At 39.5% G+C, this 72,089-nt stretch overlaps 1 pseudogene; it reads right to left on the reverse strand.

The window, feature by feature from the left end:
* Positions 1-36,289: 36,289 nt before the first annotated feature.
* Positions 36,290-42,097, reverse strand: LOC123594419 (annotated as a pseudogene).
* Between the last annotated feature and the right edge of the window lie 29,992 nt (positions 42,098-72,089).

Here is a 72,089-nt window from a genome sequence, read left to right on the forward strand (position 1 = left end):
ACTGGACAACCTGGAAGAAATGGACAAATTCCTAAACACCCAAAAACTTCCAAAACTCAAACAGGAAGAAATAGAACACCTGAACAGACTCATAACCAGCAAAGTAATTGAATCAGTTATCAAAAATCTCCCAAAAATAAGAGTCCAGGACCAAATGACTTCACTGGGGAATTCTACCAGCCATTTAAAGCAGAGATAATACCTATCTTTCTTAAGCTATTCCAAAAAATAGAAAGGGAAGGAAAACTTTCAGACTCATTCTATGAAGCCAGTATTACTTTGATTTGTAAACCAGACAGAGACCCAGCCAAAAAAGAGAACTACAGGCCAATATCCCTGATGAATAATGGATGCAAAAATTCTCAATAAGATACTAGCAAATCAAATTCAACAGCATATAAAAAGAATCATTTGCCATAATCAAATGGGATCCATTCCTGAGATCAGGGCTGGTTCAACATTTGCAAATAAATCAATGTGATACGTCACTTTAATAAAAGAAAAGATAAGAACCATATGATCCTGTCTACCGATGCAGAAAAAGCATTTGACAAAATTCAGCATCCTTTCTTAATAAAACCCTCAAGAAAGTCGGGATAGAAGGAACATGCTTAAACGTCATAAAAGCCATTTATGAAAAACCCAGAGCTAATATCATCCTCAATGGGGAAAAACTGAGAGCTTTCTCCCTGAGATCAGGAACATGACAGGGATGTCCACTCCCACTGCCGCTGTTTACCATAGAGTTGGAAGTTCTAACGTCAGCAATCAGACAACAAAAGGAAACGAAAGGCATCAAAATTGGCAAAGATGAAGTCAAGTTTTCACGTTTTTCGGATGACATGTCATTATACATGGAAAACCTGACAGACTCCACCAAAAGTCTGCTAGAACTGATACATGAATTCAGCAAAGTCGCAGGATACAAAATTAATGTACACAAATCAGTTGCATTTTTATACACTAATAATGAAGCAACAAAAGACACATAAAGAAATTGATCCCATTCACAATTGCACCAAGAAGCATAAAAAACCTAGGAATAAATCTAACCAAAGATGTAAAAGATCTGTATGCTGAAAACTATAGAAAGCTTATGAAGGTAATTGAAGAAGATTTAAAGAAATGGAAAAACATTCCATGCTCATGGATTGGAAGAATAATATTGTTAAAATGTCAATACTACCCAAAGCTATCTACACATTCAATGCAATCCCAATCAAAATTGCACCAGCATTCTTCTCCAAGCTAGAACAAGCAATCCTAAAATTTGCATGGAACCAGAAAAGGCCCCGAATAGCCAAAGTCATTTTGAAGAAGAAGACCAAAGCAGGAGGCATCACAATCCCAGACTTTAGCCTCTACTACAAAGCTGTGATCATCAAGACAGCATGGTATTGGCACAAAAACAGACACAGATACCAATGGAAGAGAATAGAAAACCCAGAATTAGACCCACAAAAGTATGGCCAACTAATCTTTGACAAAGCAGGAAAGAATATCCAATGAAAAAAAGACCGTCTTTTTAACAAATGGTGCTGGGAGACCTGGACAGCAACATGCAGAAGGATGAAACTAGACCACTTTCTCACACCATTCACAAAAACAAACTCAAAATGGATGAAGGACCTGAATGTGAGACAGAAATTCATCAAAACCCTAGAGGAAAAAGCAAGCAAAAACCTCTCTGACCTCAGCAGTAGTAATTTCTTACTTGATACATCCCCAAAGGCAAGGGATTTAAAAGCAAAAATGAACTATTGGGACTTCATGAAGATATAAAGCTTCTGCACAGCAAAGGAAAGAATCAACAAAACTAAAAGCAACCAACGGAATGGGAAAAGATATTTGCAAATGACATATCGGACAAAGGGCTAGTATCCAAAATCTATAAAGAGCTCAACAAACTCCACACCCGAAAAAGAAATAATCCAGTGAAGAAATGGGCAGAAAACATGAATAGATACTTCTCTAAAGAAGACATCCAGATGGCCAACAGGCACATGAAAAGATGCTCAACGTCGCTCCTCATCAGGGAAATACAAATCAAAACCAGACTCAGATACCACCTCATGCCAGTCAGAGTGGCTAAAATGAACAAATAAGGAGACTATAGATACTGGCAAGGATGTGGAGAAACGGGAACCCTCTTGCACTGTTGGTGGGAATGCAAACTGGTGCAACCGCTCTGGAAAACAGTGTGGAGGTTCTCAAAAAATAAAAATAGACCTACCCTATGACCCAGCAATAGCTCTGCTAGGAATTTACCCAAGGGATACAGGAGTACTGATGCATAGGGGCACTTGTACCCCAATATTTATACAGCACTTTGAACAATAGTCAAATTATGGAAAGAGCCTAAATGTCCATCAATTGATGAATGGATAAAGAAATTGTGATTTATATACACAATGGAATACTACGTGGCAATGAGAAAGAATGAAAAATGGCCTTTTTTAGCAATGTGGATGGAACTGGAGAGTGTTATACTAAGTGAAATAAGTCATACAGAGAAAGACAGATACCATATGTTTTCACTCTTATATGGATCCTGAGAAACTTAACAGAAGTCCATGGGGGAAGGGAAGGAAAAAAACAGAGGTTAGAGAGGGAGAGAGCCAAAACATAAGAGACTCTTAATATCTGAGAACAAACTGAGGGTATATGGGGGGTGGAGGGAGGGGGGGTGGGTGATGAGTATTGAAGAGGGCACTTTTTGGGATGAGCACTGGGTGTTGTATGGAAACCAATTTGACAATAAATTTGATATTTTAAAAAAATTAAAAATTGATCTACCCTATGACCCAGCAATAGTACTGCTAGGAATTTACCCAAGGAATACAGGAGTACTGATGCATAGGGGCACTTGTACCCCAACGTTTATAGCAACACTCTCAACAATAGCCAAATTATGGAAAGAGCCTAAATGTCCATCAACTGATGAATGAATAAAGAAATTTTGGTTTACATACACAATGGAATACTACTTGGCAGTGAGAAAGAATGAAATATGGCCTTTTGTAGCAGCGTGGATGGAACTGGAGAGTGTTATGCTAAGTGAAATAAGTCATACAGAGAAAGGCAGATACCATATGTTTTCAATCTTATGTGGATCCTTAGCAACTTAACAGAAGACCATGGGGGAGGGGAAGGAAAAAAAAAAGTTAGAGTGGGAGAGAGCCAAACCATAAGAGACTCTTAAAAACTGAGAATAAACTGAGGGCTGATGGGAAGGGGTGGGAGGGATGGGAGGGGTCTTATGGGCATTGAGGAGGGCACCTGTTGGGATGAGCACTGGGTGTTGTATGGAAACTAATTTGAAAATAAATTTTATATTAAAAAATACAATAATAATAGGGGCCTCTAACATCCCACTTACGTTAATGGAAAAAATCATCCACACAGAAAATCAACAAGGAAACTTTGGATTTGAATGACACCTTGGAATAGATAGATCTAACAGATATATTCAGAACATTCCATCCTAAAAGAGCAGAATGAACATTCTTTTCAAGCACACATGGATCATTCTCCAGTATGGATCACATATTAGACCACAATTAATTCTCAACAAATACATTAAAATCAAAGTCATAACAGTCATCTTTTCTGGCCACAACTCTATGAAATTAGAAATCAACCAGAAGAAAAAATCTGGAAAGAGCATAAATACATGAAAGTTAAATAACATGCTACCCAACAATGAATAAGTCAACCAAGAAATCAAAGAGAAAATTTAAAAATGCATGGAGACAAATGAAAATGAAAACAGATGGTCTCAAATCTTTGGCTTGCAGCAAAAGCTTTCCTAAGAGAATATTAGGGCAATACAGGCTTCATGTAAGAATAAGAAAAATCTGAAATGAACAACCTAACCATAGGGGCACCTAGCTTGCTCAATCAGGAACATGCAACTTTTGATCTCAGGGCCATGAGTTTCAGCACCACGTTGGGTAAAGAGATTAGTAAAAACAAACAAATAAATAGACTGTAAAATGAAAGAAAACAAAACAAACAAAAAACAACCTAACTTAACACCTAAAGTGTCTATTCTTTTCTTCATTAGATTATTTGTTTTTTGGGTGTGGAGAATGGAATACTACTCGGCAATAAAAAAGAATGAAATCTTGCCATTTGCAGCAACGTAGATGCAACTGGAAGGTATTATGCTGAGTGAAATAAGTCAGTTATAGAAAGACAGATACCATATGTTTTCACTCAAATGTGGATCTTGAGAAACTTAACAGAAGACCATGGGGGTGGAGAAGGGGAAAAATTGACAGAGAGGGAGGGAGGCAAACCATAAGAGACTCTTAAATACAGAGAACAGAGGGTTCATGGGGGGTAGGGGAGAGGGGAAAGTGGGTGATGGCATTGAGGAAGGCACTTGTTGGGATGAGCACTGGGTGTTGTATGAAAGCCAATTTGACAATTTGACAAGTTATATTAAAAGGCAATTTGACAAGTTATATTAAAAGCAAAAACACCTAAAGGAGTTAGAAAAAGAACAAGCAAAACCACCAGCAGAAGAAAAGAATTAACAAAGATTATAATGGAAATAAATGCTATAGAAATTTAAAAAAAACATTGGATGAGACTGTTGAAACTAGGATATGGTTCTTTGAAAAGATCAATAAAATTGATAAACATTTAGCCAGAATCATCAAAACAGAAGAGAGGACTCAAACGAACAAAATCAGAAGGGAAAGAGGAGAAATAACAACTGACACCACAGAAATACGAAGTATTGTAAGAAAATAAGAAAGATTATATGCCATAAAATTGGACAATCTTTTTCTTTTTTAACATACTACTTAATATTATTTTTTTTTAATTTACATCCAAATTAGCATATAGTGCAACAATGATTTCAGGAGTAGATTCCTTAATGCCCCTTACCCATTTAGCCCATCCCCCCTCCCATCTCCCCTCCAGTAACCTTCTGTTTGTTCTCCATATTTATGAGTCTCTTATGCTTTGTCTCTCTCACTGTTTTTATATTATTTTTGTTTTCCTTCACTTATGTTCATCTGTTTTTTCTCTTAAAGTCCTCATATGAGTGAAGTCGTATGATATTTGTATTTCTCTGACTAATTTCACTTAGCATAATACCCTCCCGTTCCATCCACGTAGTTGCAAATGGCAAGATTTCATTCTTTTTGATTGCTCAGTAATATTCCATTGTGATATATATATATATCACATCTTCTTTATCCATTCATTCATCGATGGACATTTGGGCTTTTTCCATACTTTGGCCATTGTTGATAGTACTGCTATAAACATTGGGGTGCATGTGTCCCTTCGAAACAGCACAACTAAATCCCTTGGATAAACACCTAGTAGTGCAATTGCTGCGTCATAGGGTAGTTTTATTGTTAGTTTTTTGAGGAACCTCCATACTGTTTTCCAGAGTGGCTGCACCAGCTTGCATTTCCTCCAGCAATGCAAAAGAGATTCTCTTTCTCTGCATCCTCGCCAATATCTGTCGTTGCCTGAATTGTTAATGTTAGCCATTCTGACAGGTCTGAGGTGGCATCTCATTGTGGTTTTGATACTAACCCTTTATCTGATATGTCATTTGCAAATATCTTCTCTCATTCTGTTTGTTGCCTTTTAGTTTTGCTGATTGTTTCCTTCACTGTGCATAAGTTTTTATTTTGATGAGGTCCCAGTAGTTCATTTTTGCTTTTGTTTCCCTTGCCTCCATAGACGTGTTGAGTAAGAAGTTGCTGCGGCCAAGATCAAAGTTTTTTGCCTGCTTACTCCTCGAGGATTTTGATGGCTTCATGTCTTACATTTAGGTCTTTCATCCATTTTGAGTTTATTTTTGTGTATGGAGTAAGAATGTGGTCCAGGTTCATTCTTCTGCATGTTGCAGTCCAGTTTTCCCAGCACCACTTGCTGAAGAGACTGTCTTTATTCCATTGGATATTCTTTCTTGCTTTGTCAAAGATTAGTTGCCCATTCGTTTTTGGGTCCATTTCTGGGTTCTCTATTCTGTTCCATTGATCTGAGGGGATGTTCTTGTGCCAGTACCATACTATCTTGATGATTATAGCTTTGTAGTATAGCTTGAAGTCTGGGATTGTGATGCCTCCTGCTTTAGTTTTCTGTTTCAAGATTGCTTTGGCTATTCTGGGTCTTTTCTGGTTCCATACAAATTTTAGGATTACTTGTTCTAGCTTTGTGAAGAATGCTGGTGTTATTTTGATAGGGATTTCATTGAATATATAGATTGCTTTGGATAGTATCAACATTTTAACAATATTTGTTCTTTCTATCCAGGCGCATGGAATCTTTTTCCATTTTTTTTTTGTGTCTTCTTCAATTTCTTTCATAACATTTATATAGTTTTGAGTGTATAGATTTTTCACTCTTTGGTTAGATTTACTCCTAGGTATTTTATGGTTTTTGGTGCAACTGTAAATGGGATCCACTCCTTGATTTCTCTTTCTGTTGCTTCATTGTTGGTGTATAGGAATGCAACCGATTTCTGTGCATTGATTTTATATCCTGCAAATTTGCTGAATTAATAAGTTCTAGCAGTTTAGGGTTTTCCATATAGAGTATCATGTTATGTGCAAAGAGTGATAGTTTGACCTACTCCTGGCTGATTTGGATGCCTTTTATTTCTTTGTGTTGTCTGATTGCAGAGGCTAAGACTTCCAATACTATAATTGGACAATCTTGAAGAAATGAATAAATTCCTGGGAACATAACCCCCACCAAACTGAAGCAGAAACTAATATAAAATTTGAACAGACCAATTATCAATAAGGAGATTAAATCAATTATCAAAAAACTACCCTCAAAAATGTCCAGGTCAAGATGACTTCACTGATGAATTCTACCAGACCTTTAAAGGAGAGATAATACCTATTCTTCTCAATCTATTCCAAAATGTAGAGGAGGAAGAAAATCTTCCAAATTCAGTCTGAGACAAGCATTACCTTGATACCAAAACCAGATAAAGACACTACAATAAAAAGAGGACTACAAGCCAATAGGTTGATTAACATACATGCAAAAATCCTCAACAAAATATTAGCAAACCAAATCCAAAAATATATTAAATATCATTCACCACAATCAAGTGGGATTTATTCCCAATGCAAAGGTTGTTCAGTATTTGCAAGTCAATCAACATGACACATCACATAAGTAAGAGAAAAAATGAAAATCATATGATCATTTCAATAGACACAGAAAATTCATTTGACAAAAATCCAAACATGATAAAAGTCCTCAACAAAGTCATCAACAAAGTAGGTTTAGAAGGAACATATTTCAACAAAACAAAGACCATATATAAAGAAAACCTCACAACTAACACCATACTCAATGGTGAAAAACAGTTTTTCCACTAAGGTCAGGAACAAGACAAAGAGGTCCATTCTCATCTCTTTTATGGAACATAGTATTGGAAGTCCTAGTCACAGCAATCAGACAAGTAAAAGGAATAAAAGGCATCCAAATTGGTAAAGAGGAAGTAAGAGTTTCACTATTTCAGGTGATATGACTCTGCATATAGCAAAGCCTAAAGATTCCACCAAAAAACTACTAGACATGATGAATGAATTCAGTAAGGTCACAGAATACAAAATCAATATACAGATATCCCTTTCATTTATCTATACTAATAATGAAGCAGTAGAAAGAGAAATTAAGAAAACAGTCCCATTTAAAATTTTACCAAAATAACAAAATATGTAGAAATAAACTTAATTCAGGAGGTGAAAGACCTGTACTGTGAAAAGTACAAAACATTGATCAAAGAAATTGAAGATGATACAAACAAATGGAAAGGTATTCCACATTTTATGTGGAACCACAAAAGACCCCAAATAGCCAAGCAATCTTGAAAAAGAGAAAGAAAGTTTGAGGTATCACAATTATAGATATCAAATTATACTACAAAGCTGTAGTAGTCAAACAGTATGGTACTGGCACAAAAAATGGATACTTTGTTTGATAGAACAGAATGGAAAATACAGAAATAAACCCACAATTACATGGTCAATTAATATTTAACAAAGGAGGCAAGAATATGCAATGGGGGAAAAGACAGTGTCTTCAGCAAATTGTGCTGAGAAAACTGGACAGGTACATGCTAATGAGCAAAACTGGACCACTTTCTTTCACTACATACAAAAATAAACTCAAAATTAATTAAGGACCTAAATGCGAGACCTGAAACCATTAAAATCTTAGAAGAGAGGACAGGCAGCGTAGTCCCTGACATCAGCCATAACATTTTCCCATATATAACTTCTGATGCAAAAATAAGCAAAAATAAACTATTGGGACTACATTGAAGTAAAAAGTTTCTACACAGTGAAGGAAACAATCAACAAAACAAAAAGGCAACCTATGGAATGGGAGAATATATTTGCAAATGACATATCTGATAAAGGGTTAGTATTGAAAAATCTATAAACAACTTATCAAATTCAATACTCAAAAAAAACTAACAAACCAATTTAAAAATGGTCAGAAAACATGAACAGATATTTCTCCAAAGAAGACATACAAATGGCCCATGGACACATGAAAAGATGTTCAAAATAACTCATCATCAGGAAAATGCAAATCAAAACCACAATGGGATATCACCTCATACCTGTCAGAATGGCTAAAATCAAAACACCAAAACAAGTGTTGATGACGATGTGGAGAAAAGGGATCTCTCTTGAAATGTTGGTGGGAATGTATACACATGCAGCCACTGTGGAAAAATAGTATTAAGTTTCCTCAGAAAATTAAAAATAAAACAACCCTATGATCCAGTAATCACACTATTGAGTGTTTACCCAAAGAATGCAAAAACTCTAATTCAGAAAGATGTATGCACCCCTGTGTGTGTTGTAGCATTATTTATGATAGCCAAATTATGGAAGTAGCCCAAGTATCCATGGATAGATGGATGGATAAAGAAATTGTGGCATGTATTCACAATGAAATATTATTCAGCCATAATAAAGAATGATACCTTGCCATTTGCACCAACATAGTTCAATCTAGAGAGTATAATGCTAAGTGAAATAAGTCAGTCAGAGAAAGGCAAATACCATATGATTTCACTCATATGTGGAATTTAGGAAACGAACAAGGAAAATAAAAGGGACAAACCAAAAAACAGACCCTTTACTATAGAGAACAAATAGGTAGTTAGCAGGGGGGAGGTGGAAGGGAGTATGGGTGCAGTAGGGGAAGGGGATTAAGGAGTTCACTTATCTAGATGAGCATGGAGCTACATATAGAATTGTTGAATCACTATTTTATACACCTGAAATTAATTTAACACTGTATATTAACTATACTGGAATTTTTAAAAAAATATGTGTGCTCTTTGAGGCCTGACCATAGGCCTGATCATAGCCAAAGGCTTTAAAGGCAGACCTCAAAAGAGAATGCTGCTCTCCCCAAACCAGACTTGTACAATGAGCTGCCTTGTACAATGAATGACTTGTACAATGAAGTCTCTAAAGAGAATTGCTGTCAAGAATTCAAGTTGTCCTGGCTGGCCATGCTGTTACACAGAGCTGCATTCCTAGCCCAGGTACCTCCATTTGCTTTGGCAGAGACCTTCCTTGGGTACCTCATCTGAAATCTCCTTAGAGGAGTTGGAGAGTGAAGGAAGCCTGAAGACAATTTTTCTAAATTTCTAAATCAGTACTCATTACACTCTCAGCCTTTTCCCTTACACTATTCCTGAGATTTTGTATCCATGAAACTACAGGAGCATTTTTTTCAGGGGTCCCTCCACAGTGACACAATTCTCACTTCTGTGTTCATCAATTTGACCCAATACTGGTGCTGATCCATGGACAAAAATGAAATAGAGAGGAATCTGAACTCTCTCCAGTTTAGCTTTTTTGCCTTTTTGTTTTAAATGGCAGTAAATAATTTAAGACTTCCTTGCATTTTGACTTGTTGTATAAAGCATCTACTCTGACACTTGGCAGATCAGCTTTCTCTCCAGGTCAACTGAGCTCCTGACAAATTCATGTAGTAAGCCAGGCATTTAGCCATTTAGCCAGGCAACATGCAGAAGAATGAACCTGGACCACATTCTTACTCCATACACAAAAATAAACTCAAAATGGATGAAAGACCTAAATGTAAGACATGAAGCCATCAAAATCCTCGAGGAGTAAGCAGGCAAAAAACTTTGATCTTGGCCGCAGCAACTTCTTACTCAACACGTCTATGGAGGCAAGGGAAACAAAAGCAAAAATGAACTACTGGGACCTCATCAAAATAAAAACTTATGCACAGTGAAGGAAACAATCAGCAAAACTAAAAGGCAACAAACAGAATGAGAGAAGATATTTGCAAATGACATATCAGATAAAGGGTTAGTATCAAAACCACAATGAGATGCCACCTCAGACCTGTCAGAATGGCTAACATTAACAATTCAGGCAACGACAGATATTGGCGAGGATGCAGAGAAAGAGAATCTCTTTTGCATTGCTGGAGGAAATGCAAGCTGGTGCAGCCACTCTGGAAAACAGTATGGAGGTTCCTCAAAAAACTAACAATAAAACTACCCTATGACGCAGCAATTGCACTACTAGGTGTTTATCCAAGGGATTTAGTTGTGCTGTTTCGAAGGGACACATGCACCCCAATGTTTATAGCAGTACTATCAACAATGGCCAAAGTATGGAAAAAGCCCAAATGTCCATCGATGAATGAATGGATAAAGAAGATGTGATATATATATATATCACAATGGAATATTACTGAGCAATCAAAAAGAATGAAATCTTGCCATTTGCAACTACGTGGATGGAACGGGAGGGTATTATGCTAAGTGAAATTAGTCAGAGAAATACAAATATCATACGACTTCACTCATATGAGGACTTTAAGAGAAAAAACAGATGAACATAAGTGAAGGAAAACAAAAATAATATAAAAACAGTGAGAGAGACAAAGCATAAGAGACTCATAAATATGGAGAACAAACAGAAGGTTACTGGAGGGGAGATGGGAGGGGGGATGGGCTAAATGGGTAAGGGGCATTAAGGAATCTACTCCTGAAATCATTGTTGCACTATATGCTAATTTGGATGTAAATTAAAAAAAAATAATATTAAGTAGTATGTTAAAAAAGAAAAAGATTGTCCAATTTTATGGCATATAATCTTTCTTATTTTCTTACAATACTTCGTATTTCTGTGGTGTCAGTTGTTATTTCTCCTCTTTCCCTTCTGATTTTGTTCGTTTGAGTCCTCTCTTCTGTTTTGATGATTCTGGCTAAATGTTTATCAATTTTATTGATCTTTTCAAAGAACCATATCCTAGTTTCAACAGTCTCATCCAATGTTTTTTTTAAATTTCTATAGCATTTATTTCCATTATAATCTTTGTTAATTCTTTTCTTCTGCTGGTGGTTTTGCTTGTTCTTTTTCTAACTCCTTTAGGTGTTTTTGCTTTTAATATAACTTGTCAAATTGCCTTTTAATATAACTTGTCAAATTGTCAAATTGGCTTTCATACAACACCCAGTGCTCATCCCAACAAGTGCCTTCCTCAATGCCATCACCCACTTTCCCCTCTCCCCTACCCCCCATGAACCCTCTGTTCTCTGTATTTAAGAGTCTCTTATGGTTTGCCTCCCTCCCTCTCTGTCAATTTTTCCCCTTCTCCACCCCCATGGTCTTCTGTTAAGTTTCTCAAGATCCACATTTGAGTGAAAACATATGGTATCTGTCTTTCTATAACTGACTTATTTCACTCAGCATAATACCTTCCAGTTGCATCTACGTTGCTGCAAATGGCAAGATTTCATTCTTTTTTATTGCCGAGTAGTATTCCATTCTCCACACCCAAAAAACAAATAATCTAATGAAGAAAAGAATAGACACTTTAGGTGTTAAGTTAGGTTGTTTTTTGTTTGTTTTGTTTTCTTTCATTTTACAGTCTATTTATTTGTTTGTTTTTACTAATCTCTTTACCCAACGTGGTGCTGAAACTCATGGCCCTGAGATCAAAAGTTGCATGTTCCTGATTGAGCAAGCTAGGTGCCCCTATGGTTAGGTTGTTCATTTCAGATTTTTCTTATTCTTACATGAAGCCTGTATTGCCCTAATATTCTCTTAGGAAAGCTTTTGCTGCAAGCCAAAGATTTGAGACCATCTGTTTTCATTTTCATTTGTCTCCATGCATTTTTAAATTTTCTCTTTGATTTCTTGGTTGACTTATTCATTGTTGGGTAGCATGTTATTTAACTTTCATGTATTTATGCTCTTTCCAGATTTTTTCTTCTGGTTGATTTCTAATTTCATAGAGTTGTGGCCAGAAAAGATGACTGTTATGACTTTGATTTTAATGTATTTGTTGAGAATTAATTGTGGTCTAATATGTGATCCATACTGGAGAATGATCCATGTGTGCTTGAAAAGAATGTTCATTCTGCTCTTTTAGGATGGAATGTTCTGAATATATCTGTTAGATCTATCTATTCCAAGGTGTCATTCAAATCCAAAGTTTCCTTGTTGATTTTCTGTGTGGATGATTTTTTCCATTAACGTAAGTGGGATGTTAGAGGCCCCTATTATTATTGTATTTTTTAATATAAAATTTATTTTCAAATTAGTTTCCATACAACACCCAGTGCTCATCCCAACAGGTGCCCTCCTCAATGCCCATAAGACCCCTCCCATCCCTCCCACCCCTTCCCATCAGCCCTCAGTTTATTCTCAGTTTTTAAGAGTCTCTTATGGTTTGGCTCTCTCCCACTCTAACTTTTTTTTTTCCTTCCCCTCCCCCATGGTCTTCTGTTAAGTTGCTAAGGATCCACATAAGATTGAAAACATATGGTATCTGCCTTTCTCTGTATGACTTATTTCACTTAGCATAACACTCTCCAGTTCCATCCACGCTGCTACAAAAGGCCATATTTCATTCTTTCTCACTGCCAAGTAGTATTCCATTGTGTATGTAAACCAAAATTTCTTTATTCATTCATCAGTTGATGGACATTTAGGCTCTTTCCATAATTTGGCTATTGTTGAGAGTGTTGCTATAAACGTTGGGGTACAAGTGCCCCTATGCATCAGTACTCCTGTATTCCTTGGGTAAATTCCTAGCAGTACTATTGCTGGGTCATAGGGTAGATCAATTTTTAATTTTTTTAAAATATCAAATTTATTGTCAAATTGGTTTCCATACAACACCCAGTGCTCATCCCAAAAAGTGCCCTCTTCAATACTCATCACCCACCCCCCCTCCCTCCACCCCCCATATACCCTCAGTTTGTTCTCAGATATTAAGAGTCTCTTATGTTTTGGCTCTCTCCCTCTCTAACCTCTGTTTTTTTCCTTCCCTTCCCCCATGGACTTCTGTTAAGTTTCTCAGGATCCATATAAGAGTGAAAACATATGGTATCTGTCTTTCTCTGTATGACTTATTTCACTTAGTATAACACTCTCCAGTTCCATCCACATTGCTAAAAAAGGCCATTTTTCATTCTTTCTCATTGCCACGTAGTATTCCATTGTGTATATAAATCACAATTTCTTTATCCATTCATCAATTGATGGACATTTAGGCTCTTTCCATAATTTGACTATTGTTCAAAGTGCTGTATAAATATTGGGGTACAAGTGCCCCTATGCATCAGTACTCCTGTATCCCTTGGGTAAATTCCTAGCAGAGCTATTGCTGGGTCATAGGGTAGGTCTATTTTTATTTTTTGAGAACCTCCACACTGTTTTCCAGAGCGGTTGCACCAGTTTGCATTCCCACCAACAGTGCAAGAGGGTTCCCGTTTCTCCACATCCTTGCCAGTATCTATAGTCTCCTTATTTGTTCATTTTAGCCACTCTGACTGGCATGAGGTGGTATCTGAGTCTGGTTTTGATTTGTATTTCCCTGATGAGGAGCGACGTTGAGCATCTTTTCATGTGCCTGTTGGCCATCTGGATGTCTTCTTTAGAGAAGTATCTATTCATGTTTTCTGCCCATTTCTTCACTGGATTATTTCTTTTTCGGGTGTGGAGTTTGTTGAGCTCTTTATAGATTTTGGATACTAGCCCTTTGTCCGATATGTCATTTGCAAATATCTTTTCCCATTCCGTTGGTTGCTTTTAGTTTTGTTGATTCTTTCCTTTGCTGTGCAGAAGCTTTATATCTTCATGAAGTCCCAATAGTTCATTTTTGCTTTTAAATCCCTTGCCTTTGGGGATGTATCAAGTAAGAAATTACTACTGCTGAGGTCAGAGAGGTTTTTGCTTGCTTTTTCCTCTAGGGTTTTGATGAATTTCTGTCTCACATTCAGGTCCTTCATCCATTTTGAGTTTGTTTTTGTGAATGGTGTGAGAAAGTGGTCTAGTTTCATCCTTCTGCATGTTGCTGTCCAGGTCTCCCAGCACCATTTGTTAAAAAGACGGTCTTTTTTTCATTGGATATTCTTTCCTGCTTTGTCAAAGATTAGTTGGCCATACTTTTGTGGGTCTAATTCTGGGTTTTCTATTCTCTTCCATTGGTATCTGTGTCTGTTTTTGTGCCAATACCATGCTGTCTTGATGATCACAGCTTTGTAGTAGAGGCTAAAGTCTGGGATTGTGATGCCTCCTGCTTTGGTCTTCTTCTTCAAAATGACTTTGGCTATTCGGGGCCTTTTCTGGTTCCATGCAAATTTTAGGATTGCTTGTTCTAGCTTGGAGAAGAATGCTGGTGCAATTTTGATTGGGATTGCATTGAATGTGTAGATAGCTTTGGGTAGTATTGACATTTTAACAATATTATTCTTCCAATCCATGAGCATGGAATGTTTTTCCATTTCTTTAAATCTTCTTCAATTACCTTCATAAGCTTTCTATAGTTTTCAGCATACAGATCTTTTACATCTTTGGTTAGATTTATTCCTAGGTTTTTTATGCTTCTTGGTGCAATTGTGAATGGGATCAATTTCTTTATGTGTCTTTTGTTGCTTCATTATTAGTGTATAAAAATGCAACTGATTTGTGTACATTAATTTTGTATCCTGCGACTTTGCTGAATTCATGTATCAGTTCTAGCAGACTTTTGGTGGAGTCTGTCAGGTTTTCCATGTATAATGACATGTCATCCGAAAAACGTGAAAACTTGACTTCATCTTTGCCAATTTTGATGCCTTTCGTTTCCTTTTGTTGTCTGATTGCTGACGTTAGAACTTCCAACTCTATGGTAAACAGCGGCAGTGGGAGTGGACATCCCTGTCATGTTCCTGATCTCAGGGAGAAAGCTCTCAGTTTTTCCCCATTGAGGATGATATTAGCTCTGGGTTTTTCATAAATGGCTTTTATGACGTTTAAGCATGTTCCTTCTATCCCGACTTTCTTGAGGGTTTTATTAAGAAAGGATGCTGAATTTTGTCAAATGCTTTTTCTGCATCGGTAGACAGGATCATATGGTTCTTATCTTTTCTTTTATTAAAGTGACGTATCACATTGATTTATTTGCAAATGTTGAACCAGCCCTGATCTCAGGAATGGATCCCATTTGATTATGGCAAATGATTCTTTTTATATGCTGTTGAATTTGATTTGCTAGTATCTTATTGAGAATTTTTGCATCCATTATTCATCAGGGATATTGGCCTGTAGTTCTCTTTTTTGGCTGGGTCTCTGTCTGGTTTACAAATCAAAGTAATACTGGCTTCATAGAATGAGTCTGAAAGTTTTCCTTCCCTTTCTATTTTTTGGAATAGCTTAAGAAAGATAGGTATTATCTCTGCTTTAAATGGCTGGTAGAATTCCCCAGTGAAGTCATTTGGTCCTGGACTCTTATTTTTGGGAGATTTTTGATAACTGATTCAATTACTTTGCTGGTTATGAGTCTGTTCAGGTGTTCTATTTCTTCCTGTTTGAGTTTTGGAAGTTTTTGGGTGTTTAGGAATTTGTCCATTTCTTCCAGGTTGTCCAGTTTGTTGCCATATAATTTTTCATAGTATTCCCTGATAATTGCTTGTATTTCTGAGGGATTGGTTGTAATAATTCTAATTTCGTTCATAATTTTATCTATTTGGGTCATCTCCCTTTTCTTTTTGAGAAGCCTGGCTAGAGGTTTATCAATTTTGTTTAGTTTTTCAAAAAACCAAATCTTGGTTTCATTGGTCTGCGCTACAGTTTTATTTAGATTCTATATTGTTTATTTCTTCTCTGATCTTTATTATTTTTTCTTCTTCTGCTGGGTTTGGGGTGTCTTTGCTGTTCTGCTTCTATTTCCTTTAGGTGTGCTGTTAGATTTTGTATGTGGGATTTTTCTTGTTTCTTGAGATAGGCCTGGATTGCAATGTATTTTCCTCTCAGGACTGCCTTCGCTGCATCCCAAAGCATTTGGATTATTGTATTTTCATTTTCATTTGTTTCCATATATTTCATAATTTCTTCTCTAATTGCCTGGTTGACCCATTCATTCCTTAGTAGGGTGTTCTTTAACCTCCGTGCTTTTGGAGGTTTTCCAGACTTTTTCCTGTGGTTGATTTCCAGTTTCATAGCATTGTGGTCTGAAAGTGTGCATGGTATGATCTCAATTCTTGTATACTTATGAAGGGCTCTTTTGTGACCCAGTATGTGATCTGTCTTGGAGAATTTTCAATGTGCACTGGAGAAGAAAGTATATTCTGTTGCTTTGGGATACAGAGTTCTAAATATATCTGTCAAGTCCATCTGATACAGTGTATCATTCAAGGCTCTTGTTTCATTATTGATCATGTGTCTCGATATCTATCCACTGTTGTAAGTGGAGTATTAAAGTCCTCTGCAATTACCACATTTTTATCAATAAGGTTGCTTATGTTTGTGATTAATTGCTTTATATATTTGGGGGCTCCCATATTCGGCACATAGACATTTATAATTGTTAGTTCTTCCTGATGGACAGACCCTGCAATTATTATATAATGCCCTTCTTCATCTCTTGTTACAGCCTTTAATTTAAAGTCTAATTTGTCTGATATAAGTATGGCTACTCCAGCTTTCTTTTGACTTCCAGTAGCATGATAGATAGTTCTCCATCCCTTCACTTTCAATCTGAAGTTGTCCTCAGGTCTAAAATGAGTCTTTTGTAGATAGCAAATAGATGGGTCTTGTTTTTTTTTTTTATCCATTCTGATACCTTATGTCTTTTGGTTGGAGCATTTAGTCCATTTACATTCAGTGTTATTATTTAAAGATACGGGTTTCAAGTCATTGTGATGTCTGTAGGTTTCATGCTTGTAGTGATGTCTCTGGTACTTTGTAGTCCTTGCAACATTTCACTCACAGAATCCCCCTTAGGATCTCTTGTAGGGCTGGTTTAGTGGTGTTGAATTCCTTCAGTTGTTGTTTGTTTGGGAAAACCTTTATCTCTCCTTCTATTCTGAATGACAGACTTGCTGAATAGAGGATTCTCGGCTGCATGGTTCTTCTGTTCATCACATTGAAGATTTCCTGCCATTCCTTTCTGGCTTGCCAAGTTTCAGTAGATAGATTTGCCACTAGTCTTATGGGTCTCCCTTTGTAAGTTAGAGCCTGTTTATCCCTAGCTGCTTTCAGAATTTTCTCTTTATCCTTGTATTTTGCTTGTTTCACTATGATATGTCATGCAGAAGATCGTTTCAAGTTATGTCTGAAGGGAGTTCTTTGTGTCTCTTGGATCTCAATGCCTTTTTCCTTCCCCAGATCATGGAATTTCTCAGCTATGATTTGTTCAAGTACACCTTCAGCCCCTTTCTCTCTCTTCTTCCTCTCTTGAATTCCTATGATATGCATATTGTTCCATTTGATTGCATCATTTAGTTCTCTAATTCTCCCCTCATACTCCTGGATTTTTTTTATCTCTCTTTTTCTCAGCTTCCTCTTTTTCCATAATCGTATCTTCTAATTCACCTATTCTCTCCTTTGCTGCTTCAATCTATGGTATGGCCACCTCCATTTTATTTTGCACCTCATTTATAGCATTTTATTAGCTCCTCATGACTATTTCTTAGTCTCTTGATCTGTGTAACAATAGATTCTCCGCTGTCCTCTATCCTTTTTTCAAGCCCAGAGGTTAATTTTATGACTATTATTCTAAATTGATGTTCCGTTATATTGCTTAAATCGTTTTTGATCAATTTGTTAGTTGTCGCTACTCCTGGAGGTCTTTTGAGGAGAATTCTTCCGTTTTGTCAATTTGGGTAGTCCCTGAGGTGGATCCAAACTGCAGGGCACTTCCCCTGTGCTGTCCTGAGTAACTTGTGTTTGTGGGCGGGGCCACAGTGAGACCCAATGTCTGTCCCCCTGGGCCCACAGTCAGACTGGTGTGTACCTTATCTTCCTCTCTCCCAGGGGCAGGACTCACTGGAGTGGTGTGGGCCCTGTCCGGGCTACTTGCACAGTGCCAGGTTTGTGGTGTTGCTTGGATGGGATCTGGCCAAGGGCTTATTAGCCGGGGTGGATCTGCAAGGTGCACAGGGGCAGGAGGGGCAGGCTTAGCTCTCTTTGCTGTAGGTGGTCCCCTGTGGGAGGGGCCCTGCAGCACCAGGAGGGAGGCAGGCCTTTGGGAGGAATGGATCCACAGAAGCACAGTGTTGGGCGTTTGCACCGTGCAGGCAAGTTCAGTAACGGGAACCGGTTCCCTTTGGAATTTCGGCTGGGTGATGGGAGAGGGAAAGGGTGCTTGCCAGCACCTTTGTTTCTTGCTGAGCTGAGCTCTGTCTTCCAGGGCTCAACAACCCTCCCTCCTGGAGTCCTCTCGCCTTCCCTGCTCTCTGAGAGCAGAGCTTTTGACTTTTAACGTTCCAGATAATAAGTCCCACTGGCTGTCAGAACTCATGCACTCTGGCCCTTCCACTTTTGCATGCCAGACTTGGGGTCTCTGCCTTGCTGGGTGGGCTGCCCCTCCACTGCCCTGGCTCCCTCCCACCAATCCGTGTAGCATGCACCCCCTTTCTCCTCCTCCTACCCTGTTCCATGGGCCTCTTCTCTATGCTTGGCTACGGTGTGTCCATTCTGCTAGTCTTATGGCAGTTTTCTGGGTTATTGAGGCAAATGTGGGTGGAATGTAAGCAATCAGCAGGACAAGGTGAGCCCAACGTCTTCCTAAGCCGCCACCGTCTTCCCCTGGATCTCATTATTTCATTAGTATTGATTAGTTTCATTATGTTTGTTATTAACTACTTTATGTATTTGGGTACTTTCATGTTAGGTGCATAAATATTTACAATTGTTTTATCTTTTGGTTGGAGAGTTCTGTTTGTGTTTCTATGGTGTCCTTCTTTGTTTCTTGTTATAGTCTTTGTTTTAAAGTCTATATTGTCAGGATGCCTAGGTAGCTCAGTTGGTTGAGTGTCTGATTCTTGATTCTGGCTCAGGTCATGATCCGAAGGTCATGGCATTGAGTCGCATATTGACCCCTGTGCTGATCATGGAGGCTGCTTAAGATTCTGTCTCTCCTTCTTCCCCTCTCTCCCACTCACTCTCTCTAAACAAATAAAATATATAGATAATAAATAAATAAATAAATAAATAAATAAATAAAAATGTTAAAAACTCCATTTTTTCTGATATACATACTGCTACTCCAGCTTTCTTTTAACATTCATTTGCATGATAAATACTTCTCAGTCCCTTCGTGTTCAATCTGCATCTGAAATGAGCCTCTTATAGGCAACATATAGATGGTTCTTTTTTTCCCATTCTTTCACCTTATGCCTTGTGATTGGAAGTTTAACACATTTACATTCAAGGTAATTATGATAGGTATGTATTCATTGCCATTTTGTTACTTGTTTTGTATTTCTGTTTCTTTCTTCTCTTGCTCTCTTCTCTCATGATTAGGTGACTTTTTGTACTGATATACTTGGATTTCTTTCTCTTTTTTTGCATATGTATTACTCGTTTTCATTTGTGATTATTACGAAATTTCTAGAAAAATATTCTGAATATGGCAGTCTAAATTACCCTAATGATTGCTTCAGTTTGAACCCATTATTTACTCCTTCCCCTCCATCATTTTAAGTATATGGTGTCATACTTTACATCCTTTTATTTTGTGAGTTCTTTGCCTGGTTTTTATAGATACAATTAGTTTTACTGCCTTTTTTGCTTCCTACGTTTCATACTCTTAGTTAGGGTCTTTCCTTTCAACTCAAAGACTCCCCTTTAGCATTTCCTGAAGGGCTGCTTTAGTGGTCAAATATTACTTTAACTTTTGTGTGTCTGGGAAAATCTGGTTCCCTCCTTCTATTCTGGTTCATAGCCTTCCAGGGCGGAGCATTCTTGGTTGCAGATATTTTTCCTTTCAGGCTTATCTCAAGAAACAAGAAAAATCCCAGATACAAAATCTAATGCACACCTAAGGGAACTAGAAGTAGAAGAGCAAAGAAACCCCAAAGCCAGCAGAAGGAGAGAAATAATAAAGATTATAGCAGAAATAAACAATATAAAATAAAAAAAAAAAACAGTAGATCAGTACTTTGCATATATCGTGCCTTTCCCTTCTTGCCTGAAAAATTTCTGCTAAGATATCTGCTGATAATCTTATGGGGGTTTCCATCGTATGTAAAGGTCTTCTTTTCTCCTTCTGCTTTTAAAATTATCTCTTTATCTCTACTTTTTGCCATTTTAATTACCATGTGCCTTGGGGTGATTATTTTTGGCTGGTTTTGTTGGGGGTCTTGTGCCTCGTAGATCTGGATTTCTGTTTCCTTCCCCAGATTTTTGAAGTTTTCAACTATTATTTCTTCACATAAATTTTGTCCCCCTTTCTATATTCTTCATCTGGGATCCATGTAATGCCAATGTTATTATGCTTGATGGAGTTGCTGAGTTCCCTGTCTATTCTCATTGTGCACATTTTTTTCTTTCACCTATTTGACTTGATTACTTTCCATTACTCTGTCTTCCATTATGCCATCTAATGTATTTTTAGTTTCATTCATTGTGTGTTTCATCTCTGATTGCCTCTTTTTTATTTTTATTTTTGGTTAAGCAACTTACCTGTGTCCAGCACCCTTTTCTCAAGTCCAGTGAGTATCTTTATGATCATTACTTTAAATTCTCCATCAGGCATATCAGTTATCTCCATTTCACTTAGGTCTTTTGCTGTGATTTAGTCTTTTTTTTTTTTTTTTTCAATTGGAGCATGTTCCTCTGTCTCATTTTGTCTACCTCTCTGTGTTTGTTTCTGTGTGGCAGGAAATTCAGTTATGTCTCCTGTTTTTGAAAGTAGTGGCCTTACGAAGACGAGGTCTTATAGTGGCCTGCTGTGCAGTGTCCATTGGTCACTTTTCCCTTCAGGCCAGTAATCTATAGTGGACCTCTTTGCCTGTTGTCAGCAGTTTTTGGTCCTTGTGATGGTAGTGGGCCAATCTGGAGACACCTTGGGCTTGAGTTGAGTCAGAGGAGGCATTTACAAGATTCAGTAGCACCAAACTGCAGGGCATATTCCCTGTATTGTTGTCTGAGAAGATTTCATTGGTGGATGGGACCTGCAGTTAGACCAGTTGTCTGCCCCAAGCCCACTTTTGGGGCCACAGTCTGACTGGTTATCTTCCTCTCACCCTGGGTCAGGAGTCACTTTGGAGTGATGCTGGACCCTATCATGGCTACTTGCACAATTCTTGGATTGTGGTACCACTTTGCATGGGCTTCAGCCAAGAACTTATTGAAGAGGGGTGGATCCATAACGTGCACAGGGGTAGGACATACAGTGTTTGCAAGTTTTGTGTGCTAGTCTTCTACAAGAGAGGAACTGCAGTGGTTGGCCTGAGGCAGGCCTGGTTAGAAGGGGCAGATCTGCCTAAACACAAATTGGGGGACAAGGCAGTGCTGTAAGCAAGACAGGTAGTGGGTGTTGGCACCATACTGTTTCTCCTAGGTAGCTGTTTATGCTCGGGGGAGCAAAATGCTTCCTGCCAGCTTTGTTCCTGGAGAGCCTCCCAAGGATCTCTGTCCCTCCAGGACCTGCTCTGAGATGAGTAAAAAACTCTCCCTCCCATATGCCCCAGGAATTTTTCAACTGCTGCTTCTATGCTGTATCTCCATGGACTGTTTATTGTGGTGTCTCTTTAAGGACAGTGACTCAATTTCTTCTCACCCTCCTGGCTCTCACAGAGCCAAGCCCCTGGTTTTAAAATCCCAGGTTTTAAGTCCCAATGGTTGTAAGAACTCATGAAATGAGGCCCCTCTGGTTTTGAATTCCAAATGTTATGGGGATTCGTCTTTTCTGTGCATGCTACCCAGTGTGATAGTCTGTTTCTCTCCCCTTCCATGCCTGCAGCATCCTTCCCTCCAAAGGATAGTCCTGTGGGACCATTTAGCTCCCCGCCATGTCTTTGCCCTTCCTTTCCTCTTTGATGTGGCCTCTTCTCTACCTGTGGTTGTGGAGTTGCTCTACCAGTGTTTGGTCTTTGTCTGGGTTATTTGCAGTGATGTGAGTATATAGAGTTATATCCATGAGATGAGATGAGCTTAGGGTTCTGATACTCTGCCAGCTTCCAAGCCTCACACAGAAGTTTTTATCAGAAGCCAGACTTTTCATTTTAATTATATATTTTTAGTTATTTTTAGTGGTTGTTCTAGGGTTTAACATATACATCTTAACTTTTCAGCATCAGTTTCATGTTTATACTAACCTAATTCCAGTTAGATATAGAAATGTTACTTCTAGATAGCTGTATCCCCTTACCTTATTTTCTCATATTCTTGCTATATATGTTAAATAATAAACTGATGAATGGATAAAGAAATTGTGGTTTACATACACAATGGAATACTACGTGGCAATGAGAAAGAATGAAATATGGCTTTTTGTAGCAACATGGATGGAACTGGAGAGTGTTATGCTAAGTGAAATAAGTCATACAGAGAAAGACAGATACCATATGTTTTCACTCTCATGTGGATCCTGAGAAACTTAACAGAAGACCATGAGGGGTGGGGAAAAGAAGTGGTTAGAGAAGGAGGGAGCCAAAACATAAGAGACTCTTGAAAACTGAGAACAGGGGCGCCTGGGTGGCGCAGTCGGTTAAGCGTCCGACTTCAGCCAGGTCACGATCTCGCGGTCCGTGAGTTCGAGCCCCGCGTCGGGCTCTGGGCTGATGGCTCAGAGCCTGGAGCCTGTTTCTGATTCTGTGTCTCCCTCTCTCTCTGCCCCTCCCCCATTCATGCTCTGTCTCTCCCTGTCCCAAAAATAAATAAACGTTGAAAAAAAAAATTTAAAAAAAAAGAAAACTGAGAACAAACTGAGGGTTGATGGGGGGGGTGGGTGATGGGTATTGAGGAGGGCACCTGTTGGGATGAGCACTGGATGTTGTATGGAAACCAATTTGACAATAAATTTCATATTTAAAAAAATAAATTAATTAAATAATAAACATTGCAACTCCAAGAATATATTGTTATAATTATTGCTACATATATTTCTATGTCTCTTAAAGAATCTGAGGGAAGAAAGGAAAACAAGGATATATTCATAGCTTTTGTCATTTTACCTTCTTTTTTTATCATAGGCGGTTCCTTTCATTTGTTCCTGAGAATTCAAGTCAGCATATGGAATAAAGCCCAGTACTTTGCTCCAACCCATTTCTTTTGCACTATTATTACCAAATATATTAAATTTCTGTATATTATAGGCCCAATATTATTTCATACAGTTGCTATTTAAATCACTTAAGGAAAGATCAGAGAAGAAGTATGCATCTATATAGTCTTTTATAAATACAAACTTACTGTTGCTCTGTGTTGTGTGCATGTGTATTAAAATTATCCTCTGGGGGAAGAGAGGCCAACATGGGGGAGAAGTATGGGGATCTGAAGTTCCCTCGTCTCTCAAACACAGCAGTGTTGAGGCCAAAGTAGTTTGATCTCCAAGAGTCCGGGCGGCAAAGTGACAGAGATGCCTCCAGAGACCCACGGGGACAACCTGATGGGCCATAGGTGCGTGATTGTGAACTGGGAGAGATAAAATGGGCAGCAGAGGAACAGAGGGGAGGGATCCCTTTCTGCCGAGAGACAAAGGGAAGAGAAAGAGAGGCTGGGGAAATGTAGGAGTGTATCTGGACAAGAGAAAAACCACTGATTGGGACAGAGAAAGATCCAATCTCTAACTTTGGGGCTTTCTCTGGACTGGGGCCAACTGACCTGTTCACACACCTGGGGAGGAGGGGAGCCAGTCCCGGGAAGGGTAACTAGTTCAGAGGCACAGCCTGCAGTGGCAGAAAGCAATCCCCTCCCTGGAGTGCTCTGGGAAGAAGGTATATAACCATTCAAAGGACAAAGACCACCTGCGTCCACCAGCCAGAGACCATATATTGGGCGGCACGGAGGGGCATTTCCCCGAACTGGGGCGAACTGGGGCATACGGAGGGGGAACCTTAAAGACATTAGGATTTAAGTCCCAGCCAAATGCCAGGGAGGCAAGGGAGTCAGCAGAGCAGGGCAAACCACACACGTGGCACTGTGAGGCGGCATGGGGTGGCTCTTCCCTGGAACTGGGGCGCATGGAGTGGGACTCTTTAAGACACCAGGGTTTATTTATTTTTTTTATTTATTTTATTTTATTTTATTTTATTTTATTTTATTTTATTATTTTTTTTAATATGTGAAATTTATTGTCAAATTGGTTTCCATACAACACCCAGTGCTCATTCCAAAAGGTGCCCTCCTCAATACCCATCACCCACCCTCCCCTCCTTCCCACCCCCCATCAACCCTCAGTTTGTTCTCAGTTTTTAAGAGTCTCTTATGCTTTGGCTCTCTCCCACTCTAACCTCTTTTTTTTTTTTTTTTCTTCCTCTCCCCCATGGGTTTCTGTTAAGTTTCTTAGGATCCACATAAGAGTGAAACCATATGGTATCTGTCTTTCTCTGTATGGCTTATTTCACTTAGCATCACACTCTCCAGTTCCATCCACGTTGCTACAAAAGGACATATTTCATTTTTTCTCATTGCCACGTAGTATTCCATTGTGTATATAAACCACAATTTCTTTATCCATTCATCAGTTGGTGGACATTTAGGCTCTTTCCATAACTTTGCTATTGTTGAGAGTGCTGCTATAAACATTGGGGTACAAGTGCCCCTATGCATCAGTACTCCTGTATCCCTTGGATAAATTCCTAGCAGTGCCATTGCTGGGTCATAGGGTAGGTCTATTTTTAATTTTCTGAGGAACCTCCACACTGCTTTCCAGAGCGGCTGCACCAATTTGCATTCCCACCAACAGTGCAAGAGGGTTCCCGTTTCTCCACATCCTCTCCAGCATCTATAGTCTCCCGATTTGTTCATTTTGGCCACTCTGACTGGCGTGAGGTGATATCTGAGTGTGGTTTTGATTTGTATTTCCCTGATAAGGAGCGACGTTGAACATCTTTTCATGTGCCTGTTGGCCATCCAGATGTCTTCTTTAGAGAAGTGTCTATTCATGTTTTCTGCCCATTTCTTCACTGGGTTATTTGTTTTTCGGGTGTGGAGTTCGGTGAGCTCTTTATAGATTTTGGATACTAGCCCTTTGTCCGATATGTCATTTGCAAATATCTTTTCCCATTCCGTTGGTTGCCTTTTAGTTTTGTTGGTTTTTTCCTTTGCTGTGCAGAAGCTTTTTATCTTCATAAGGTCCCAGTAATTCACTTTTGCTTTTAATTCCCTCGCCTTTGGGGATGAAGACACCGGGGTTTAAATCCCAGTCAAGCACTGGAGAGGAGTGGGAGTTGGCAGAGCGGGACAAACCACCTCGTTTGCTCCCACCGCACAATGAAGATGGCTTGAACAGAGTAGTTTGGGACGCCCAGTCTGTAGAGGAGAGACTGGGATGTCACCATTTTTGTCCCCATCACCAACAATGTGGGTCTTCAGGGAATGGACAATGGGCCCACAGTGGAGGCGGGATCCAACTACACCAAACAACGCCCATTCACACTTGGTAACTGTGTATCTACAGGGGCAGGATTGACACTGAGAAACCAGGCTGCTCCTCCTCCAGACCACAGCCATTGCATTGCCTGATTTAATTCTGAGACAATTCTTAATGTATTCTTCTTTCGTTTTCACCTTCTTATCTCTTCCCTCCTCTAGTCTGGTTACTCTGGTTGTTTTGCTTAATCAGACATATTTAATCTATTCTCTTTATACATGTTCTAAACTTCCTTCTTTATGTTCCTCTTTTTCTCTCTGGGTTAAGCCTTTAGTTTCTCTGTACGGTCAATTTTCTTTTCTTTTCCCCCACCCATGTCATTTCTCTCTTTGTATGAGGTAAGGCCTCTTTCATCAGCACTGCCTCCACCCTGTGGTTGACTTGTAACTGGTGTTTCTGGTTTTTTGTTTTTGGTTTTTTTGTGTGTTTGTTTTTGGTTTTTGTTTGTTTGTTCTTCTTTCCAGGGCTGTTCAATGAACAAATCAAAGCACACCTGGTGGAGCCTCCAAAACATCACTAAGAGTAAGGAGATAAAGTAACCAAAGTCACAACAACAGAGGGCAAGTGACACACTCCAAAAAACACCTCCTGAAGGGCCAGGCCTGGACAGTGTATGGCCCCTCTTTAATATAGTAGTGCTCACAGGGGCAGGGCACATAATAAACTTTTAAAACACATAAGAGACAGAAAACTAGCCAAAATGATGAAACGGAAGAATTCTGCTCAAAAAGAAATTCCAGGAAGAAATGACTGTCAAAAAATTGATCAAAACAGATATAAACAGTATGACTGAACAAGAATTTGGAATAATAGTCACAAGATTAACTGCTGGGCTTGAAAAAAGCATAGAAGACAGCAGAGAACCTATTGCTACAGAGTTCAAGGAACTAAAAAAAATAGTCATGATGAAATCAAAAATGCTCTAAATGAGGTGCAAAATAAACCAGAGGCGGTGACAGTGAGGATTGAAGAGGCAGAGGGGAGAATAGGTGAAATGGAATGTAAAATTATGGAAAAAGATGAAGCTGAGAAAAAGATAAAAAAAAAATTCTGGACCACGAGGGGAGAATTAAAGAACTACGTGATTCTATGAAATGGAATAATGTCCATATCATAGGAGTTCCAGAAGAAGAACAGAGGGAGAAAGGGGTGGAAGGTGAACCTGAACAAATCATAGCTGAGACCTTCTTCAATCTGGGGAAGGAAACAGACATTGAAATCCAGTAGGCACAGAGAACTCCCTTCAGACGTAACTTGAATCGATCTGCATGACATATCATAGTGAAACTGGCAAAATACAAAGATAAAGAGAGAATTCTGAAAGCAGCTAGGGATAAACGGGCCTTAATCTACAAGGGTAGACACAGTACTAGCAGACATATCCACTGAAACTTGGCAAGCCAGAAAAGAGTGGCAAGAAATGTTCAAAGTGCTGAATGGTAAAAATATGCAGCCAAGAATCCTTATCCAGCAAGCCTGTCATTCAGAATAGGAGAGGTAAAGGTTTTCCTAGACAAAGAAAAACTGAAAGAATTCATCACTACTAAACCAGCCCTACAAGAGATCCTAAGGTAGACTCTGTGAGTGGAATGTTGCAAAGACTACCAAGGACTAGAGACATCCTACAAGCATGAAATCGACAGATAACACGATGACTCTAAATCCATAGCTTTCAATAATAACGCTGAATGTAAATTTACTAAATGCCCCAACCAAAAGACATAGGGTATCAGAATGGATTAAAAAAAACCACATCGATTTGCTGTCTACAAGAGACTCATTTTAGACCTGAGGGCACCTTTAGATTGAACGTGAGGGGATGGAGAACCATCTATCATGCTACTGGAAGTCAAAAGAAAGGTGGAGTAGCCATACTTGTATCAGACAAACTAGATTTTAAACTAAAGGCTGTAACAAGAGATGAAGAAGGACATTATATCACAATCATGGAGTCTATCCATCAAGAAGAACTAACAACTATAAATGTTTATGCACTGAATTCAGAGATACCCAAGTATATAAAACAATCACAAACATAAGCAATCTTAATGGTAAGAATGTGGTAATTGAAGGGAACTTTAATACTCCACTTACAACAATGGACATATCATCTAGACAGAAAATCAATACAGAAGCAATGGCCCTGAATGATACATTGGACCAGATGGACTTGACAGATATATTCATAACTTTCATCCTAAAGCAGCAGAATACACATTCTTCTCGAGTGCACATGGAACATTCTCCAAGATAGATCACATACTGGGTCACAAAACAGCCCTCAATAAATATAAAAGAATTGAGATCTTACCATGCGTACTTTTAGATTACAATGCAATGAAACGTGAAATCAACCACAGGAAAAGTTTTGGAAAACCTCCAAATGCATGGAGGTTAAAGAACATCCTACTAAGGAATGAATGGGTCAACCAGGCAATTAAAGAAGAAATTTAAAAATATATGGAAATAAATGGAAACGAAAACACAACAGTCCAAACCCTTTGGGATGCAGCAAAGGAAGTCCTAAGAAGAAAATACATTGCAATCCAGGCCTATCTCAAGAAACAAGAAAAATCTCACATGCAAACTCTAGCACACACTCATAGGAACTGGAAGCAGAACAACAAAGAAAGCCCAAGGCCAGCAGAAGAAGAGAAATAATAAAGATCCAAGCAGAAATGAACATGTAGAAAGAAAAAACAGTAGAACAGATCAATGAAACCAAGAGTTAGTTTTTTAAAAATAAACAAAATTGATAAACTCCTAGCCAGACTTCTCAAAAAGAAAATAGAGAGAACCCAAATAGATAAAATCGTGAATGAAAATGTATTTATCACAACCAACCCTTCAGAAATACAAGCAATTATCAGAGAATGCTATGAAAAATTATATGCCAACAAACTGGACAACCTGGAAGAAATGGACAAATTCCAAGACACCACACACTACCAAAACTCAAACTGGAAGAAATAGATTTTTTTTTTAAGAAATAGAAATATTGAACAGTGATGAAATTGAAGTAGTGATTAAAAATCTCCCAACAAATAAGAGTCCTGGGGCAGATGGCTTCCCAGGGGAATTCTACCAGACATTTAAAGCAGAGTTAATATCTATCCTTCTCAAGGTGTTCCAACAAATAGAAAGGGAAGGAAAACTTCCAGATTCATTCTGTGAAGCCAGCATTACCTTGATTCCCAAACCAGACAGACCCCACAAAAAAGGAGTTTTACAAGCTAATATCCTTGATGAACATGGATGCAAGAATTCTCAACAAGATTCTAGCAAATCAAATTCAACAGCATATACAAAGAATTATTCACCATAATCAAGCGGGATTCATTCCTGGGCTGCAGGGATGCTTCAATATTTGCAAATCAATCAATGTGATACATCACATTAATAAAAGGAAAGATAGGAACCATATGGTCCTGTCAATAGATGCAGAAAAAACATTTGACAAAATACAGCATCCTTTCTTATTAAAAACCCTCAAGAAAGTTGGAATAGAAGGAACATACTTATACATCATAAAAGCCATATATGAAGAACCCACAGCTAATATCCATCTTCAACGGGGAAAAACTGAGAGCTCTCCCCCTGAGATCAGGAACAAGACAAGGATATCCACTCTCACCACTGTTGTGTAACATGGTGTTGGAAGTCCTAGCATCAGCAATCAGATAACAAAATGAAATAACAGGCATCAACACTGGCAAAGAAGAAGTCAAACTTTCACTTGTCACAGACAACATGATACTCTACGTGGAAAACCCAAAAGACTCCACCAAAAGACTGGTAGAAGTGATACATGAATTCAGCAAAGTCAATGTACAGGGTAAAAAAATCAATGTACAGAAATCGGTTGAATTTCTATACACCAATAATGAAGCACCAGAAAGAGAAATCTAGAAATTGATCCCATTTACAATTGCACCATGAATCATAAAATACCGAGGAACAAACTTAACCAAAGATGTAAAAGATCTGTATGCTGAAAACTATAGAAAACTTATGAAGGAAAGTGAAGAAGACACACAGAAATAGAAAAACATTCCATGCTCATGGATTGGAAGAATAAATATTGTTAAAATGTCAATACTACCCAAAGCAATCTGCACATTCAATACAGTCCCAATAAAAATTGCACCAGCACTCCTTCCAAAACAAGAACAAACAATGCTAAAATTCGTATGGAAACACAAATGACCCTGAATAGCCAAAGTAGTATTGAAGAAGAAAACCAAAGCGGGAGGCATCACAATCCCAGACTACAAAACTCTACTACAAAACTGTAAACATCAAGACAGTATGGTATTGGCACAAAAACAGACACATAGACCAATGGAATAGAGAACCCAGAATTGGACCCACAAATGTATGGCCAACTAATCTTTGACAAAGCAGGAAAGAATAGCCAATGGAAAAAAGACAGGGTCTTTAGCAAGTGGTGCTGGGAGAGCTGGACAGCAACATGCAGAAGAATGAAACTAGACCACCTTCCTACACCATCCACAAAAGTAAACTCAAAGTGGATGAAGGACCTGAATGTGAGACAAGAAACCATCGACACCCTAGAGAAGAAAGCAGGCAACAACCACTTTGACCTCAGCCACAGCAATTTCTTGCTTGACACATCTCCAAAGGCAAGGGAATTAAAAAGCAAAAATGAACTACTGGGACCTCATCAACATAAAAAGGTTCAGCACTGCAAAGGAAGCAATCAACAAAACTAAAAGGCAACCAACAGAATGGGAAAGGATATTTGCAAATGATATATTGGATAAATGGTTAGTATCCAAAATCTATAAAGAACTTACCAAACTCAACACCCAAAAAAGAAATAATCCAGTGAAGAAATGGGCAAAAGACATGAATAGACACTTCTCCAAAGAAGACATCCAGATGGCCAACAGACACATGAGAAGATGCTCAACATCACTCATCATCAGGGATATACAAATCAAAAGCACACTGAAATACCACCTCACACCGGTCAGAGTGGCTAAAATCAACAACTCAGGAAACTACAGATGCTGGTGAGTATGTGGAGAAACGGGAACCCTCTTGCACTGCTGGTGGGAATGCAAACTGGTGCAGCCCCTCTGGAAAACAGTGTGGAAGTTCCTCAAAACATTAAAAGTAGAACTACCCTACGTCCCAGCAATAGCACTACTAGGAATTTACCCAAAGGATACAGGAGGGCTCATTCATAGGGGCACATGTACCCCAATGTTTATAGCCATGCTTTCAACAATAGCCAAATTATGGAAAGAGCCTAAATGTCCATCAACTGATGAATGGGTAAAGAAGATGTGGTTTACATATACAATGTAATACTACTTGACAATGAGAAAGAATGAAATCATGCCATTTTCAGCAACATGGGTGGAACTGGAAGGTATTATGCTGAGTGAAATAAGTCAGTCAGAGAAAGACAGATATCGTATGTCTTCACTCATATGTGGATCTTGAGAAACTTAACAGAAGACCATGGGGGAAGGATGGGGGAAAATTAGCTACAGAGAGGGAGGGAGGCAAACCATAAGAGACTCTTAAATACAGAGAACAAACTGAGAGTGGGTGGAGTGTGGGGGAGAGGGGAAAATGGGTGATGGGCATTGAGGAGGGCCCTTGTTGGGATGAGCACTGGTTTTTGTATGTAAGCTATGAACCATGGGAATCTACCCCAAAAACCAAGAGCACATTTACACACTGTATGTTAGCCAATTTGACAATAAATTATATTAAGAATATTTAAAATTCAGCAGATAAAATGGTACATGATACTAATTGACTATTGACACCATAATAAATAGAACTGGTAATCTAACATGGAAAAACACACAATCTCACAATTAAAGAAATATTTTAAAAAACATACCCTGAGTTCCCATTTTACACTTATGAAATTAACCACCTCTAAAATAATTACAATATCTACTGTTTGTTGGAAGCAAAAGCAAACTTGCCACATTGCTGGAAACAGAATAAATTGGTATGAACTTTAATAAAAAATAGAATAAAATTATCCCCTGGGGTCTCCCACTGTGAGCCTGAAGAAGTTCCTTAAGCAGGTGTACTTACAAGAAATTCTTTAAGATTTGTTTTTCTGGAATGTGTTTATTTCACTTTCATGTTTGAGAGATCACATCACTTGACATAGGATTCTTGATTGACAGTTTTCTTCTTTAAGCACTTTATTTCTCTGCCTTCTGACCTCTATTGTTTCTGATGGGCAATCATTTCATAATCTTATTGGGATTCCCTTGCAAGTGACAGGTTGTTGTCTTCTTGGTGATTTCAAGATTTTCTTTTGCAGTTTGGATTTCAACATTTTTACTGTGATGTGTCTGTTTGGTATCTATCTTTTTGTCTTCTTGGTATAATTAATAAAATCCCAAATTTCTCTGAGATTCTGTTCACTTGTATTTATTCTATTTTTCTCTACTATTTGCTCAACCTATTTTTAACTTTGCTAATTTTTTATTCTGAATTTTTCCAATCTACTGTTGAACCCCTCCAATGAATTTTTCATTTCAGTAATTGTAGTTTTCACTCCAAAATTTCCATTTGATTATCTGTTAAGTAATCTCTAAATCTTCATTAATAATCTTTTTTTTTTCCTTTGGCGGGGGCAGGCATTGCCATTATACTTTTGTATTTTCTTCAATGGTGGTTCCTTTAGTACTTTGAACATACAGTAGTTAATTTGTAATTACTGGCTGTTGTATCTGACATGAGGCCACTCTCACAGGCAGTTCCTTTTTTTAATTAAAGCTGTAAATATTTTATTTCAATTAAGATAGAGACAAAATGCATAAAGATGACTAGATATCCTAACAAAAACTCATTTCAATGATTCTTGTAAAAATAAATCTGTGATAATATTTCCTGCAAGCAAAATACCTTGAAAGATTTAAAAAGGGCATTCTGAATTGCAAATGATTTCATTATTTTTGAAGAAAGTTTGCCATAATTATTTTTTAATAAATAAGAAATTTTCACAAAATAAGCTTGTTGAGCATGCTAATGTTTGAACAGTTCAGTACACATGCTAACTACATACACTACAGAAAATATAATAAGAAATTGCCCAAACTGATGAAATGTTAAAATCTTTGTTAATATACCAAAAATTGGGTTAAAAAATAAGCAAAGTTAAATATTCTTGTTTCTAGGACATGTTTGAAAATGAAGCTTTTGTGAATGGAGTAAGAAAGTGGTCTAGTTTCATCCTTTCTTCATGTTGCTGTCCAGTCCCAGCACCATTTGTTAAAGAGACGGTCTTTTTTCCATTGGATATTCTTTCCTGCTTTGTCAAAGATTAGTTGGTCATACTTTTGTGGGTCTAGTTCTGGGGTTTCGATTCTATTCCATTGGTCTCTGTGTCTGTTTTTGTGCCAATACCATGCTGTCTTGATGATCACAGCTTTGTAGTAGAGGCTAAAGTCTGGGATTGTGATGCCTCCTGCTTTGGTCTTCTCCTTCAAAATGACTTTGGCTATTCGGGGCCTTTTGCGGTTCCATACAAATTTTAGGATTGCTTGTTCTAGCTTGGAGAAGAATGCTGGTGCTATTTTGATTGGGATTGCATTGAATGTGTAGATAGCTTTGGGTAGTATTGACATTTTAACAATATTATTCTTCCAATCCATGAGCACGGAATGTTTTTCCATTTCTTTGTATCTTCTTCAATTTCCTTCATAAGCTTTCTATAGTTTTCAGCATACAGACCTTTTACATCTTTGGTTAAGTTTATTCCTAGGTATTTTATGCTTCTTGGTGCAATTGTGAACCCTCTTGCACTGTTGGTGGGAATGCAAACTGGTGCAGCTGCTCTGGAAAACAGTGTGGAGGTTCCTCAAAAAATTAAAAATAGACCTACCCTATGACCCAGCAGTAGCACTGCTAGGAATTTCCCCAAGGGATACAGGAGTACTGATGCATAGGGGCACTTGTACCCCAATGTTTATAGCAGCACTCTCAACAATAGCCAAATTATGGAAAGAGCCTAAATGTCCGTCAACTGACGAATGGATAAAGAAATTGTGGTTTATATACACAATGGAGTACTACATGGCAATGAGAAAGAACGAAATATGGCCCTTTGTAGCAACGTGGATGGAACTGGAGAGTGTGATGCTAAGTGAAATAAGCCATACAGAGAAAGACAGATACCATATGGTTTCACTCTTATGTGGATCCTGAGAAACTTAACAGAAACCCATGGAGGAGGGGAAGGAGAAAAAAAAAAAAAGAGGTTAGAGTGGGAGAGAGGCAAAGCATAAGAGACTCTTAAAAACTGAGAACAAACTGAGGGTTGATGGGGGGTGGGAGGGAGGGGAGGGTGGGTGATGGGTATTGAGGAGGGCACCTTTTGGGATGAGCACTGGGTGTTGTATGGAAACCAATTTGACAATAAATTTCATATATTGAACAAAAAAGAAATTGTGGTTTATATACACAATGGAATACTACGTGGCAATGAGAAAGAATGAAATATGGCCTTTTGTAGCAATGTGAATGGAACTGGAGAGTGTTATGCTAAGTGAAATAAGTCGTACAGAGAAGGACAGATTCCATATGTTTTCACTGCTATGTGGATCCTGAGAAACTTAACAGAAGACCATGGGGGGGGGGGAGGAAAAAAAATGGTTAGAGAAGGAGGGACCCAAAACATAAGAGACTCCTAAAAACTGAGAATAAACTGAAGGGTTGATGGGGGGTGGGAGGGAGGGGTGGGTGGGTGATGGGTATTGAGGAGGGCACCTGTTGGGATGAGCACTGGGTGTTGTATGGAAACCAATTTGACAATAAATTTCATATTAAAATAAGTAAATAAATAAATGAATAAATATATGTTAAAAAAATAAATAAATTTAAGGTTAAAAAAAAGAAAATGATGCTGCATCTAATATGTAAAATATACAAGTGTTGCTAGTAAGCCAGTAATGTACACAATAACTAGTTGAAATACTCCTCAGTTTCCATTTGTCCATTTCTTACTTTCTCATACTATACTTTCTCAACAAAAATATCAAACCACTCTGGAAAAACATTCTGTTCTTTGATAATCCCTTACAGAAAAGCAGTCTGGGCCTGTGGCAAGTTTCTATAGTTGAGAGGAAAAGCATTCCATCCCATATTACACCTTCCATTAAAAAAAGCTTCCCTAAAAGGAGACCAAACAATACTATAAAAGTATAAACCTCTTATGGTAGCTCTATTGGAGAATCAAGTCTTAAATACCACTTATAGCAGAGAAAACCACTGTGAAGACATATTAACTACATTTGTGGCTTGAATGTGTGCTATGCCACAAGATTATGAAGAATATATTAGTAAACAATTACACAGATTTTTACCTTGATTAGCACCAAGAGCATACCAGAGGTAATCTCAGTCCATGCAGATTAAGTGAAAATACTGAGTCACTGTGCTGAATGCTTCATTCGTGGAGAAAACTAAAGGGAGCAGTAACCAAACTAAGCCCAAAAGGTGGCCAAACTCACTTTCCTTAAAGATTCCTGAGCACAGAGATATCTGAGGCATACCTTTATCCGTTAAATCTGTGTGCTGTTGCAAGATATTACCATTTGGAATATATGCCATCACAGTGGTTTAAATATTTTGAGAATTAGCCATTAATATATTCTTACCTACTCGGTCTCTTCATTTCTGAAAAGATTTCACCTACAGTAAAATATTTTAGAAACAAAGTGTAAATGTGCCTCTTTCTAAATGAAACTTACATGGACTGAAAGTAGAGAGTATTTTTAAACAAATATGCAATATGCAGGCAGAACAAGTAGGCAAATGGCATTCAAGTGTATTGTAAAAAAAAAAAAAACTGACCATTTAAAAAAACTTTGAAGTGCCTCAGCTAAAATGCATAATGACATTCTAATCTAACCCAAGTCAATACATGTTTTTAAAAAGTTATAAACCTTAACAGGAAAAATGAAACAACTTTTATCAGCAATTTCTATTAGGATGAGAATCTTAAAGTAGTAGAAGTGTGGCTTTATATGCACTTAGAACACCAAACAGAGAAAGAAAAACAAGTCCATTTTCATCTTTTTTTTTTTTTTAATAAAACCCTGTGTGACTATGGGACCAAACTGCTTGTGGCAGAAACATAATTCTATATAAACTTCAGATGTTCTGTACATAAAAAAATTCAGAGTTGCATGAGTTCCAAAGGATTTTTTGTTTCAGCCTACCTACTCTGTGTATGTAAGCTGAGATAGGTAAAGTTTCTTTCTGTAACCATTGATTATCACTGAACACCAAAATTAAGAAAAGCAAGATGGGTTACAAAATGTAAATTTTCCAAAGGAGTAAGAATGTGTTGCCTTAGTCTAAAAGGGACCTGTTTTCTCTCTCCCTTCATTGTTTTGAGAAGTCTTTGCAGTTAACCTGGGGAAAGCAAATCATGCAATCAAAATTTTCCTTTGATGTGAAGTTGAACATCATCATTCAGGTCTACAAGCTTCTAAATATACGTAATCACATTTAGGAGTACATTGAGAGTTTACTCTACAAACCAGCTTTCTATAAGGATTCTATTGAAAAGCTGGTATGTAAAGGCTTGTGGTGGTTTGTCAACTATTACAGTTTTTGAAAGATGTCTTCCGAAGATAAGTTCTTTGTATATGTTGCTTGTAAACAAACACAACTTTCACAGAAAGGCCAGTGCCTCACTAGTTGCCTTTTAGGAGCTAACATATTTAGATAATATCTGCTTATACCCTCTTAAGAGTAGTAAAAACAATAATCTTATAAATCTGAGATATTGGTTTCAAGGATTCCTGGAAGAATAGTCTTAATCTCACATAAATCTGATCAATAGTATCTTGGATATGGACTGGAAAAGTAAGGTCTGCATCTCTTAGCTCATTTAGACTACAGTGCACTTAGTGTTTAATATAGGTCTAAAAGTAGGCAGAATTCCAGTATGCTTCTTGTTTTCAGTAGAAAAGTAGATTTCCAATTTAATTGCTCTTCTGTTAGTCGTGGAACATATTGCATGACATAATAAAGATCTAATACTTTCCAGTCCAACTCACAGATGAATAACCACTATCTAGATAGTGGTGAGATATCCCAAAGAACTGTTTCTTCTGCTTCCTCTGAAACATTATTTATTGATAGCCTCCCTTGAACTGCTTGATTTGAATTAACTCCTCCATTAGTTGATTCAGGACTATCAGAAGCAACCTCATCCACTTGTTCCTTATCAAGTGTTTTTACTATCTCTTCAATTTTGCAGCCTGTCCTGGAGAATCTGATCCTGATGTGTCAGTTATTCAATGCTAAGAAAAGTGGAAGATAGGAGGAAATAGGGACCCCAAAATTTAGTCCATGCGAGATTGCCTGAGAAAGGATTATGTCCTATTTTCCAGTTTGCTTTACATGTTTATTTGTCATTTCATAACTACCAGCATTTGCGATACTTGTCAGGCCTTTCTTGTGCTCTTGGTGTTGATGTGTTCAAATTATTGTCCATATGAAGTCCAATTCTACTTTGTTTCAATGGATTTTCTCTCTCGTGAATGTGCTTCCTCCAATGATTTGATAAATTTATGTTAACAAGCTGATTTCATTCTTTGGTGGATTTTCTCCTCCTGAAAGTAAGCTTTCCTAAAATCTGAGTATTTCATTTTTGCTCAGGCAGGACATATTGCCTGTATTTGATTTGATGGCAAAAAGGCTTTTCTTACCCAAGGGATACAGGAGTACTGATGCATAGGGGCACTTGTACCCCAATGTTTATAGCAGCACTCTCAACAATAGGCAAATGATGGAAAGAGCCTAAATGTCCATCAACTGATGAATGGATAAAGAAATTGTGGTTTATATACACAATGGAATACTACGTGGCAATGAGAAAGAACGAAATATGGCCCTTTGTAGCAACGTGGATGGAACTGGAGAGTGTGATGCGAAGTGAAATAAGCCATACAGAGAAAGACAGATACCATATGGTTTCACTCTTATGTGGATCCTGAGAAACTTAACAGAAACGCATGGGGGAGGGGAAGGAAAAAAATTAAAAAAAAGAGGTTAGAGTGGGAGAGAGGCAAAGCATAAGAGACTCTTAAAAACTGAGAACAAACTGAGGGTTGATGGGGGGTGGGAGGGAGGGGAGGGTGGGTGATGGGTATTGAGGAGGGCACCTTTTGGGATGAGCACTGGGTGTTGTATGGAAATCAATTTGACAGTAAATTTCATATATATAAAAAAAAGGCTTTTCTTGTTCTCACGTCATCTTTTTTAAAAAGTTTATTTATTTTGAGAGAGTGAGAGCTGAAGCAGGGTAGTGGCAGAGAGAAAGGGAGAGAGAGAGGGAATCCCAAGCAGGCTCCCCTCTGTCAGCACAGAGCCTGACTCAGGACTCAGTCTCACGAACTGTGAGATCATGACCTGGGCTTAAATTGAGTCAGACACTTAACCGACTGAGCCACCCAGGCACACCTCAACCTCATCTCTTATGGGTGCTTCATGTAAACCTGTGCCGGCAGAAATATATCCTCAGGTTCCACCCATTCCTCAGCCCAATAGCTTTCATTTCCTTGCCAGATTGCAAATCTATTCCAACGGATCACAACCTCCTGTAAAAATTAAGGGTCACCCCAACCTCTTGTAACTATAAAGCCTGCCTCCCACAGTCTCTGCTAAGCCACTCTGTTTTCAAGTGCAATTTTCACGTGGCCTTGTGTGGACTGGAATGATTTCCTTCAGGGCTGTATAATTGATTAATAAACTTAAGTTTTAGTTCATCTGCCTGGCATCAGGTGTTGTGCATTTGGCCATCGCATACTGTTTAGGGTGGAACATCCCTTTCTCACCAATGAGGTGAATAGGAGTAAATCAAAACTGGGGTCAGACTCCCTTGTTCCTTTGCATGTCTCTTAATCTTTTGTGGGAAATTGCACATTTGAGATAATATGTTGTAGCAACTCTGGCTACTGACTCCTCCTCTGGTGCTTGTTATTGTTCTTTGCTTTTCTATTTATTTGCTTAGTGACTGTTTGGATTATTTTGGAAGTCTATTCCACCTCCCCCAAAGCATGAAACCTCTGATTTTCCTCCTCAAGGAACCAAGCACAGGCTTGGATATGGCTTCAATCACTCAAGGATGAGTATTTTTTGCAAGGCTACTTTTGATTGTCTCTTTCCCTGGCCACACTCAGCTGGTAGTCTTCATGAGTTGCAGGATTGGGCATAAATTGCTCAATAGACTGAACCAATTAAATTTGGGTTCCTTTGATGGGACAGTTTTCAGGTTAGTATTTGTGATTTGTTCTTACCCCAGTGGGGCTCTTCTTAGTTGTACCTTTCCCTGGTTCTCTCTGGCAAACTAGTTTTCTTTTTTTAAAAAATTTTTAATGTCTATTTATTTTTGACAGAGAGAGAGAGAAAGAGGAGAGAGAGAGAGAGGGCGCACACAAGCGGGGGAGAGGCAGAGAGTGAGACACAGAAAACAAAGCAGACTCTAGGCTATGAGGTGTCAGCACAGAGCCTGATGTGGGGCTTGAGCCCACGAACCACAAGATCATGACCTGAGCCGAAGTCAGACACTTAACCGACTGAGCAACCCAGGCACCCTGGTAAACTAGCTTTCTTACAGTTTAGTTTTTAATTTGAATAATTCTACTCACTTACTCTTTTTTTCCAGCTCTTCTTTTATTCATTTTTTAAAATATAATTTATTGTCAAATTGGTTTCTATACCACACCCAGTGCTCATCCCAACAAGTGCCCTCCTCAGTGCCATCACCCACTTTCCCCTCGCCCCCACCCCCCATCAACCCTCAGTTTGTTCTCTGCATTTAAGAGTCTCTTATGGTTTGCCTCCTTCCCTCTCTGTTTGTAACTGCTTTTTCCCCCTTCCCTTCCCCCATGGTCTTCTATTAAGTTTCCCAAGATCCACATATGAGTGAAAACATATGATATCTGTCTTTCTCTGACTGACTTATTTGACCCAGCATAATACCCTCCAGTTCCGTCCACCTTGTTGCAAATGGCATGATTTCATTCTTTCTCATTGACAAGCAGAATTCCATTGTATATATAAACCACGTCTTCTTTATCCATTAATCAGTTGATGGACATTTAGGCTCTTACTCTTAATTGCTCTTAACCACAAACTATTATTTTTGAGAGGGCTATAAGCTTCAACTTCTTCATCGTCTATTGCAAATTGATTCACTTCCCTTGGGAAGAGATGCAGAGCCCCCTGTTTAATGGCCTGCTTCTTGGGAAAAAGTCTATGAGCTATAGATGAGGAACTGGGAATGGTGTACTTCTTAATGGGTAACACTCCTGCTTTGGGAGCTGCTGATTCAGTGGAGGGGGACAGTAGTTTCAGGTCTTCTTGGTTTGACTCACCTAGTGTGGAATCTCTTACTAAACGGGGGCCCCAATATTCTCAGTTGTGCTGCATCGAAGGTAATCCTATAGGGGGAAACTGCATGGAAGACGGGAACCCCACCTCGGACTATACGCACCTAGACTTCACGTCAGCAATAGGTAGCTGGAGCAATATGAGAAATGTTGATGCTCTGCCTTTTCTGCAAAGATCACTCTGGGAGAAGGGGGGAGAAGGTACCCTGCTTTCTTGGCTGTACCAATTTGGATTTTCTCTCTTGCTGACAAAGGAGGGAAAGAGGGGGTATAGGTTTTGGCTCAAATGCCACTGATTCTCACTGTCCTTATCAATTATTTGTGTTTATTTATTTATTTTGAGAGATTGAGAGAGCACGCACATGTGCTTGAGCAAGTGGGGGAGCGGAGGAGAAATAGGGAGTGGGAGAGAGAACCCCAAGCTCACACCCGGCTTTCAGTTTGAAATCCAATGTGGGGCTCGAACCCACCGACGTGATATCATGACCTGAGCTGAAACGAAGATTCGGATGCTTAACTGATTGAGCCACATAGGCACCCCACAGCCCTTATCAGATTTTAGCAGATATTCTTGAATAAATGTTTCTTTACTGGCTGTATGCCCTTAGGAGCATTTCTAGATAATTTAGATTGTTTGATTAAACAACAACAACAACAACAACAACAACAACAACAAAAACCAACAAAACTAATTTTTACCAGTTTCATTGGGGAGCAGATTCATAGAGCTCCTCAGGTTATCATGACAGTAGTGCAACTTCTAGCAATCTTTATTAGTCACCTCCTTAAGGGCCTGTTCTACCTCAAAATGCCAGCAGTGTGAGAATGTAAGGGGGCATGAAATGGCCACTGAATGCTATGTCCATTCATGCACTGTTACATCACCCTCACCATGGGCAGCAATGCTTTGTCTGCATGTAAGTGTCCCAATTATCACAAAATGTGGGCGTTCTTGGACTCAAGAACTACCAGTATGTGGCCAGAATCTGCCACTCACATAGGGATGGCACTGCATCAGTGGAATACATTTCAATGTCTGGTAGATTCCAGTGATAGCCACAGAATGGCAGCAGAGAGCCCCTGTAGTCCATTTGTTAAGAATGGGCAGGAGGAACCAGGGCACCTGGGTGGCTCAGTCAGTTAAGCATCTGACTTCAGCTCAGGTCATGCTCTCATGGATCTTGGGTTCAAGACTCGCATCGGGCTTGCTTCAGATTCTTCGTCTCCCTCTCTCTTTCTCTCTGCCCCTCCCTCGCTCATGCTCTGTCTCTCCCTCTTAAAAATAAATAAACATTAAAAAATAAATAAAAAAAAAAAAAAGAACGGGCAGGAACCTTCCCTTGAGCTCTATGTTTTAAGTATTTGCCATACTTTACTGTACTATGAGGGGAGAACCAAATGGAAAACACCACAATTAGTACAAGGGCAGTGGACAAGTACACAACCAGGAACTCATCTGTTTCCTATGATGTAGTCATGTGGTTTCCTTGAAGCACCACAAAACAGCAGTGAGAGGGCCTGATGGCTCGTGGTGGGGTAAAGTTAACCAAACGTTTGACGTGACCCACCTGTAAGATTTATAAAACTTGCAAGGTCGGAGGCAATACTTCAGTTGGGGTCCTACATGCCATATTCCTAATTATTCAAAATGTTTAATTCAACCAATAAACCGTTAAAACATGTTACATCTCCTTCCATGACAAATAGACTTTCATAATGGCCTGAAAGGTCTGGTTTGGGTTTTGAATTCATGGACTGCTTTACCTTTTGAGCCTTCAGTGTGGGAAGAATTACCACCAACCTTCCAGGCCCATGGCCCTAGACTAGGCCTCAGGCGTTCATTCACCAGTCTGCGTTTTCTTCCCACCCCGAGTTTTATCCCCCACCTTTGAGGACTCATTTGTATGTATGTGGACAACCTGGGCCAATCATTAACTGTTCCTCATGTACAGCCCTGCTCCTGCCATAGCCACCTGGAAGTACATACACCAACAAGGCTGTTAAGCCACAAAGGACAGCCCCAACAAAGGGCATGCTGGTGCTGGAAGCAGGCTTGGGTCCATTTGGATGAGGAGTTCTGGTGTCCCAGGTATCTCAAGGATGATATGGAGGAGGCGAGGACACTGCGTGTGCATTTATTCCTCTGGCCTCAACACTGGGCGTTTGGCCCTGTGGGGAGAACATATTGAGAAGAGAACCAAAGGGAGTCTTCAAAGCACGAAGTTCAGGAGACGGGCCTCTCTTGATAGGGTCTAAGAAAAATGTTGTGTTTAATAACTGGTACACCATGAACTAAACAATCAGAAACAAAATGAGGGCCTTCAAATCACACTACATGGATGGCTGTCTATTTGCCCCACCCTTTCCAATTGCTTAATGCTGAGAAAGAGCACTGTATGTTCTCTCACCATGTAGTTCTAGCCATAAGGTGTAGTACGTGATAATACGTTTTAAACTGCCAGCACTGGTGAAAAGAAAAGTTTTTGGATGCATTACATTTAGTCACTTTAATAAACATCAATTGAGCACCTATGAAGATGGAGAACAGAGTGCTTGATATTTGGGGAAGGAAGAATAAAACCTTCTAAGTTTGTTGGTGTACCTGAGTGGCACAGTCCGTTGAGTGTCCAACTCTTGATTTCAGCTCAGGTCACGATCCCAGGTTCATGGGGTCGAGCCCAGCGTCAGGCTCGAACACTGAGTGTGGGGCCTGCTTAAAATTCTCCCTCTCTCCCCGGGGCACCTGGGTGGCTCAGTTGGTTGAGTGTCCGACTTTGGCTCAGGTCATGATCTCACAGTTCGTGAGTTCGAGCCCCACACAGGACTCGCTGCTGTCAACTTGTCAGTGCAGAGCCCACTTAGGATCCTCTCTCCCTCTCTCCCTGCCCCTCCCCTGCGTGTGCTCTCCCCAAAATAAGTAAATATTTAATAAAAGATTCTATATCTCTCTCGTTGTTCCTCTCCCCAACTCAAGCTCTATCTCAAGTTAAAAAAACAAACCTTCTAAGTTTGCAATTATTCAGGATTTCACAATCCATATGAATAGGGTCAAGAGGGGTGGAGCAGTAAATACACATATATAGATTTTTGCAATATTAGTTAGAACATGAGATGTGCTACCACACAATAGGAAAGAAAGAGATATTGATGGAAAATACAAGCACCTAGGCAGCTTTACCTAAATGTAGGAACAGGATCTTCTATCATCAAACCTCTGGCCTTTCTCTGATCCTCCACTCTGGTAAACTAAGACTTCATTTTCCTTAAACAGCTTCCAGATAATAGGCCCATTTTCTCCCTTTCCTCTTTTAATTCATTGCCATTTTTATTAGGACATATTTCAGATGTACACAGTCTATGGTACCGACAACACTACATCCATTTATCCACCGCCCCACTTAAGAAATACATTACTGGGGCGCCTGGGTGGCTCAGTCAGTTGAGCGGCCGGCTTCGGCTCGGGTCATGATCTCGCGGTCTGTGAGTTCGAGCCCCGCATCGGGCTCTGTGCTGACAGCTCAGAGCCTGGAGCCTGTTTCAGATTCTGTGTCTCCCTCTCTCTGACCCTCCCCTGTTCATGCTCTGTCTCTCCCTGTCTGAAAAATAAATAAAACGTTAAAAAAAATTAAAAAAAAAAGAAATACATTACTAATAGAGTTGAATCCCACTGTGAGCCTATAGTGCGTTAAACTGCATCTTCCAAAAAGAGATTTTCAAGTCCTAATATCTGGTCCTTGTAACTGTGACCTTATTTAAAAAGGGGGGCCTTTGCAAATATAAGTAGGTTAAGGGACACAAGATGAGATCATCTTGGATTAAGGGTGAGACTAAACCCAATGATTAATGTGAGTGCAAGACAAAGGAGAGGGAGGATTGAGTTACCGACACACAGGGAAGGTCATATGAAAACGGAGGCAGAGATTGGAGTTATGGTGCACAAGCCAAGGGGTTCCAGGAACCATCAGAGTCTGGAAGAGGCAAGGGGTATTCTCTCCTGGACCTTCAAAGGAAGCATGGCTGTGTCCTCAACCTGTTTTCACCTGAAATCAGAACTTCAGAACTAGAGAACTGCCAGAATCAGCCCCCAGGGTGTGAGGGTATAGATTTCTGTTCAAAGCCCCCCACTTTGTGTACTTTGTTATGACAGGAGGAAACTAAGATGGCCCTTCCCCATTTGAATTCTCCTCTCTCCCTCTACACAATACATAACCACTCTCCTAGAATGCTCTTTTTTGTTCCATTACATGCTTCTCTGCATGCTACATATGCATGCATTGCTCCAATGCATGCCTTTTACCACATATATATGTATCCATAATAAGTATGTTTGTTTTGCATGTTTTGAAAATTCATATACATAGTGTCATAATGTTTCTATCCTTCTGGAATGAGCTTGTTCCCTTATCCATTATTTTGAAACACCACCACCCAAAGTTTGTCCTTCTAGGAGGTCTTTCTGTGTGTCCCAGGCCCTTAAGAATTCCAGTCTCATCCCCAGCTCGGTCAGTCCTCACTGTCTACCTGAAACATCCTCACATCAGTGAATTAATGCTGCTCCTACCATAGGTGAAGCTTGAGGTTTCCCCTCATTCATTGCTTGAAATGTGTGGTTCTCAAACATTACTGAGATTCGGTACCACCTGGGTGGACTTGCAACACTGGGACTGCTGGCCCAGCATCAGGATTACCAAGTCAGTAGGTATGGAGTGGGGCCTGAGAATTTGCATTTCTAAAAAGTTCCCGAGTGATGCTGATGTTGCTGGTCCACATCAGCCCAGTACAACCCAGCACCATCTTGCCTCTAGGTAAGCTAGGTCATCCATCAGGTACTTCAAAAACATGCAGTAGGGACAGCCTTCATCTTTCTTTATATAAATTCTTTATAATTTTGTAATTAATTTGAGGATGCAATAAAAGAACTTAAAACAGGCTTACCAAATGGTTGAAAGTGATTCCTTTCAATAATAGTAAGGTGGGTCAAAACAAAAAGATACAAAGGTAGGTTTGAGTCAGCGTTCTATATCTAAAACCCTGCAGCTTATTCATTTAAACAGGCTTTCATTTTTAATTAGAACAAATGTTGTCATATCTCTCAAAGGTGTAAAAAAAAAAAAAAGTGACATCACTTGTTTAGTGATAAACATTGGAACAAAACCAGTGGTGATAAAATTTCCATGGACAACTTAAAACCAGAAAATCTCAATTCATTGTAGAACAAACTCATTGTGGCTTCCTTCGTTCATGTCTTTCTATGCCTTCAAACTGTATAAGAAATAAGAGACAATAATTGAACTCGATTAAAATGCCCCAGTGACTTTCTAAGTCTAAGAACAGGCAATCCTATGTATGTCTGTGCTAACAGGAGAAAACATGTTTTCCTCTTGTAACCCAGACACCTGGGTATTAGGGTGATCTTGCACATCTGATGTCCTCAATTCTGTCACACACCAACCTCATCTCCTATTTCCCAAACACCAATAATGCTTGTCCTGTTTTGTTTTGACAGAACATTCTGGTATTTAGACATTTCTTTCCATTTTAAAAGACTCTTCTCTATCCATAAACTATCGTCTCTTCTTGGGATCCTAGATCTCAAGTCACAGTATCCATAAAAGGAGAAATAGAGCCAAGAACAAAATATGCTGAATGTAGATCAACTTAATTATCAATCCAGAGATAAACAATAATCTTACCATGACTATTGTTTCTTTTTTCTTTTCATTGTCCCCTAAAATATAAAAACTTACAACTGAATAAATGGTTAGGTAAAATCATTAAATGTGGTCCTAAATAAAATTCTTATGATAACCTGTGTAAGTAGTCGCATTCTCAAAAGAATTCTCTCCTTAGGGCGCCTGAGTGGCTCAGTCTAGTGACTGACCGACTCTGGATTTCGGCTCAGGTTATGATCCCAGGGTTGTGGGAGTGAGCCCCAAGTCAGGCTCTGCACTGAACTTGGATCTTGCCTAAGATGCTCTCTCTCTTCCTCTCTGTCCCTCTCCCTCACTCATGCATCTCTCTAATATAAAAATAATTAAAAAATAAAAAAGAATTGTCTCTTCGTTAGTCTAAGAGAACTTATTTCTCTGGCTAACTGACGAAGGCCCAGCTAGTGTTCATTCAAGTCCCTTTAGCCCTTTGTTCTGGTAAGTGTGGTGTTCGAAACAAACATTGGTCTCTGCCGCCAGGGCTGACACATTTCTCACTTGTAGAAGACTTACAGCTATAACTGAAAGGACTTGTAACTATGCATGAAGTACATTACAGAATGTGCTACATTCTGTAACAATATACATCATTAACATTACACTGTCTGGTAGAACTAAATTTTTGACATTGGTTTTGTTATTTACTTTACTGGGGAAAGGTGTGCTGTTTTGAAGGGACACATGCACCCCCATGTTTATAGTGTTGCATCCACGTGACTCCTGAAACAGAATGCTACGGGCACCAGTGACAGTCACAACAAAGTTTATTACAATGAGAGGCAAGGCCGACCGATCGGGACCAACACTCTTGATAAGAGTGTGGCCCCGAACAGCCGGGGTACAGAGTTTTTAAAGCCGATCACATCGTTTTATCGTTATCTGGGAACAGAACAGAGAAACAGTTCCCAGATGAGTCAGAAACAGTTACCAGATGAGTCAGAAACAGTTATCGAATGAGGTGATTATTTTAGACTTTCTGCCGCTAAGTTGCAACCAGTGGATCTCCTTGACCTTGTCTCTGATGCTCTTTTTTGAGCTTTTGTTTCCTTCATTGGTAAAGCCTGATTCACAAGAGTATGAAGTATGATTTACAAGAGTAAAAGCAAGGTTGTTATCTTTTGACCTTCAGTGTCAGAACAAAATTGTTATCTTTCAAGCTAAGCGTTAGCCCTACAGTACAATTTAACCCTTACAATAGCAGTACTATCAACAATAGCCAAAGTATGGAAAGAGCCCAAATGTCCCTCGATGGATGAATGGATAAAGAAAATGTGGTATATATACATATATATACACATATATATACACATATACATACACACACACACACACACACACACAATGGAGTATTACTCAGCAATCAAAAAGAATGAAATCTTGCCATTTGCAAGTACGTGGATGGAACTGGAAGGTATTATGCTAAGTGAAATTAGTCAGTCAGAGAAAGACAAAAATCATATGACTTCACTCATATGAGGACTTTAAGAGACAAAACAGATGAACATAAGGGAAGGGAAATAAAAATAGTATAAAAACAGGGAGGGGGACAAAACAGAAGAGACTCATAAATATGGAGAACAAACTGAGGGTTCCTGGAGGGGTGGGCTAAATGGGTAAGGGGCATTAAGGAATCTACTCCTGAAATCATTGCTTCACTATATGCTAACTGATTTGGACATAAATCTTAAAAAATAAAAAATAAAGTTAAAAAAAAAAGAAATTCAGAAACATAACTGATGTATGTGAGGCACGGTTGGGTGACACACAAAGCTACACACAGATACCTGGGTTCTCAGGGATTGCTCTCTTCTGGGTCCAGATCTTTTTCAGGTCCTTTTTCAGGTTCTTCACTTCTCATCACTTCTACTTTCTTTTCCTGGCCTCCAGCTTCTTGGACCTCATTATCAGAGCTTTCATATTTATACCCACTGGCTTCATTAGTGAAGAATAATACGGACTTCGGGACCAGAACTTCACGGAAAAAATAGCCCAATTTATAATCGGTGGCCACATCCAGGACTCTGCCCTCAGGATAATCAGGAGGATAGAAGTAGGTGAAGAAGGAACAGCTGGGCATCTTCCTAGTGGTTGATACACTTCTTCGGCCCTCACATTTACGCAGCTTGGTAGTTTTCACGGTGACATTTTTTCCCCTCTTTCCAGTAGATCTCACACCCTGTGCTTCCGATAATTTCTGGCCCTTTGGAGAAGAAGGGGTCAGAATCATCTGGGTCTGATCGCATTCGGTATGTTTTCGTCAGGACTTTGTTGAAAAAGTATTCGTTTGACCTAAAGATAAATCCTATGGTGAAGCTCATTGGTTCCTCAACTTCCGAAAATTTAATTTTTACATCTTCCAAGTGCTGTAGTACAAGCTCATCATTTCTTCGGATCATCCTACCAAGCGTCTTCACATTTTTAAAAGCCATCAACCAAAAGTGAGGTATGCCATCTGCTTGCCCTTTTCCTTCAGGCTCTCTTTCCATTTCCCCCGCCCCGCCTTCCTGAACACCTACTTGCCACTGACATTCGCCTTCTGTGGGCTCATGGATTGCATTGATGATCTCCGATCTCTTATCAAACAGAGGTTGGTAGAAGGCAGCATACTTTTCCTCAAGATCGTGAAGATCTTTATAGAACTGAGCTTCTACTTGCGCATATTGGGCCTGAAGGTTTTTGAGAGCGAGGACCCGCTGCTTCACCACTAAAGGCAAGTGCTGAGCACTGCCTGCCTTTGAGCTGGGTGCCCCAACGGGAGCTTCAAGGGCCTGAGGACTTGACGGCCACTCGCCAACCTGAACCTTGGCGGGTGCACAGGCTCCAGCCTCCCAGAACTCAGAGGCATCACCCAGGGCCTCGTTTTCTTTGACCTGGGCCTCTGCTGTAGGTTCCCCGGCCTTTTGGGATGCAGCCCCCTCTTTTGGTTCCTGCAGCCCCGGCGGCGAGGTGCCCTCTGCCAGGGACTCACCCACCCCGACCTCTGCTTCCTCTCTCGGGTTCTCCTGATCCTGGGGTGCTGGTCCCTCTCCCGGGTCCTGGGATTCCCGGGAGTGGCTGCTGACCACCACGCAGCCTTCGTGGGGCCCAACCAGGACGTGGTCGTTATCATGGATACGGTGTAGAAGAAAATGGACCAGAGTCCTGAAGAGGGACTGAAACTGTGCCACGGGGGCCTCGGGAGCACCCGCAGGGAGGACTTGTGGGCCCTCTTGGCCATTGCTGTCTTCCTCCTCCTCTTCAGTCTCTTCCTCTTCCTCCTGATTGTCTTCCTGGTTTTCGTCCTGCTCTTCCGACTCATATTCAGACCCCCCCTGGTTCCCAAACTCAAATTCGAAATCTTGAGATGGGTAATCATAGTCGTCCTCGTCCCCAAACTCGAACTCGAAGTCCTCTTCTTCGTCGTCTTCGTCCCCATCCTCATCTTCGTCTTCCTCCTTGTCTTCTTCCTCTTCCTCCTCTTCTAGCAGCTTTACAACCCAGCTCTCTTCTGCGGCCCAGGTGGCCTCCTGCCCATCCTCCTCTTCAGGAAGGGCCCTGGAAACCTCTCCGGGAGGCAGGAAGGCCGCACCTTCCTCGACTCCGCCCTTCCCTTCTGAAGGTGACCCCCGGACCCCGAGGGGCCTGGGGTCCTGGCCTGCCCCATCACCAGCTTTGTCCTGGCCACCTAGGACCAGATTTTGCTCCTCTGTGGCAGCCATGGCAGGAGCGACTTGCCAGTCAGTGCCTCAACTGGAGCTTTGACTGGACCGCAGCCACAACTTTGGTGAAAATGGCGTCTGCTGAAGTGACTGCCCTCAAGGGGAGGCTGTTGGCAGCAGGGCATGTGCCGAGCTGGTGGGGGCGGCAGAGAAGATGGCTTCAGAGGACACAACAGTCTGTGAAGGTGCCTGTGGAAGCCCCGCGACAGGAAGGGCAGAGGGGCAGCCCAAGGAGCGGCCGAGCCAGACCGCACCTCAGGTGGCTGTGGACGCGGGGGGCGCGGTGGAGGGGGGGGGGAAGATTCCGTTGGGATGGTGACGGGAGGAGGAACTTGGGAGGGTCAACAAAGGGTCACTTCCCCCATCGCCAGCTCGAAGCTCATTTGCTGAGAAGCAATGACTGACATGCCCAGCATCCAATGAGTGATCGAGGTCCTCCGCTTCCCTCAAGGCTCTAGTATCCTGTGTTACCCTTCAGTCCCACGCATGTCCCCTTCCTTTTAATTCTGTGATTGCAAGCAGAACCTAGTGTCCCTGTAGGGCGGCACCCTGGGGTATGCAGACTGCGTTTTCTTCCCCAATTCCTGCCCCGGGGTGGCTCATGCCAGTAGAGACACAGTTATTTAAGAAAAAATAAAATAAAAAGGTGTGTAAATCAAATAACGGTAATCAGTAATGCTAAAAGACCTCCCATAAGAGAGAAAGAGAATTTGGGTGTTTTAACTTGCTCAAGCTGCTTAGAAAAGAACGTACAAAGTTGAAATGGATGTCATGAGAACAGAGAATGGAGGAAGTTTTAAAGTAGGAGGTGCAAGGTGATTCATAGATGTGCCCCAATTCACTTCAAGCCTCTAAAGAATGAATAAAGAAAGAGAGTTACTTCTTGTAAAGAAAAGCCTGGGCTAAGCACAGACTATGGACTGAATTGTGTGCCCACCCAAATCCATACCCACAGTGTGATGGTATTTGGAGATGGGGGCGGGGGGGGGGGGTGGTCTTTGGTAGGTAATTAGGCTTTGATGAGGGTGGGGTCCACTTGTTGGGATTAGTGCCTTTATCAGAAGAGATTAGAGAGCTTGCTCTCCATCTCTCCGCCCCACCCTCCCCCGATCCCCTTTTGTGAAGACACAGAAAGAAGGCAGCTACCTGCAGGCCAGGATGAGTGTTCTCACTAAGAACCTGACCAGATAGCAACCCCCACCCCCCCCACGACCTTGGACTTCCCAGCCTCCAGAACCAGGAGAAATAAATGTCTGTTTTGTAAGCCAGCCTGTCTATGGTGTTTTGTTATGGCAGCCTGAGCAGACAAATACAGCATGGCAGACACTGAAAGGGTAAGCTTCCTAGAACGACCTCTCAGTCAACAGTACGAGACTTTTTGTTGTATTAAGCCCTACTTAGCCAAGACTTCATGTGTAAAGATTCTTAAAGCTAGGAAGAAATCAACAGTCATTTTTTACTAATTCCATCTGCTGTTGCCACTGAGCACAGAAGCAAGCCAGGGTGCTAGGTGTAAGTAAGGTGTAAGTTCAATAGAACATGAGCTATGTCCCTTACTGGAGACACACTCTCTTTGATTCTGACAAACACGAAAGTGTCACAGATGGGAAGCACACATTCTGCAAGTGTGCTACGAGAATAATCATGAGGAGAGCTGTTGCAGCTACTCTGAGATAGTATGGACCCCTACCGAGAATTTGGTTCAAATGTCAAGACCAGTGGCACCACACACACCACCGAGAGGATATGAAAAGTGTATTACTTACTTACATAATGAGGCTTTGGAGCGGAGAGCTTGACAGGCTTCCCAGGCAGCTCCCCCAAAAAAGCTTGAGACAGACAGGAAAGGAGACTGGTTTGGGAGTTTTATTGTGGTTAGTGGATGGGGGCAACATGAGGGTTTCCATGTGCAGGCAGGGGCTTGTGTAGTTTGAACCCCACCCATCCAAGGGCACCAAGGGAGAGAACACATAGGTGTTTTCACAAGCTTGCCCAGATGTGGGTCACTGGGGTAGAGGGAGGGCTAAGTTTTAAAAGCCCTCAGCCATGAAACGTCAAAGAATGGAGTCAGACCCTTTGTTACAATTCGCTCCTGACATGTGACTGATGACCACCAAAATGGGCTGCTTCTATTTAATTGAATTTGAACTCATGGAAGTAAGGCATTATGGCACTCTGTGAGTCCTGCAGCCTGAGGCAGGATAGGGAGGTGAAAGGCCCCTTGACTGCCTGTTCAGGAGCCCAGCAGTGTGTATCCTGAAAAGCGAAATGAATGCCTCGGTCACTACCAATGACGTCTGGGGCTCCAAAGCAGATAAGGGGTGTCTTGGCGAGGCCTTGTATTGTGGCTTTAGTATATGCTGAGTTATGTGTAACCTTGATTTATATTTTAGGAGACCACGGGGCAAGAGATCCCCGGAGTTCTTTATCCCAAAGGGGACAATCTTGAACAAGGAATGGTCGTTGCTGCCATTGGCCCTATCAGCCGGCCAGACAAGGACAGTGGCCCTATAGTCTGTAAAAATGTGCAGATTGGGCTGACTGTTGGCAGCACATCCAGCGCTAAGGTGACTGCCTGAAGTGCAGTCAGTTGTGCTGACCGTGGGTCCCTTCTTACATTAGAGATGTCCTGGTTAAAGGCTGAGAGCTCCATCACAGGTGCCCAGAGTGACAGTCATCAAGCAAACCAACCCCCATTGCTCTTCACTCAAGTGATCCCAAGTGGCATCTGTGGTAGCCATGGGGTTTGAGAGAGGGGTGACCTCCTCCAGTACCATGGCATCCTGCAAAGGAGTGACAATGGGGAAGGCCAGGCCCTCCTGCAAGTGGGGTATGGCAGAAGGCCCAGGTTTGCCTCTATATGTAACAAGGAGACCTTGGTGGCTTTGCCAGACTGGTGGGGGTGCTGCTACCATAACCCAAGGCCTAAAGGGAAACTGGCTACTGAGTGTCACAAGCCTGGGGCCCATGAGAACTTCTAAATCCAGGAGAGTTCAGTATGCATCCAGCAATTGCCACTCTAATGTCTTGTATCATGGGGCCGGGGAGGGCTGTTTCTTACATCAGAGTCCCACTGGCAACTTATGGTCATCACGGGAAGTCCAGAGATTCCAGGAGGCATGAGAAGAGGTAGTCAAAGCATCTGCAGTGAAGGACTCTCTGGGAGGCCCTAAGAGGAGTGCCTGCTATTTTATAATTTGGACAGATTCTAGAACCTTTTGTTGTAGGGGGCCCTTTCAAGGTGAGCCAATTTTTAAATAACAGCACTGATGGGCTTCCCTAACACTGGCCAATGAGTAATTTCCCACTGGAGCCACCAAGGTCTAAAAGATGCTGGGTTTGTTCCAACATTGCAGGTGCCAAGAGGGCCAATAGCTGCTTCTTGACAGTGTCAGTGATGAAGCAGCCCTTGGTTTACCAAATAATTTTCGGGAATTTAACGAAGGTGGCACGGCCTTGCCCTATGTGTGGAACAATGGCCCGTCCCCTTTTTGTAAGCCCCTTTGTGAGTATTTGCATGTCCTGAGTCTTTCAAATGCCTATCCTTGGAGGAGGAGGTCATCCATGTAATATCATACGTGTGATCCTAGACAAATGTGGATGCAGTTAAAATCTTGCCTGTGTAGACCATGTACGATGGCAGGGCTGATACAGAGGTACCCTGTGTATCACCAGGTAAATGTGTATCGCGTCCCCTCAGAAGTGAAGGCACACTGAAACTGAGACACTGTTGATATACAGCCACCGAACAGAGCACATTAGCCAAGTCTATAATAACAAAGCCTTTACCGGCTGCTGATTGGATGGAGTCCATAATTTCAATAACATTGGGTATGGGGGCCTTAATGTGTGAGACCAGGCACTGAGGTACCAAGGCTGCGGTAACCCATCCTAAGGTGCCATTCATTCTTTCCTAGTTTAAGAACAGGCCAAACCAGAGAAGGTTAAATGGAGAAGCAGTGGGGAAAATCATTCCTTCTCTACAGAGGACTTACCTCATGGATTTCAATCTGTTATAGGCCCTGTTTAATTTTCCCTAAGCCTATAATCAATGTTTTTCAGTGGGGATAGTCCAGTGGGTCCCATTGTGCCAAGCCGATTTACAAGTGGCAAAGACTTAATTTAACTTTATTAACCATTGTGTCAGAGTGCCTATGCCTACTGTAAGATACTGGAGGACAATGGGTACCATGACCATGGGGAATTGAGGCGAGGCAATACTTCCAATGCATAAGGCAAGGTAAACCCATTTTTCCTCCATCAGTAGCTAACCTTAGATTGTAGGGGTGTGATTTCCAAGTATTACTATAATTTGAGCCCCACAATGAGAACATAGAGAGTTCCTAAATGTTGCATTTTAGCAGATGTTGAAGTTAATTCAGTCTACACAATGAGAACATAGAGAGTTCCTAAATGTTGCATTTTGGCAGATGTTGAAGTTAATTCAGTCTATTTGTAAAAGTGTAAAGACAATCAGCACCTTTTATCTGTTTCTGTTGTTGTTGATGATGATGATGATGATGATGATGATGATGATGAATTCACCATTTTGGAAGGTACATGTCAGTGGCATTTAGTACATTCACAATGTTGTCCAGGCATTGCCTCTGTCTAGTTCCAAAATAAACCATCACCCCAAAAGGAAACCCCGTACCCATTAATTAGTTCTTCCCCACTTCCCCCTCCCTGCCCCCAGGTTCTGAAAACCACTTATGCTGCTTTCTTTCTCTATGAATTTACCTATTCTCCATTTATTTTATATTACCTATATTTGATACAAGTGAAATCATACAATATGTGGCCTCTTGGGTCTGGTATCTCTCACTTAGCATAATGGTTTTGAGGTTCATCCATGGTGTTGCATGTATCAGTACTCCATTCTTCTTTAAGGCGGCATGATATTCCATTGTATGGATAAACCACATTTATTTGTACATCCATCAGTTGGTGGACACTTGGGATGATTTCACCTTTTGATTACGGTGAAAAGGACTGCTATGTACATCTGTATGCAAGTTTTTGTTTGAATAAATGCTTCCGATTTCAGGGGATGGGAGTGGTATTTACCTAAGAGTGGAACTGCTGAGTCAGTCATATGGTAATTCTACAGTAAACTATTTGAGGAGCTGCCAAACTTTCCCCACGGTGACGGCATCATTTTACACACCCACCAGTGATGTGCAAGGATCTCAATTTCACCACATTCTGCTCAATATGTTTTATTTTTCAGTTAAAAATAAATTCCATTACACCCACCCTTGTGAGTATGCCGTGGCATCACATGGTAGTTTTGTTTACATTTCCCTAATGAATAAGGACGCCGAGCTGATTTCCATGCCCTTATTGCACATTTGTGTATCTTTTCTGGAGATATTTGTAGTCACATCCTATGTCCATTTTTAATTGGATTGGCTACTTGTTGTTGGGTTGTGTTTTTTATGCATTCTGGATACTAGACCCTTATTAGATACATGCTTGCCACAAAATTTTTTATCCCATTCTGTAGGTTGTTTTTGCTTTCTTGTTAATATCCTTTGACACAAAAACGTTTCTAGTTTGGCAAAGGCCAATTTATCTATTTTTTTCTTTTTTTTTCCCTCGTGCTTTTATTGTCATATCTAAGAATCCATTGCCAAATGAAAGGTCATGGAGATTTGCCCCTAATTGACTGAATTATATACCCCCAAATTCATATGTTGAAGCCCTAGACCCCATTATCTCAAAACTTCACTATATCTGGTGACTGGACCTTTTAAAAGGTAATGCAGTCAAATGAGATCATACGGGTGGGTCCTAATCCAATCTGACTGGTGTCCTAGAAAAGAAGAGATAATTTGAACATACAAAGACACACCAGAGATACATGCATACACACAGAGGAAAGATCATGGAAGGACACAGTGAGAAGGCGGCCACCTGCAAGCCAAGGAGATAGTGCACAGAAGAAACCAAACCTGCTGACAACTTGATCTTGTACTTCTACCCTCTGGAACTGTGAAGAAATAAATTTCTGTCTGTCGTTTAAGCCACCCAGTCTGGGGCATTTTGTGATGGCAGCCTTAGAAAACTAAAATACCAGGTGTGGACAGACAAAGCTCCTACTGAAACACTCTTTGTCTTTTCCATTGATGTTGTCTTTCTTATTCATTCCATTTCCATACTTTTGTTATTTAGCTTTGGGGTGAAACCCATCAGAGAAATTTCCAGGCAGAGGAGAGAAATTAAACCCCGATATTTTAGCCAAAAGCCAAAAACGGGTACCCTGAAGCACTAGAATTCACCAAGGATTTTGCTGAGATAATGGAGTTCATGAAAATGACCACATAAAATTGTGCATAAAGATCTGAGCTCCGAACAAACTGCACATGCATGTATCTGAACCTAAAAAGAATATTAAACGATTTGAGTATTGATCAAGCAAGTAGACCACTGTCATTATCCCACATTCCTCACTGGTTGCCACATATATAAGCCAGATATGAATAGCACCACAAAGGCTTTGAAAGGTGAACGGAGACTGGAACAACAGCCAACAAAATTTAGATATGAATTTTGGCCTGAACCTAAAACAAAGCTAAACTGAACTTAGCAAAAAATATAAACATGCTCCGTAGGATTCAACGATTCAGTGTCTAAACACATAATAGTAAAATATTCAGGCTATACGTAGAATTAATTACTATATGAAGAACCAGGAAAATGTCAATAAATTCCAAAGGAAAACACAAGCAACAGGGGCAAACACCAAGATGACACAAGTATTGGAAATAGAAGAAAAAGATATTAAAGCAGCTATTATACTACAAGAAGTAACAGCTGTTGGTAAAAAACTAAATCAAAAAGGAATGCTATTCTCTAATTTTTCAATCTCTATACGCATGCACCTATAAATACAAATTTATACATACAAATACATGTACATATGTACACACACATATATGTGTATATACACACACATATAGAGATATACTTACACATGCACATCACACACACACACACACACACACACACACACGGGAGAGCTGTCAAGCCAAAGCTGCAGCATGCATTTCTGTGAGGCATTAAAAGTTCCATCCGTCAACCTCAGACCCACTCTATGGTGTGCAGCCTTTTTTGAGTGCCCAGAAAATTCCACCAAACTTTGTAGAGACAAGTATAGAGGGCCTATATGTGTACACAAATGATATCATGTTTTTATCAGTTTCGTTGTGTTTACATTTGGCCACAAAATGAGATTTTTTAATACAGACCCTTCTGCAATTTCCCTTTATCATACTGCCTGACATCATTTTACACCCCCCCCCTTCTCTACAGAGGGATGTGAATACCACTCCTTTCGATCTCATCACCTTAGCATCTGTATGGCATTATATTGTTCAGAGAACATAATTTGTATAAATTAAAATGTTTTAAGTTTATTGTGGCTTATTTTAGGGCCCATACAAGGTCTGTCCTGCAGAATAATCCATGCCCTATTGAAAAGAATGCATATTCTGCTGTTGAGTATTCTATAGATGTCTGTTAGTATGACTTATAGTGTTGATTGCATCTCTTAATTTCTGCCTGATCTTCAGCCTAGTTGGTCTATTCATTTGTAGAAGTGAGTTGTTGAAGCCTCCAACTAGTGATGAATTGTGTATTTCTCCCTTCAACTGTGTTAGTTTTTGTTTCATGTATTTAGGCACTTTGTTGTTAGGTGCATTTATATTTTTAATCATTATATCTTTTCTATGAATTGTCCCTTTAGTCATTATCAACTGTCCTTCTTTGGTCAGTAACTCTCTTTTGTGTTAAACTCTATTTTATCTGATCTTATGATAGCCAAAGGGGGAAAAAAAGGTTGCTTTTGGTTATTCTTTCCATATTCTATATTTTCGATCTTTTTACTTTCAATTTATTTTGAATCTAAAGTGTGTGCCTTGTAGACAGCATATCATTGGACAATGGCTTTTTAAATCCATTCTACAGATAGATGATTTTCCATTGGAAGATTTACTCCATTTGCATTAAATGTAATTAATGACAAGATAGGATTTATGTTTACCATTTGGCTACTCCTTTTCTGTACGTTTTATGTCTTTCATTCCTTTATTCATTTAATATTGCCCTTCTTAGGGGTGCCTGGGTGGCTCAGTTGGTTACACTTGGTTAAGTGTCTGACTCTTGATTTCAACTCTGGTCATGATCTCACTGTTTGTGATATCTAGCCCTGCATTGGGCTCCGTGCTGACAGCACTGAGCCTGCTTGGGATTCTCTCTCTCCTTCTCTGCCCCTCCCCCACCCACGCTCTTGCTCTGTCTCTCTCTCTCTCAACATAAATAAACTTTAAAAAATTGCCCTTCTCAAAGTTAAACAGATACTTTTATTATACAATGTAATTGCCTTATTGTCAATTTTACTAAATTCTTGAGTTATTTTCTTCATGGTTGCCCTAGAGATTACAAGTGACATTTTATCTTAAAATAACCTAGGATACAGTAATACCAACTTAATTTCAGTAGTAAACAAAAACTTTGTAACTATTACCATTCCCTCCTTCTTTCTTAAAGCTACTGGTGTTATATATGTTATGGGTGTACATGTTATAGGCCCATTGATGCAGGTTTATAATTATTTTTTGTAGAAGTGTGTCTTGAATCAGATAAGAAAAGAGAAACAAACAAAAATCCATGTGCTCTGTCTTTATATTTACCTATCTAGTAACATTTGTTTGCACTTTTTATCTCTTCCTGGAAATTAGAGTTTTTGTTTGGTGTTCTCTTATTTCAGCCTCAAAGATTCATTTTAATATTGCTTGTAGGAAATGTCTGCTAGTGACAGGGTCTCTAGGTTTTTGTTTATGTGTAAAGGTCTTAATTCTTCTTCAATTTTGATGGATAGATTTTATTTTTCAGATATAGAATTACTCATTGACAGTCTTTTTCTTTCAACACCTGAAATACATCATCTTGCTGGCTTTGGGTTTCCATGGTTGTAGAAGAGAAGTAAGGATCTCTCATATGTAAAGAGTTGCTTTTCTCTTGTTACTTTCAAGATCTTCTTTTTGCATTGGGTTTTGAAAGTTTAATTATATTGTGCCTTGGTGTATCTCACTTTGAGTTCATTCTACTTGGATCTACTGAATTTCTTGAAGGTGTAGATTAACATTTCTCAACTAATTTGGGAAGTTTTGGTGATTATTTCCTCATATACTCCTCCTGCCCTTTCCCCTATCTCCTCTATTTCTGAGACTCCCGTTATGTGTATATTGACATGCTTGATTTTTGTTCAATAGGCCTCTGACTCTTTGTTCTTAATATTTTTCTTTCTATTCCTCAGTCTGGATAATCTTTATTGACCTACCTTCCCATTCACTGATTCTTTCTTTTGTTAGCTCAAATCTGCTATTGAGATCCCAATGGGGGAATTTTTCATTTCACTTACTGTGCTTTAAACTCAAAATTTTCTATATTTTAAATGTTTATTTATTTTTGAGAGAGAGAGAGAGAGAGAGGGAGAGACAGAGGGAGAGGGAGAGGGAGAGAGAGAGGGGGAGAGAGAGAGAGAGAGCACGAGCGAGCAGGGGAAGTGTAGAGAGGGAGGGAGACACAGAATCCAAAGCAGGCTCCAGCACAGAGCCCAATGCAGGGATCCAACTTATGAGCCCTGAGATCATGACCTGGGCTGAAGTTGGACTGAGCCACCCAGGTGCCCCAGAATTTCCATATTTTAAAATTATATCTCTTCATTGATATTTTAAATTTGGTGAGATATTGTTCTCATGTTTAACTTTAATTATGTAGACATGCTTTCCTTTAGTTGGTTAAACACGTTTATAATAGTTGTCTTACAAAATCATAATGAGATATCACCTTACATATGTCAGAATGGGTAAATTAGAAAGACAAGAGGGGCGCCTGGGTGGCGCAGTCGGTTAAGCGTCCGACTTCAGCCAGGTCACGATCTCGCGGTCCGTGAGTTCGAGCCCCGCGTCAGGCTCTGGGCTGATGGCTCAGAGCCTGGAGCCTGTTTCCGATTCTGTGTCTCCCTCTCTCTCTGCCCCTCTCCCGTTCATGCTCTGTCTCTCTCTCTCTCCCCAAAATAAATAAACGTTGGAAAAAAAAAAAAGACAAGAAATAATAAGTGTTTCTGAGACTGTGGAGGAAGAGAAACACTTTTGTACTGTTGGTGGGAATGCAAACTGGTACAGCTGCTGTGGAAAACAGTATGGAGGGTACCCCCCAAATTAAAAATCGAAATACCATATTATTCAGTAATTCCATTCCTGGGTATGCACCCAAAGAAAATGAAAACACTAATTCAGAAAGATATATGTATCCCCTATGTTTATTGTAGTAGTATGATTTATAATAGCCAAGATATGGAAGCCACCTAAGGATCCACTGACAGATGAATGGATAAGGAATATGTGATACACACACACACACACACACACACACACACACACACACAGGCTAGAATATTACACAGCCATAAAAGAGAATGAGATTGTGCCATTTGTAACAGCATGGATGGACCTAGAGGCCATTATGCTAAGTGAAATCAGTCAGACTGGGAAAGGCAAATACCATATGATTTTCACTAATATGTGGAATCTAAAAAAACAAAACTAATAAACAAACCAAAAGCAGAATCAGACCTATAAATAAAGACAACAAATTGATGGTTGCCAGAGGGAAGGGGTATGAGGGGATGAGTAAAGTGGGTGAAAGGGAGTGAGAGATATACCCTTCCTATTATAGAATGAATAAGTCATGCGAATAAAAGGCACAGCATGGGGAATATAGTCAATGGTATTGTAATAGTGTTTTATGATGACAGATAATAGCTATACTTGTAGTGAGCATAACATAAGGGGGGGGGGGAAAGTTGAATCACTATGTTGTACACCTGAGACTAATGTAACACTGTGTTTCCACTATACTTAAATTAAAAATATTAAATTAAAATAAAATAACACAAAATCAAATTTAAAAGAATAGTGGATTTAAAGTCTTTGTTTGGTAAATTGTATGCCTAGGCTTCATGAGGAACAGTTTATGTTCGCTGTTTCTTTTTCCATGAGTCATACTTTCTTGGCTGTTTGCACAATATTGTAGTATTGTGTGTTTTTTTTAAAGTTGAACTTTTAAGATAATACATCGTGGAAACTCCAGGAGTCACACTATGCCTCCCTCTCCAGATTCATTTTTATTGTGTGTTCCTTTTGTTGTTATTGTTTAATTGTATAGTGACTTTGCCTAAATAATTCATTAAAACCCAGATACTTTTTCAACTGTGTCCACTCAATTCTCTTGTCTGATAGCTTACTGATGAGCTAGTGATCATACAGAGATTTAATTAAATCCCTCGAACCAATAAATCTTCCAGTCTTTATCAGGGTACTTTGTGCGTATGATTTGAGATGGCTTCGATGCTCGGGTGGGCAGTTTACAACTCTGCCTGACCCCTTCAGGTTCTGCATGGACCGGGCATTCTTGTCAGCTAGAGGTGAGAGCTCGGCCTCCTCAGATATTTTCTGAGCACGCACACCAACCATTCTACACGTACTCATGACCTTCTAGATCCCAGTTATATGTTGGAACTTTTCAAAGCATCTTATGGACATTTCCTTTCCCAGTTTTTCATCTTTAATTTTTTGAATGGCTTCTTCTTATTAGCCCCAACTAGTAGCACCACATTTGGGAGCTGCAGTGATAAACAATTGCTGCTGAATATTTTTTCCAAACGCCTTGAGGATAGGCCAGTTTACACAAAACAGATTCTAAGGGAAAACAAATGAAGTCATGTCTGAGAATGGAACATTTAGAGAGCTGCCAGACAGGTCAAATATTGACAATCCTTTGAGGATGGGATTGTTGGGGAGCTCTCAATCTTTCTGCCCCTCCACTAGGTGCCAGGCTGCAGTCTCAAGGGTCACACGATTTCAGATCTATCGCTTTTCAATGCTACCACAGACCTGGGGTGAAGGGGTTCAGAATAGGCCAAATTAAAATACCATACAGCTTATTGTTCATAATAAAATTGGGCCATTTTCCTTGAATAAATGTTCTTTGGATGACTGGCAGCGTTTCATTAATTTCCAGAGTTCTGAAAATTTGATTTTGGCAATCGTTTCCAGTGTTTTCATTGCATATGTGGAAGAACAGATTTTCGGAGGTCCTTACATCTCCATTCCAGAAGTGCTACTCTAACTCATTTCTTCATGTCAGTAAGTGTTCCTTTTAGTTGTAGAAATTCCATTGTGATCTGTTTGTTTTCCTTGTAGTTCCACCCTACTTTTTTAAAGTTTATTTATTTTGAGAGAGAGAGAGAGACAGAGAGAGAGAGAGAGAGAGAGAGAGAGAAGGAGTAGGGGATGGGAAGAAAGAGAGGGAGAGAGAGAATCCCAAACAGGCTCCATACTGTCAGCGTGGAGCCTGATGCAGGGCTTGATCTCACAAACCATGAGGTCATGGCCTGAGTCAAAATCAAGAGTTGGATACTTAATGGACTGTGCCACCCAGGTGCCCCCACCCTACTTAGTTTTATAGATTCCAAAATTATGCTGTCATGTCCTTACATTTTATGATGACTAGTTTCTTCCATTAGAATAAAACGTCTCTCCCAGGTTCTCTGAAGGTTATTTGTCACAAATTATAGTTCTTGGACAGACTTTGCTATATTTGCTTTGTTGTCTACATGTGTTTTCTCTATTTTTTGTCTCTTTATAGGCTTTTAAAAAGTAAAATTGAGTTGCATACCTGAATCATAAGGTCATTCTTCTTGTAAAAATTTCAAGCATTATGAGAATACTAAAGTCCTGTTTTACCACCTGTCACCATCTTCATTCTTCCTCACTTCATATGTTAGCCCATCATCAGACAATGGTATATCCTCCAAGAGCTTTATTATGTAGATTTACATGTCCTTGTGTATTCTAGGAAATATATTCTTTTCTTTATACATATTTGTGATTTTAAAACAAAAGATATAATTTAGTACTTGTTTGCAATCTTAATTTCACTTGAATTGTCTTTCTATTTGTTATATTTGTATCAGCCTCATGCTTTCTTCTTTTTGTAATGTTTATTTTTGAGAGAGAGAGAAAGAGAGTGCGAGCGGGGGAGGGGCAGAGAGAGAGAGGGAGATACAGAATCTGAAACAGGCTCCAGGCCCTGAGGTGTCAGCACAGACACCGATGCGGGGCTCAAACCCACGGACCCTGCGATCGTGACCTGAGCCAAAGTCAGATGCTTAACCGACTGAGCCACCCAGGCGCCCCAGCATCATTCTTTCTAACTGATGCATAATATTCCATTTTCTGGGTAGACTACAGACTATTTTTCTTTCATGCTTTGATAGTCACTCTAACTTCATGAAAGGACATTTTCTTGTTATTACAGAGGATAATGCAGTGAATAACCGTGAAAACATCTCCTTATGACAACGAGACACTGTGTGTACTGAGCACCATTGAGGATTCTCAATAGGTGAGGAGAAAATTACCTACTCTACTCTCCTGGAAGTCATAATGGAGGTCTTAACTTTGGCAAAGGATGAAATGATTCTTGCCTTTTTAATATAAAACGTCATTCAGTAATTTATTACAGTAAAAGGGATTTGGAAATTCCCGGCCATGGCAGAGTATGAAAGTAGGAATCCATTATAAGAAGACATGGGAAATTCACAAAAATTAACAACACAACCCTAAACGACATGAATAAAGGAAAAGAATCGCATTAGAAATTAGCAAAAACTCTGATATGAAAGAAAAGAAGAAGACAAACTATCAAAGCATGTTTATAATAGTTGTCTTGCAAAGTCATAATGAGATATCACCTTACATCTGTCAGAACGGATAAGTTAAAAAGATAAGAAATAATAAGTGTTTCTGAAGATGTGGAGGAAGAGGAACACTCTTGTACTGTTAGTGGGAATGCAAACTGGTACAGCTTCTGTGGAAAACAGTATGGAGGGTACCCCCAAAATTAAAAATAAAATACCATATTATGCAGTAATTCCACTCCAGGGTATGTACCCAAAGAAAATGAAAACACTAATTCAGAAAGATACACGCATCCCCTATGTTTATTGTACTATGATTTATAATAGCCAAGATATGGAAGCCACCTAAGGATCCACTGACAGATGAATGGATAAGGAATATGTGATACACGCACACACAGACGCAGATGCAGACACACACACACACACACACACACACACACACACACACACATACACACTCACCAATGTATTACACAGCCATAAAAGAGAATGAGATTGTGCCATTTGTAACAGCATGGATGGACTTAGGGGGTATTATGCTAAGTGAAATAATTCAGACTGGGAAACGCAAATGCCATATGGTTTCACTAATATGTGGAATCTAAAAAATAAAACAAATGAACAAACAAAAGGCAGAATCAGACTTATAAATAAAGAGAACACATTGATGGTTGCCAGAAGAAATGGAGATGAGGGGATGGGTAAAGTGGGTGAAAGGGAGTGAGAGATACAGCCTTCCTATTATAGAATGGAGAAGTCATGGGAGTACAAAGTATACAGCCTAGGGAATATAGTCAATGGTATTGTAATAGTGTTTTATGATGACAGATAATAGCTACACTTGTGGTGAGCATAACATAAGGAAAAAGAAGTTGAATCACTATGTTGTACACCTGAGAGTAACACTGTGTGTCAACTACACTTAAAAATTTAATTAAAATAAAATAAAACAAAATCAAACTTAAAAGAATAGTGGATTTAAAGTCTTTGTTTGGTAAATCGTATGCCTAGGTTTCTTGAGGAACAGTTAATGTTCGCTGTTTCTTTTTCCATGAGCCACACTTTCTTGGCTGTTTGCACAAATTTGTAGTAGGGTGTGTGTGTGTGTGTGTGTGTGTGTGTGTGTGTGTAAGTTGAACCTTAAAAATAGCACATGTCGAAACTCCAGACATCACAGTATGCCTTAATGTTACACAATGTTCCAGACCTTTAGCTAGATTGACCAAGGAACAATTTGAGGAGATTTAAATTGAAAATATCAGGAATGAAAGAAGGGATGTCACAGTTGTTAAAAATGAGACAACAGACCCAAAGTGAATCATTTATGTTAAGCCCCATGTCTGTCATCAAACCAAGACTGAACTTAAATACAGTTTCAGCTTTCTCAGAAATGGAAACTTAAACCAGTCAATCAGGAATCACCTAATCAGCACTAGATAGGTAATCTGCCTGATACACCACTGCCATCCTCAAAAGGAAAGTGCCTTGCTACAACCAATCCACATTTTCCTCGCTAACTTCCTGGTGCCTGCTCCCTTCTGCCTATAAAACTCTTTCATTTTGCACAGTTCCGTGGACCTCTTTTCTATCTGCTAGGTTGAGTGCTGTCTCATTCATGAATCATTGAATAAAGCCAATAAGCTCTTTAAAATTTATTCAGTTGAATTTTGTTTTTTTCACACTATGAATGCTACAAAATTAAGGGGGATTGAAAGGTAGGGCTATGAAAAAGTGTATTCCAACAAATTAGATAATCTGTATGAAATGCATAAATTACTGGAAAGACACAAAGCAATGAGATTGACTCAAGAAGAAGTAGAAGATATGAATGGACCCTATAACAAGAGATTGACTTGCTAATGACCGCACCCGCACCCACACCCCAACACACAATAAAAAGCCCAGGACCAAATGGCTTCACTGGTCTACTCTATATTTAAAAGAGACCTAACATTGGGGTGACTGGGTGGCCCAGTGGGTTGAGCAACCGACTTTGGCTCAGGTCATGATCTCACCGCCCAAGGTGTTTGAGCCCTGCACTGGGCTCTGTGTTGACAGCTCAGAGCCTGGAGCCTGCTTCAGGTTCTGTTGTCTCCCTCTCTCTCTGCTCCTCCCCTGCTCATGCTCTTTCATTCAAAAATGAATAAACATTAAAAAAATTTAAATAAATTAAAATAAAAGAGACCTAACATCAATCTTTAAAAACTCTTCCAAAAAACAGATGAGGAAGAAACATTTCCCAACTCATACCGTAAGTCCAGTATTACCCTAGCACTCATTGAGTCAAAGTAATAACAAGAGAAAAAAAATCCCTGCATGTCAAAATTCCTTACAAATAGAGATGGAAAAATTATCAACCAAATATATATATTACTAATCCAGCAGCATAAAAAAAATAATGATTTACCATGGCATTGTGGAATTTATTCCAAGAATAAAACATCAAGCAAAATATGAAAATCAGTCAATGTAATTGTGGGGAAAAGTACTTGTGCACAGTCCATTCATCCCTGATCCACTGCATAAAAATGGGCCTTGGAATTGTGGTCTAAGACGGTAGAACAGGAGGATCTTGAGCTCGTCGTATCCCATGGACACACTGAAGCAACACGTACATCTATGCAATTAACTTTGTAATCGACCTGATGACTGGTAGAACAGATCTTCCACAGCTAGTCATAGAGAAAAGACCACACTAAAAAGGGGTAGGAAGGGTAGAAATGCAGTTGGAAACCAAACCCTCAGTGTGACTAAGCACCAATGGGAGAGACATTACAAGCACAGATAAGTGAGAGGACCAGACCCCTCATCAAGCACTTCTGGCACTGGGGACCCTCACTGGGAGGACAAGTCTCCATTATGTCTGGTTTGAAAACCAGTGGGGGTTAACTTGGAAAGCTTTAAAAATCAGTGGGGCTTAACTCTGAGAGAGTCAAAGGGTGATAGACAACCAAGTCCCCACCTCTAAGGAGCTAGCATACTAAATAACTCAGCTTGAGACACAGCACAGAAGCAGTAGTTTGAAAAGTGCCCAGGCTATATAGTGAAGATTTATTGACGAATCTTAGAACTTGTGCCAGAGGGGCAGGGATCTGCAGGAGATTTTTCCAGGAACAAAAGTGCTGGTGGGTGCCATGTTTCTTCCCTTCCCTCAGCCTAGATAGCCAGACACTTGCACGAACCACTTCCAACACTCCCCATCTATCTTGCTAGCATGGCATGCCCTGTCCCAACATTCCTCTGTGGATGTGTCCCACCCAAGCCACCCTCCTCAGCAGGCATCTCGTCAAAGTGGTTCCTGCCTCTGCCACACCTGGCAGGCAGCCAGAGCCAGGACTAGTGCCACACTAAAGTGATTCCTGCTCAGGGGAGGGGGAGAGATACCCCCACACCCCAGTTCACTCATAGTTCCTTCAACCAGACCTTTCAACAGCACAGGGAGCAAACTCTGCCCAGCGCACCCACTATAGGCAAAGCGAGTCATTGCAGCTGACTGGGCTGAAGGCAATCACAGCTCACACACAACAGGGTGGTGGATGCAGCCCATACAGTGGTCACCCCTGGAGTTCCTGGTTCTCTGCTGACTGGGGAGGTGTGCTGTAGGGCAAAACAGGACCTCTTCTACATGAGGCCACTACTTTTGAGACTGGGAGATGTAGCTGATCTACCTAATACATAGAAACAATCACAGAGAATTGGACAATTTAAAGAGACAGATGAATATGTCCGAAATGAAAGAACAAGACAAAGTGACAGTAAAAGAGCTAAATAAAGAGAAATATGCCTGAAATTGTTCAAAGTAATGGTCATAAAGATGCTCACTGTACTTGAGAAAACAGTGGGTGAACTCTATGAGAACTTCAGACAAAAGACAGAAAATGTGAAAAAGAACCAGTCAGAGCCGAAGAATTTAACAGCTAAAATGAAAAATACACTAGAAGAAATCAATAGCAGATGAGAGGATGCACAAGAATGGATCAGTTATCTGGAAGACAGAGTATTGCAAAGCAACCAAGCCAAACAGCAAAAAGAACAAAGAATAATAAAACAATGAGAATAACTTAAGGGAGCTCTGCAAACTAAATTAAGCAAAATACCAATAGCATTTCACAGATCTCAGAAAGGGAAGAGATAAAGAAAGGAGAAGAAATGTTATTTGAAAAAATAATAGCAAAAAATCTTCCTTAATCTGGGAAAGGAAAAATACATCTGGGTCCAGGAATCACAGACAGCCCTAACAATATGAACCCAAGAAGGTCCACACCAAGGCACATAGTAATTTAAAAGGCAAAACATAACGGTAAAGAGAGAACTTTAAAAACAGCAAAAGAAAAGAAAATAGTTATATGCAAGGGAAACTCCACAAAGCCATCAGTTGAAGTTTCAGCAGAACCTCTGCAGGCCAAAAGGGAGTGGCATGATATATTTAAAGTGTTGAAAGGAAAAATAAAACCAGGAATACCTGGTATCACTCGGAATAAAAGGTTATCATTCAGAATAAAAAGAGGGATAATGAGTTTCTTAGACAAACAGATGTTAAAGGAGTTTATCATAACTAAACCAGCCTTAAAAGAAATGCTAAAGGGGATTCTTTGAGTGGGGAAAAAAGACATAACTAGAGGAACATTATGAAAGTTATGAAAAGTTCACAAGCAAAAGCAAACGTATAGCAAAGGTGGTAGATTAATCGGCTACAAAGCCGGTATGGAGGTTATAACGCAAAAGTAGAAAATCAATTTTATCTACAAATATTCATCAATGGATACAGAAAATAAAAAGGTATAAAATATAGCATCATAGGCATAAAACATGGAGGGGAGAGTGAAATTTAGCGCTTTTAGAATATATAGCGACCTCCAACTGCTATACACACAAGATGCTAGATGTGAACTCCATGGCATCTACAAGTCAAAAACCTATAATAGGTACAAAAAAAAATAAAGAAAGAAATTGAAGCATAACCCTAAAGAAAGCCATCAAACCACAAGGGAAGAGAGCAAGAGAAGAAGAAAGGAACAGAGAAGAACTACACAAAGAGCCAGGAAACAATTAACAAAATGGCAGTAGGTACATGGACTAAGTGCTCCAATCAAAAGACACAAAGTGACTGAATGGATTAAAAACACGACCCATCTATAGGCTGCCTACAGGAGATTCACTCCAGACCCAAAGACACATAAGGATGAAAGTGAAGGGATGGAAAACGACATTCCATGCAAAAGTAAGCAAGAAAAAAAAAAAAAATATATATATATATATATACACACACACACACACACATATATATATATATATATACACATAATATATATCATTGGTGACAGCAGTACTTGTATCATATGAAATAATCTTTAAGATAAAGAAAGAAGTGTATTACATAGTAATACATGTATCGATCCAACAAGGGATATAACAATTGTAAATATCTATGAATCCAATATAGAAGCACCTAAACACATAAAGCAAATTTGACATAAAGGGAGACATTGACAACAACAAAATATTAGTAGGAAATTTAACACTGCACTTCCATCAATGGACAGATCATTAGACAAAAAACCAACAAGGAAACAGTGGCTTTGAATGATATATTAGATCAGATGGACCTAAGAGGTATATACATAACATTCCATCCACAAACAGCAGAATACACATTACTTCCAAGTGGACATAAATCATTCGGTAGGCTGGGGCACCTGGGTGGCTCAGCCGGTTGAGTGTCCGGCTTTGGCTCAGATCATGATCTCAGAGTTTGTGAGTTTGAGCCCCGCATCGGGCTCTGTGCTGACAGCTCAGAGCCTGAAGCCTGCTTCAGATTCTGTGTCTCCCTCTCTCTCTGCTCCTCCCCCGCTCATGCTCTGTCTCTCTCTCTCTCTCTCTCTCCTTCAAAAATAAATAAAAACATTTAAAAAATTAAAAAAAATCATTTGGTAGGATAAATCACATGTTAGGCCACAAAACAAGTTGCAAGAAATTTAAGAAAGTTGAAATCGTATCAAGCATCTTTTCCAAGGACATCACTATGAAGCTAGAAATCAATTACAAGGAAAAAAAGGGGAAAAGCACAAGCATACGTAGGCTAAACAACATATTTCTAAACAACCAATGTGTCAACAAAGAAATCAAAGGGAACATTTAAAAATACATACAGGGAAATGACAATGAAAATACAATCATCCAAAATTTGGAGGACACAGCAAAAGCAGTTCTTAGAGGGAAGTTTATAGTAATATAGGTCTACTTCAAGAAACAAGAAAAATCACAAATAAACAACCTAACCTTATACCTAAAGGGACTAGAAAGAGACGAAGAAGCAAAGGCCAATGCTAGCAGAAGGAAGGAAAGTATAATAAAGATTAGAGTGGATCTAACTGAAATAGAGCCAAAAACTTGAATAGAAAAGATCAATGAAACCAAGACATGGTTCTTCAAAAAGATAATAAAAGTTGGTAAACCTTTAGCCACAGGCATCAAGAAGAGGACTCAGATAAATAAAATCAGAACTGAAGAAGGAAAAATAACAACCAACACCACAGAGATGCAAAGAATTATAAGAGAGTATTATTAAAAATTATATGGCAACAAATTGGACAACTTAGAAGAACTAGATGAATTCCTAGAAACATACAATCTTTCAAAAACTGGGTAAGGAAGAATTAGAAAATTTAAACAGTCTGATTACTAGTAACAAAATTGAATGAGGAACAAAAAAATTCTCAACAAATGAAAGTCCAGGACCAGATGGTTTCACAGGCAAATTCTACCAAGCATTAAAAAACAAAAAAGAGTTAATACTTACTCCGCTCGAGCTATTAAAAAAAAAAAAAAAAATGGAAGAGAAAGGCTAACTTCCAAATTCCTTTTATGAGGCCAGCATTACCCTGATATGAAAACCAGACAAAACCATTACAAACAAACAAACACCCCAAAACTGTAGGCCAATATCTCTCATGAACATAGATGCAAAAATCCTCAACAAAATATTCACAAACCAATTCAACAGTACATTAAAAGGGTCATTCACCATGACAAAGTGGGATGTATTCAAGGGAAGCAAAGGTTGTACAATATTTATAAATCAATCAATATGATACACCCCCATTCATAAGAGGAAAGATAAAAACCATATAATCATCTCAACCATTTGACAAAATGTATTTGTTCAACAAAGTGCGTTTATAGGTACATAACTCAGCATGATAAAGGCCGTATATGAAAAACCCACAACTTAAATAATTCTCAATGATCAAAAACTGAGAGCTTTTCCTTTAAGGCAAGGAAGAAGACAAGAATGTCTGTTCTCACCAGTTTTCTTCAACATAGTACTGGAAGTCCTAGCTCCGGCAATCAGACAACAAAATGAATAAAAGCCAGCCTAGTTGGTAAGATAGAATTAAAACTTTCCCTATTTGCTGATGATGTGATACACTGTACAGAAAATCCTAAAGGCTCCACCAAAAAACTACTAGAAATGATAAATCAATTCAGTTTGTTTCAGGATACAAAATCAATGTGCAAAAATATGTTGTGTTTCCATGCACTTGTAATGAAGCAGCAGAAAGAGAAATTGAGATAAATAATCCCATTTACAACTGCACCAAAAGGAATAAAACACCTATAAATAAATTTAACCAAAGAGATGAAAGATCTATACTCTGAGAACCCTAAGTCATTGATGAAAAAAATTGAAGATGGCACTTACAAATGGAAAGATATTCCATGCTGATGAATTGGAAGTGTTAACATTGTTAACATGTCCACGCTAACTGAAGCAATCTACAGATTCAATGCAATTTCTATCAACATATCAATAGCATTTCCCATAGAACTAGAACAAATATTCATAAAATGTATATGGAAACACAAATGATCCCAAACAGCCAAAGCAATCTTGAGAAAGAAAGTTCTACAGATACCAGACTCACAGATTTCAAGATATAATACAAAATTATATTGATCAAAACAGTATGATACTGACTCAAAATGAGGCAGATAGATCTGTAGAACAGGATACCAATCCCAGAAATAAAGACACACCTGTGTAGCCAATTCATCTAGGACAAAAGAGGCAAGACAATACCATGGAAAAAAGGACAGTCTCTTCAACAAATGGTGTGGGAAACTTGTCCTCTAAACGCAAAAGAATGAAACTGGACTGCTTTATCACACTATATACAATAATAAACTCAAAATGGATACACTATATATAATAATAAACTCAAAATGATTAAAGACCTAAAAGCGAGACCTGAAACCACAAAAATCCTAGAAGAGTGCACAGGCAGTAATTTCTATGAGATCATAGGTAGCAACGTTTTTCTATACATGTCTCCTGAGGCAAGAGAAACTAAGGCAAAAATAAACTTGGGACCACATCAAAATAAAAAAGCTTTTACAGAGCAAATATAACCATCAACAAAACCCACAGGCAACCTTTCGAATGGGAGAAGATATTTGTAAATAACATATCTGATAACTGGTTTGTATCTAAAACATAAAAAAACTTATACAACTTAACATAAAAAAAAAACACAAATAATCCAATTAAAAAATAGGCAGAAGACACGAACAGACACTTCTCCAAAGAAGACCTACAGAAGGCCAACAGACACATGAAAATACGCTCAAC

This window comes from Leopardus geoffroyi, chromosome X (genome assembly GCF_018350155.1).
Source record: "Leopardus geoffroyi isolate Oge1 chromosome X, O.geoffroyi_Oge1_pat1.0, whole genome shotgun sequence".
Taxonomy (NCBI): domain Eukaryota; kingdom Metazoa; phylum Chordata; class Mammalia; order Carnivora; family Felidae; genus Leopardus; species Leopardus geoffroyi.